The sequence below is a fragment of the Nicotiana tabacum genome, chromosome 5, assembly GCF_000715075.1.
Source record: "Nicotiana tabacum cultivar K326 chromosome 5, ASM71507v2, whole genome shotgun sequence".
NCBI lineage: Eukaryota > Viridiplantae > Streptophyta > Magnoliopsida > Solanales > Solanaceae > Nicotiana > Nicotiana tabacum.
This window is the reverse complement of record NC_134084.1, coordinates 74,724,713-74,796,801: the sequence shown is the minus strand read 5'-3', so window position 1 is coordinate 74,796,801 and position 72,089 is coordinate 74,724,713. Positions and strand designations below refer to the sequence as shown.

Sequence of the window (72,089 nt, the reverse complement as noted above, 5' to 3'; positions counted from 1 at the left end):
ACCTGATTAACCAAGGTGAATGGGAAACTCGGGATATCAAGCTTATTCCTTACCGACAGCACATGGAGGATCTCGGCAAGCATTTTAAAACAATAGAGTTCAGGTATATCCCGCGGTGTCACAATGAACTAGCAGATGCACTTGCTACTTTGGCTTCAATGCTACCTTACCCAGGCAACGCCCACGTCCATCCCTTGGAAATCCAAATCAGGGAAAGACACGGCTACTGCAACACAATCGAGACAGGATCGAGTATAAAGCCATAGTACCATGATATCAAGAGGTTCTTGAAGACACAAGAATACCCCGAGCATGCTACTGGAGATCAAAAGAGAACCATTAGGCGACATGCAAGTGGTTTCTTTTTGAGCGGCGAATTGTTGTATAAGAGGACCCCGGACCTCAATCTACTAAGATGTGTTGACGCCGAGGAGGCAAGAAAGATCATGCACAAAGTATATGCAGGAGTGTGCGGACCCCACATGAACGGGTACGTCTTGGCAAAGAAAATCCTTCGAGCAGGTTATTACTAGATGACCATGGAAAAGGACTGCTTTAGCTTCGTTCGGAAGTGTCACCAGTGTCAGGTGCACGGTGATTTGATTCATGCACCTCCCACGGAACTACATCCCATGTCTGCACCTTGGCCATTTGTTGCATGGGGCATGGACGTCATTGGACCAATCGAGCCAAAGGCTTCAAATGGACACAGATTTATACTGGTTGCCATCGACTACTTCAGAAAATGGGTAGAGGCTGTCACTCTCAAGTCGGTCACTAAAAAAGCGGTAGTGGATTTTGTACATTCAAATATTATCTGTCGTTTCGGTATTCCTGCAACTATCATCATAGATAACGCAGCAAACCTGAATAGTCACTTGATGGGAGATGTATGCGACCAATTCAAAATAACGCATAGGAATTCTACTCCTTATCGGCCGAAGGCCAATGGCGCTGTAGAAGCGGCAAACAAAAACATCAAGAAGATTTTGAGGAAGACGATCCAGAGTTCCCGACAGTGGCATGAACAACTACCCTTTGCATTGTTGGGATATCATACTACGGTACGCACGTCAGTAGGGGCAACCCCTTATCTTTTGGTTTATGGGACCGAGGCTGTGATACCAGCAGAGGTGGAAATTCCTTCGCTCTGAACCATTGTCGAAGCCAAAATCGAAGATAGCGAGTGGGTCAAGACTCGATTAGAGCAGTTGACTTTGATTGACGAGAAACGAATGGTTGCAGTTTGTCACGGTCAGTTGTACCAACGAAGGATGGCCCGCGCTTACAACAAGAAAGTCAGACCCAGGAACTTCGAAATAGGTCAACTGGTACTGAGGCGCATTCTGCCACATCACCAGGAAGCAAAAGGGAAATTTTCTCCAAATTGGAAAGGCCCGTACATCATCAGGAAGATCTTGCCGAGAGGAGCATTGTACCTGGGTGATATTGAAGGAAATGATCCCGAAACAGCGGTGAATGCGGATGCAGTCAAAAGATATTACGTCTGAGTGATACCCCAGCGATCTTGAAGCATTTGAAATGATGGAGGTTTTATTCCCACTACCCCAAACACTATCAACTCTCTCTACAAGCCTTTGAGCCGGTTAAGGTTCTTTGGTTACAAAAAAAAAGAAAAAAAAAGAAAAGAAAGAAAAAAAAAACAAACAAAACAAACAAAACAAAACATTGATCGAGGCCTGAACTACGTCTGACTTGATTCCGAAAGGATACGTAGGCAGCCTCTCCCTGAGGTTCAGTCACACCAACAATAAAATCCCATTTACTCTGAAATTTAAACTGGGGCACGTCAAGCGGCTTAGAAGTCGTAGTATCATCTACTTTTATTTTCCAAGCACAAGCCTTTCAGATCAATTACCAAAGGTAACGAGAAGCCAAAAAAGCGTCATGAATGGAGACCGGTACACTGTAAATTGAGAGAAATAAAATGAGAGATTCTCGTCGGTGAAAACCCCCGGGCACCGCGAGGCGACGGGAGTAGAGAAACCAAAATGAGAGAGCTTGTGTAGTAAAAAGGTGTAAAGAGTGCTATCAAGCGACAGCAAGGAGGCAAATGAGAGAGGTCAGCTAGCGAAAACCCGCAAAGGGCGTTGTTGGCCGAAAGAACGACTCTACCCAAGGAGGTCTCGGCAAAGTTCCACCAGTTTTGAAACACAGACCCATTTTGGTTCGGGAGGAAATGCAAGTTCATTGAAGGTCAGGCATCCAGTCCAAAGAGCATGTCATGTCCATTTAAAGTCAGCATTGTCTTCCTCAGATAAGTCTTTTTCGTCCCTAAAGGGGCACTTCTTTTCTAAAGTTCGCTTTCTCCTTTCTTTGTTTTTCTTCGAATCCCTTTCATTTTTAACCCTAAGTTCCAGATATACCGGAAAGGACAGGTGGCAGGTTTGGTTTCACGGAATTCCATTTTGCAAGGGAAATGCCCTATTTCGTTGGTACGTTTGTCCAAACCTGATGAATTATGATGTTTGACTGCATTTAAAGTAAAACCAAAAAAAAAAAAAAGAGAAATCTCCCCAGCAAGTCCACTTCGTACAAATCCCCACAGAACTTTCCTCTGTACAAATCCCCACAGAGTCCCCCTTTGTAAAATTCCCCAGCAAGCTTGCTCCAACAAATTCTGTCAAGTCCGCTTTGCAACAAATCCCCGACAAGTCCGCCTTGTACAAATCCCCACAGAGTTTCCCCTTGTACAAATCCCTACAGAGTCTCCCCATTAAAATCCCCATTGAAAATCCCCAAGCAAAACGGGACAAAAAAAAAGAGCCTTACGAGGCAAATCATCACAGAATCTGGAAATACAAGCCTGAGCAGTCTAAAAGGGTTTCGCCATTTGAATCCAATTAATGGCAGGACTTCTCAACAGAAATAAGGACGCAACAAAGCAACTGGAACAATCAAGGTCACCGAACCAACCACCATTTTCGAGATAACAATTGTTCTTTGTTTGAGAAGTTGAAACAGGTTTAATCCAAGATAACCGTGCAAGAAGCAGGTGTCACCCAAAGAAGAAAGTACATGAGTACAAGAAACAGTTCGGCAATAAGGAATCCACTCGAAAGGTAAGTTTCCACGAAATTCTCTTTTACCTTTTACTAAAACAAGAAAATTCAAAAAAGGGGTGTCAGTTAGTATCCTCGAACTTTCCCTTTAGTCAGCATTAGGGCTCCAACCCTGAACTGAACTTTTTCCATTTAGTCAGCATTAGGGCTCCGACCCTAAACTGAACATTCCCTTTAAGTCAGCATTAGGGTTTTAAACCCTAAACTGAACTTTTTCTATTTAGTCAGCATTAGGGTTTTAAACCCTAAACTGAACTCTTCCCTTTAGTCAGCATTAGGGTTTTAAACCCTAAACTGAACTTTTTCCCTTTTAGTCAGCATTAGGGTTTTAAACCCTAAACTTAACTTTTTTCCTTTAGTTAGCATTAGGGTTTTAAACCCTAAACTGAACTTTTTCCCTTTTAGTCAGCATTAGCGTTTTAAACCCTAAACTGAACTTTTTTCCTTTAGTCAGCATTAGGGTTTTAAGCCTTAAACTGAACTCTTTCCTTTAGTCAGCATTAGAGTTTTAAACCCTAAACTGAACTTTGTCCAGTTAGTCAGCATTAGGGTTTTAAACCCTAAACTGAACTTTTTCCCTTTTAGTCAGCATTAGGGTTTTAAACCCTAAACTGAACTTTTTCCCTTTTAGTCAGCATTAGGGTTCTAAAACCCTAAACTGAACTTTTCCCTTTAATCAGCATTAGGGTTTTAAACCCTAAACTGAACTTTACCCTTTTAGTCAGCATTAGGGTTTTGAACCCTAAACTGAACTTTTCCCTTTAGCCAGCATTAGGTTTTAAACCCTAAACTGAACTTTTCCTTAGTCAGCATTAGGGATTCAACCCTAAAACTGAACTTTTGTCCATTCAGTCAGCATTAGGGCCCCAACCCTAAACTGAACTTTTCCCCAGTTAGTCAGCATTAGGGTTTCAACTCTAAACTGAACTTCTCCCCAGCTAGTCAGCATTAGGGCTCCAACCCTGAACTAAACTATTTCCATTCCGCCAGCATTAGGGCTCCAACCCTTAACTGAGCATTTGTCTGTCAGCCAGCATTAGGGCTCCAACCCTGAACTGAGCATTTTTACCTTATGGCAATATTAGGGATCTAATTTCGGAGTTGCATTTTGTAGTCCAATCCTTTCATCAACTCTATAAACATCCTGGCAACTAACTCACGAAATTTTTCCTAGTAGAACTGGGGCAGAAAATTTCGTTCATTTGTTTTTCCCTGCAGGTCTGACCTCGAGGCACACGGATCGAAACGACCCATGAGATGAGTCTCAACTCATAATAAAAGAAGAAAAAAAACAAAAAGAAGATGTGCCGAGATATTCGGAAAGGCGAGGGGCGGATCGTTCAAAGGTTTGATCAAGGTCCCGAATTCTACCAACCCCGTCTTACTCAGTGTCGCAGAAATAAACAGGCACCCACAACTTGCAAGCATCAAGATTCGGATCGAAGTCTACAAGCAGAATCAGCTAAGACCCAAGATCAAGTTGCAAAGAATCATAAATAGGAATCTTGTAACTAGCGGTTGACACGCATACGTAGTTAGTTCAGTTTCAATTTTCCTTTGGTTGTAATAAGGGAGTCGGTAAGCAGTAGTAGCAACAGCAACAACAGTGACAGCAAGCATTGCACTCCCATGGTAGTCCCAGATACCAAAGTTTCCCGAACTACATTGACCTGATTCATGTTTAGCCCAGGATATGTAGGAAATCTTTGAAGCGAAGATTCGGTCAGATCTTTCAAAACATGCTTCACACGGAGTAGTCCAATAGGAAAAAATCGCTCATATCCGCTCACTTTATCTTTTCACGAAAACTCTTCGTGTTTCCGAATAAAGAGGGGCAGCTGTGAGCACGTGATTTTTGTTTTACACGACAATCACTCCAAAAGAAATAAAAATAATAGCAATTGGTCCCGCCTTACAATTTTTGGATTTTTACGTGGCATTTTTGTTAGTTATCTGTGGTCTTGTCCATGTTTATTTTTATTCAAACAAAATATAAAAAATATATGTCGTGTGAACCCTAATTCGTTTATTAAAAGAAAAAAAAATGGGCATCTTTCATTATATTTTTGTTATTAAGTGATTTTATTAAATGTCAATGTGAGTGATAATTGCTGTTTTGAGTATTAATTAATATTGGTATGATTTTTATTTTTATTGGGAATTTTTATTTTTAAGTTGTAAGAAGGAAAACATTGGATTTGGGCCAGAATTTCAAATGAAATCAGGCCCAAACTAATACAAATGACCCAGTCCAACCAGGCCTTCTGCGAGATACTCCAAACGACGTCGTATAGGCGTCATCCTTTTGAGTCGTTGATTGATTCAGGAGAACGACCCAGATCAGGCCAATCTTTTACCCAAACGACGTCGTATAAGGCCGTCTAATCTCAGCCGTTCAAACCAGGCTGATCTAACAGCCCTCGTCCCATCTCCTTTACCCGTGATCGGACCCGACCCAATGAAACCCGGTCTGATCCATCCCATCATGAGAACAAATGACACCGTTTCTTTTAGTGGAAGGATCACAGCCGTTGATCAGTGGCAATCAAACGGCCAATATCAGATCACTTACCCCGTATATAAACCTTCCTCCCATACCCCACCCCTATCCAAACACCCCTGCCTTTAGGTCATCCCCTCCACAGACTCAAAAACTTAGGAACCCTAGCCGCCCCCTTTCCCCTCTCCATTAATCCCGGCGGCATGGACGCCGGTGATCCCCACCTTAACACCATAGATACACCTCACCGCCCTGAACCCAAATCCACCAACCGTTTAGTTCGAATCAGCCCCCAGGTTCTCGAATCTTCATTTGAAGATTCGAGCTGAACTCCGATCTACACCGATCTACACCATATTCATACCAGACACTCCCCTGACCTCCCTCATGACCAAATCATGCTTGGTTTGGTTCGAATCTAACCAGGGAAACCCAAATCCCAAATCTGCCCTCTAGGAACCCTAGAAACCCCGGGCCTGGTCTGTGTCCGTTTGAGCCAAGTGATTAGGGTCTAATGGACCTTAATCGAAGTGTTCTTAGTTGAGAACACTTCGATTAAAGTCCGTTCAACCCCAAGAAAGGTCTATTTCTAATCCGAGCTAAGGCTTTCTGATTTTTCAAGGCTTTAGGGTAAGTTTGTTTTTCTTTTTCTTTATTCAGTTCACGTGTTTGTTAAAGGTCTGTTCGTATGGCTAAATGTTTTAATTGATTTGCTTTGAGTTTTGTCGACTGTGTCCTATCCACTTTGCCCGGACCTCTGTATTTGGTCAAGTCTTTCTTCATTCACTGATTAATGTGTGTGTATGTAAACTGCATAATCGACTGAATTGAAATTGGTTGAGTAATCAATTCCCAAGGTCATCTTTGTTTTGACAGTACAGTCTGAACCCTTTGTTGATACTGTTAGATTTCTGATCATTGGCTATTGTTTTATATGCTATAACTAGTATAGTCGATTCGATACGTGTCGTCGATTGGTTTCAGCTGTTTGAACGATAACAATTTGATCTGTTTCTTGCTGAACTTTGTTTGAATCAAATTGAGAATCGAGTATAGCTACTTATAGTTGTTAATTTGAATAAGAAATTTAAGGATTTTGGTTTGTTAGCTGCAGTCTGAATTGGTGGCATGTGCACTTGTGTACAACATGTGCATAAAGGCCCTTTTTGAGATGGAAAATAACTTGACAGCATGTGCTGTCAGGGCATATTCAGGCTGCCCCACACCCTGAGTTGTTTAAAACTAATAAACCATATCTAAGTAAAAGGCTGGAAGGGGAATATCATGGGAAGGTTTATATTAAATAGTTGAGTGGAAACTGGAAAGAGAGGAGGCCACATGGGCAGGGATTTCTAATGTGTTTAACAGGCTGTGAATAGCCTGATGCTAGGCTATAAAAAAGGAGGCAGAACTTCCATTTAAAGGGGGGATTTTCAGACTGATTTTTAGATAGCATAGATACAGAGAGAGATACCACAGAATAGGCATATACAGACACACATTGAGAGAGGATATATACAGATAGAGAGAGAGCAAGAAATAGAAAACATACAAAAAAATCAGAAACTGTTTCTTCCTATTGTTGTTTGGATTACATTTGTTGTCAATCTGTTAAGCAGTACTAATTCTTCCAAGTCTCAACTGAGATTACTGGTGGTGTGTTGCACTAGTTTATTCTTGGAGTTGGTTTGTCTGGAGTTCTGTTCCTACTACACTGCCTACTGCTTTCGTTTAGCTACCTTTTCAATCGGCTATAGTTGCATTTTGCACTGGGATTTGTTCTGCTGTTACCAGTTTGTTACTGTTGCTGTTTCTATTGCCATTGTACTTTACTAACTTCTCTTCTTCTTCAATTGTAAGCATTTCCAGGTACACACTTCTGAAACCATGTGTTGTTGAAAGCTTGAAGTTTGAAGTAGAAATAAAGAAATGAATGTTGTTTACTTTACAATACTTGTATTCAAAACATAGCAATAGGTTGAATGGTAGTTAGCCTGCATTTGTTTAAGTTCATTCCATCTACAATTACTCTGTATGAATTAAAACACATCCTAACCGAGGTGGACTACTAGATAGTATTATTGTTAGGTCAGATGTATCGGGAGATGATGTATTTGTTAGATCAGTTTATAGCTCATTAAAATATACATTTGTGCAATATGTACTTAATAGAAGTTTAGTCTATTTAACATTATGTGGTTATAGTTGTTAAGTTGTCTGTATGACGAGGAGTCGTGTGTGTTTAGTATATTGGCGGTTAAATCTCAGCTTCTATTCTTGTTCCCTAATATGTGAGGCAGGATGCTTATAATTCGACAAAAAGACTCATCATAATTCTGAATTATTTAAACTAACTCTATCAAATTGGGTTGCATTAGGCAGTTTATAGGATCACGTTTGAATCCCATGGGTAGTAGTTTATAGTAGTCAATGTTGTTAATCTATTCAAAAGGTCAGTTTGAATTAAAATGAGACAGACGCCTAGGGAGTTTAGCATGATATTTGTCTTGTATGCAATTTCTTTTATCAAACAGAAAGCATGTCCAATAAAGCACAAAATTTTTCCACCTTGCAATAATCAATTAGATAACTAATAAGAGGCTGGGATTAGCTAAGCATGCAATTCAATTAGCATACATTTTTCTTTCTTCTATTTTTTAGAGACGAACATAATAGAAATGTAGTCACTTTAGGATATTCCTTCTAAAATAATGAGGCGAGCCTCGCCAAATAGAAATGCAAATTGCGGGGCCCTCAATAATTAACCATAATAAATACTTAGAATTCGGGATGGACTGTTTAGTGAATTTCACTGTCTCCCCCAAAGATAATAACGCGTTAGACTCTTTAGGCGTGACTCAATTGAAATTACATCCTTAAATCCGGGTGCACATTGATGTGACCCAAATCCAAATCTCAACGGAGTCGAAATGTGTCAAACAACTACGGGCGCATTGATTGCGACGTGGTTTGAGATACATTTTCGCGACGTTGCAAATTCTATAAAAAATAAACGGTAATAATAAAAGCGGTTTTAAATTTAATAAAAGCACGTAAGTCATAACATGTATTTAAATCAGATATTTAGCCATTATAACAATTTAAGCGACCGTGCTAGAACCACGGGATTCGAGGGTGCCTAATACCTTCCCTCGGGTCAACAGAATTCCTTACTTAGAATTTCTGGTTCGCAGACTTCATTTGGAAAAGTCGAAAATTTCCTCGATTTGGGATTCAAGATAAACCGGTGACTTGGGATACCAAAAGCCAAACCTTTCCCAAGTGGTGACTCTGAATTAAATAAATAATCCCATTTCGAATATTGTCACTTAAATTGGAAAAACTCCCCTCGCGCATTTAAACCCTTCGGGGCGGGCGCGCAAAAAGGAGGTGTGACACCAGGAACTGTGAGCCTCCTTAAGAATCAACTCATGAAGTCAATACTACATTGGGCACATAAATGTGACCCTGCATCCTCAAAACTCCATCCTCTCCAACAGTAGCATGCTTGGCACCATCGTGCCGCACTGTGTCTCTAAGGACAAGCAAATGAGGGTCATCATATTGCCGCTCCCTGATGCGCTCATATAAGGAATACCGAATGACTGTCCAAGCTAGAACATGACTAGGCTCAGAAACATCAAACCTCACGAACTGATTGGCCAAAGCCTGAACATCTGATGCAAGCGGTCTCTCACCGACTGGAATGTAAGCAAGGCTGTCCATACTCACTGCCTTTGTACTCAAAGCATCGGTCACCACATTGGCCTTCCCGGGATGATACAAGATTGTGATATCATAGTCTTTCAATAGCTCCAACTGCCTTCTCTGCCTCAAATAGATACCCTTTTGTTTGAACAAATACTGCAAGTTCCGATGATCTGTGAAAACCTCGCACGACATGCCATAAAGATAATGACTCCAAATCTTTAGCGCATGAACAATGGTTGCCAACTCAAAGTCATGAACATGGTAATTCTTCTCATAGACCTTTAAATGTCATGACGTATATGCAATCACCCTACCATCCTGCATCAATATTGCACCGCGCCCAACGCAAGATGCATCACAATATACAATGTAAGATCCTGAACCTGTGGGCAACACTAACACTGGCACCGTAGTCAAAGTAGTCTTGAACTTCTGAAAGCTCGCCTCACACTCGTCTGACCATCTGAATGGGGCACCCTTCTAGGTCAACCTGGTCAGTGGGGCTGCTATAGATGAAAACCCTTCCATGAACCGATACTAGTAACACGCCAAACCCAAGAAACTCTGGATCTCCGCAGCTGAAGTGGGTCTAGGCCAGTTCGGAACAGCCTCAATCTTCTTAGGATCTACCTAAATGCCCTCTGCCGATACTACATGCCCCAAGAAAGCGACCGAGTCCAACCAAAACTCGCACTTTGAAAATTTAGCATATAACTAGCTATCTCTCAGAGTCTAAAGTACAATCCGAAAATGCTGCTCATGCTCCTCTTGATTGAGGTAGTAGATCAAGATATCATTAATAAACACAATCACAAAGGAATCCAAATAGGGTTTGAACACCCAGTTCATCAAATCCATAAATGCTGCGTGGGCATTCGTCCGCCCAAATGACATAACTTGAAACTCATAATGCCCATATTGAGTCCGAAAAGCTATCTTAGGGATATCGAGTGCCCTAATCCTCAACTGGTGGTAGCCAAACTTCAAATCAATCTTCGAAAACACCTTCACCCTGAAGCTGATCAAATAAGTCATCAATCCTTGGCAATGGATACTTGTTCTTGATGGTGACTTTGTTCAACTACTAGTAATCTATGCACATCCTCATCGACCCATCTTTCTTCTTCACAAATAACACAGGTGCAACCCAGCACGAGACACTAGGTCTAATGAATCCCTTATCAAGTAAATCTTGCAACTTCTTCTTCAATTCTTTCAACTATAGCGGGGCCATACGGTATGGGGGAATAGAAATAGGCTGAGTGCCTGGATCCAAATAGATACAGAAGTTAATGTCTCTATTGGTAGCATCCCCGACAGATCTGCAGGAAACACCTCTAAAAACTCAAGAACAATAGGTACTGAATCCATGGAAGGAACCTTCGCATTACAATCACGGACATAAGCCAAATAAGCTAGACACTCATTCTCAACCATATGCCGAGCCTTCACATAAGAGATAACTTTGCTAGTAGAATGGCTAGGATTCCCCCTCCACTCTAATCGAGGCAACCCTGACAAGGCTAAGGTCACCGTCTTGGTGTGACAATCCAATATAACATGATAAAGTGATAGCTAATCCATACCCAAGATGACATCAAAATCTACCATATCGAGGAGATTTTGAAAAGAAGTTTCAAATATCTCTAGGGAAGTAAATGAGTTAATACATATAATAAGATTTACAGTTCTCACAGTTGTGGACACATACACAGGAGCACTGAAAGAATCACGAGGCACAACTAGATATGAAGCAAAATAGGATGACACATAGGAATAAGTAGAGCCCGGATCAAATAGAACTGAAGCATCCCTATGGCAAACTGAAATAATACATGTTATAACAATGTTATATGACTCACCCTCAGGCCTGGGTAGGAAAGCATAACATCGAGGTTGGGTCCCACCACTCTGAACTACCTCTCTAGGACGACCTCTGGCTAGCTGGCCTCTATATATAGCTATTTGACCTCCACCTCTAGCGGCCTGACCTCCACCTCTAGTTGTCTGACCTCCACCTCTGGCTACCTAACCCTTGCCTCTAGCTGGCTGGGTGGGCGGTGGTGCAACCAGTGCCGTAACTATGGCACGAGAACTCTGATGTGGCATGCCACCCAATAACCTAGGACAGGTCCTCCTGATATGCCCAAAACCACCACACTCAAAACACCTATCTTGGTGATATGGTTGTTGAAATTGAAACTAACCTGAACGGGCCTGATAACCACAATGATAATTGTGAATCGGAGGTGTACGTATAGGAGCTGATGGTGTGTTGTAGGTTGGTTGCCCAAAATAAGGCACATAAGGACCACAACTCCTTGAAGCACTATGGGATGCCTGAAGCTCCGACTGGAATGGTCTGGGAGGATAGCCCCTACCAAAAGTACCCTTACCTCTATATGAGGGAGCACTGAAACCACCGGAATAACGAGGCCTCTTAACAGATCCCTACCCTCTCTCTTGTGAAAGAACCATCTCCATTCGCCCAGCGACATTAGTAGCGGTCAGAAAAGAAATCCCACCCCCGATCTCCTTGGCCATCTGTAGATTGATAGGCTAAGTGAATCCCTCAATAAACCTCCTCACCCTCTCTCTTTCTGTAGGAAGCAGAAGAAGAGCATAACGGGCTAGGTCCACAAAATGGGTCTTATACTGAGTGACTAACATACTGCCCTGCTGGAAATGCTCAAACTGCCTGCGGTAATCCTTCTTCAGTGTGATAGGAAGGAACTTCTCAAGGAATAGCTGAGAGAACTGGTCCCAAGTAAGAGTAGGCGACGCAGCAGGTCTGGTAGATACATAATCCTTCCACCACCTTTTGGCAAAACCCATCATCTGAAACACAACAAAATCGACCCTATTGGTCTCAACTATACCCATGTTCCCTAGCACCTCATGGTAGCGGTCAAGATAATCCTGTGGGTCCTCAGAAGACACACCACTGAAGTGATTTGGGAAGAGCTTGGTAAACTTGTCCAATATCAATAAGCCCTCAAAAGATATGGCTGGCCCATCACCGGCTTGTGCTGTAACAACTGGCTGAACTACCTCAACTAGGGGGTTGCTGGAGCCTGATACTAGAGAGCCATTTGCTCCAGAGTGTGAGTATAGGGAGTCTGAGCTCCTCCCCAGCCTGAGAGACGGCTCGTTCCATAGGAAATGTATCGGCCTGGGACACCCTCTCCATAAGGCCCACAAAACAAACTAGAGCATCCTAAAGCACCGCGGTGGCGATGGTGGCAATGAACCCCTTCGGGACCGGAGATGGTCCAAAGGGTACCGTCTGAGCTGGAGCCTCCTCATCATAATCCACCTGAGGCCCATTGTTGATGTGGTTGCTCGAGCTCTAAGCTTAGCTCTGCCTCTGCCTTGGCCTCTGGCGCGACCTCGGCCTCGACCTGTGCCCCTAGTAGGAGTTGCCACTGGGGGCTTCAACTACTATCCAGCTGAAGATGCAGTGCGTGTTCTCACCATCTGCGAGAGATCAACAATAGAAGAGTCCAATCATTAATAGTAGAATAAAATCGCACGACAGAGAAGAATAGAAGTGAAATTGTTCCTAAACTCCATAGCCTCTAAGGATAAGTACAAACGTCTCCGTATTGATTCTCCAGACTCTACTAAGCTTGCTCGTGACCCGTGAGACTTATGTAACTTAGTGTTCTGATACCAACTTGTCACAATCCAAAATTCCCATCGTCGGGACCGTTATGACACCTAATATTTCACCTGCTAGGCAAGCCAATGTTAGAACAATTTATCCATTTTTCAACAGTTTAAATTAAATAATGATAAAGAACTAAAATAAATGCAATAATCCAAAGTAAAGTGCAGAAGCTACAACAATAAAAATATCTGATACAACCCTGGACCCGATGTCACAAGTGCACGAGCTACTAGAATGGTACAAATAAGGGTCTGAATAAAACATAAAGCTGTCTGAAGGAAAGTACACAACTAAATAAAAAGGAAAAGGGACTCTAGGAGCTGTGGACGCTGAGCAGTTGTACCTCAAGTCTCCGCAAAGCTGGCCAATCCGAGCACGCTAATAGTCGCCATTGGGACTGACTCCAAAATCTGCACAAGAAGTGTAGAGTGTAGCATGAGTACAACCGACCCCATGTACTCTGTAAGTGCCGAGACTAACCTCGACGAAGTAGTGACTAGGCTAAGGCGGGTCACCTATATTATAACTTGTATGCAGTATATAATAAAGACATGAAAGGAAAAATATGGAACGAAATAAGGCAACTAACTGAAGAAAATGGCTAAAACCTCAAAGAAGAACCAATGTCATTCATAATTACCAATCCTTAAGTTCTGTAAGAAAATACCGAAAACCAACACAACTTAAGGAAATAAAAACACATAGATTGTTGCGGCGTGCAACTCGATCCCACCATACCATACAAAATCCCTCCTTATTCTACCGTAATAATATCAACAATCATAAAAATATATATGTTGCGGCGCGCAACCCGGTCCCACCATATAATCACTCTTATTTCACCGTATCAATCCACCCTTATTTTACCAATTGCGGCGTGTAACCCGATCCCATCGTATAAATACAAATTTACCCTTATTCCACCATATCAGTCCACCCTTATTTCACCTGTTGCGGCGTGCAACCCGATCCCACCACTTCAGTACCAAATACTCAATGAGTACAATAAAATCAATAACTTAAATCATAAGAACCTCTACGATTGATATATATAAATCTGAATTAGAAAGGAAGGTCTATACCAAATTGAGAATTCAAAATTGTAACACTACTCAGCAAGACAAGTCCGGTAAATAACGATTAAAAAGGTACAAGTAAGTCAAGTAAGGAAAATAGTAGCGAGTCATAAAGCATGGAGAGATATAACATCTTAAACACGAAGTACAATGATTAACAAGTAGCAAATAAGACATGGAAGCTATTTAAAACACATAACAACTAAGGCATGGAAAGAAATAATTAAGGAAAAGTGAAAAATCAGGGAAACAAATGATTCGGCGGCATATAAGCACTCGTCACTTCGCATATACGCCGCAACACATGAAATTCACATAGCATATAGTCTGAGGGTTCCTAATTAATCAAGGTTAAACTCAACACTTACCTCGCTCTAAAGATCAACTCAAAGCGCAACCACAATTTTACCTTTCGAACAAGCCTCTGAACCAACAAAAACTAGCAAATTATCAACCAAATGATTCAACATAAACCTTAGAAACTACCCACGAATGCAAAAGGTTCAATTTAGGTTATTATTAAAAAATTCAACAAAAGTCAACTCTCGAGCTTGCTTGGTCCAAACCCGAAATTCGGACCAAAACTCGATTACCCATTCACCTCTGAGCTCGATTATGCAATTTGTTTCAAAATCCGACCTCAATTTGAGGTCCAAATTTTTATTTTACAAAAATCCCTAATTCTACCCAAATCCCCAATTTCTACCATAAAAATCCTAGATTTTAGGTTGAAATCTTATGAAATATAATGGGTAATTGAAAGAAAGTAGGTTAAAATCACCTACCAAAGAATTGGGGAAGAAGAGCTCTTGGAAAAATCGCCTCTAAGGTTTCTACATTTGAAAATTTGAGAGAATGAACTAAAATCCCGTTTTTCCATCTTAAGTCCAGGCGCAGATGTCGCAATTGCGACATGGGGTTCGCAATTGCGAACCCCACAAATGCGAAAAATCCTTCGCAAATGCGAAATCTTCAAAATTTTGCTGTCATCACAATTGCGATGGTTTGTTCGCAAATGCGAACTGGACTTCTTGAAATTGCGACCATCTTGATCGCAATTGCGAACCCTGATGACCCAGCCCCATTTCACAAATGCAAAGAATTTCTTCGCATTTGCGAGCATGACAGGAACCATATTTCTTCGCAATTGCGAGGTTAGAGACGTTCACTATAACTGAAGAACACCAGCATTTTTTTAAGCCTAAACTCACTCTGTAGCCTATCCGAAACTCACCGAGCCCTCGAGGCTCCAAACAAAACATGCACACAAGTCTAAAAATATTATACGAATTTGCTCGCGCGATCAAATTACCAAAATAACACCTAGAACTATGAATCAGCTACCAAATCAAATAAAATTTTCATTGAAACTTAAGAACTTCAATTTTAACAACTGGATGTCTGAATCATGTCAAATTAACTTCGTTTTTATCAAATTTGACAGACAAGTCATAAATATAGAAATGGACCTATACCGGGTTCCGAAATCAAAATACAGACCTGATATCAATAAAGTCAAACATTGGTCAATCTTTAATTTAATTAATCCTTCAAACTTCAAATTTTCAACAAAAAGTGATAACTCGAGCTAGGGACCTTCGAATTCGATTCCGGGCATATGCCCAAGTCCCAAATTATGATACGGACCCACCGGGACTATCAAAATATTGATTCGGGTCTATATGCTCAAAACATTGACCGAAGTCAATTCAAATAGATTTTTAAGGTTAAATTTTATATTTTATCAATTTTTACATAAAAGCCTTCCGAAAAAAGACTCGGACTGCGCTTATAAATCGAGAAAGGTTAAAGTAAGGTATCTGAGATTTCGAAACATGAAATTAAGGTCTAAAACTCTAAATGACCTATCGGGTCATCACAAACATTTTGGTTCCGGACTCACACACTTGAAAACACTAGGGGAAAAAAGGAAGATCTCTCTTCTTCTCTTTTTCTCTTGTCATACTTCTATTTTAGTACTAGTTTCTTAACACGTTATCGGCATAAAGTTTTAACCAACTTCATCATCTCTATGTTGTTTTTATTTTCTTTGTCTGAACAAGGTATATTTTTTAAAGCTATTATGGTATTGCTGCTGCTATCAGAAATAGTCTCTCTATCTCATTGGCGTAGGGGTAAAGTTTGCATACACACTATTCTTCTAGTTCTCAGATCCCACTAATAAAATGTTACTAGATCGTTGTTGTGTATTCTGGTATTGCTGCTATGCGTTTTTGTATGTGGTGATTCTTTTGTTTGCTTTACTCTCTTTTGATTATCCCACGTGCAAAATAATAAAAATATTATAATTTTTCAAATATTTATTATTGAGTAAGTTCTCATCTAAAGGATTTTGCTTTTATGCCATTTGTCAACCATAACTAGACAAGTATTTATCAAGCTAATATATTTAATCTATTAGACGTTTAATTATTTGCTCTTTCTCTATCTGCTTAGCCGTTTTCAAATGTTGATTTCTATTAGAAGTATTCACAATTATAAGTTGCAGTAGACTAAATAATCTTAAAAAGGGTACTTTATTAATTATGTTTATTGATTTTACCTGTTATTATAAGTCTGCCATCTAACGTTGTTGAACTGTCATGACTCAACTTCTCCTATAGATCGTGAATTGTGATGGCACCCAACGTAGCCGTCAGATAAGTTCATGGTGAATTAGCCGTGTATCTATTCTTTTTAATAATTTTAAAGTAGTTAATTTTTCTTTTATTAAGTAAATGAGAAGTGAAAATTTTAATAAAGTAAAGCGAAAACTAATGAAAGAGCAAATACAATGAAATAAATGCTCAAACGCCATAAAGTGTCTACTAGCATGTTTCCAACACCTGGTGTCACAAGTGTATGAGCAACTAGTAGAATATACAAAATACTAAGCTATTGTCTGAAATAGGGTAGACGGAAAATAAATACAAAAGAGAGACTGTGGGTGCTGCAGAATGGCCTCAGAGAGCAGCTCACCACTAAGCCTCAGGGCAACAGGGGTGCGCGCCTCATTGACTGCTAGATGCACCTGCCTCAGATCGTGCACGATTAGTGTATACGGCTAAAATCGGGAAGACCAATTTTACGGTCGACGAGGCATTACGTAATTTCACCCCGAGGGGCCCGGAGAATAGCTCGAGGTTCAAAGTCTTTTAGGACTCTTCGTGCCCGGTGTTGGGGCAGATCAAACCGGTGCTTATCACAAGTAAGTGGGAGGTTCCCTAGGAGCAGTATTTTTCTGACAACGCCTGCACAAACAGTGACAGCCTGCACCAGACTGATTGGATAGTTGTAGCAGCTACTTTATGTAATAATTACGCATGTGTCATGTTGGGATTTTTCCCTCATATATAAAGGGGACCCTTATCATTTTTGTAGAGGGATAGACATTAAACATTACACACTATATCCAATACAAGAACATTCTCTGCTTTCTAACTCAAACACACTCTCTGTTTGATCTTATTGCTTACATTTATTGTCTTGCTCATATTTGTTACATTTCATTAATTTTTCTTCATTTATTGCTCATTATTGGTCATAAAGAGCCGCTATCAAATTTATCGTAATTGTTAATCCTCCATCGACTGCCCTTAGTCGGGCATCCGACTCGACCTCGAGGCCCCGTATACGCAAGCTCGAGGCTCCGATTTCCAGCCATTCGGTTTGATTATTACATTATATACAAGCTATTATCTTATTTTCTAATCTATCACTTAGCACCTATTGCCTAACAACTAGCATAAAAATAGATCACATATTTTTAGAACCGCAAAATCAAATTTAATTGTTATTACCATTTTCGAGGTAAACAGTTTGGCGCCCACCGTGGGGCTCAAAATAATAGCGATTATTTTTTTGATAGTTTACTACATAACGCAAGTTAACTTTCACACCTTTTCTTGTCCAAGAATCTTTGATTTTAGGTCAAAATGTCTAACTCGGTAAACACACATGACAACAACGGTCTCGAAGACCATAGAGAGTATGGTGCAGCTGTTCCAGGTAATGATGTACCACCACAAAACCCTGAGGTTGCACCAGAACCGATTTCCATCGATATGGTCTCACACAACACTCAACATATTGGCGTAAGTTCCCATACCAACAGGAGTATACGCCGAGAAAATAAACTAGACACTCGAAAAAACCTCACCCAGGAAGAAAGAGAGGCAAATGGGGGAAGCGAAGTGGGAAAACCTCAGCACATCATTCATATGATTATCGGGGGGATGGCGTTCCCCAGGGGCCCGGGATCAAGCGGATAAAGGTTTTTGCGGCAATGCAAGGGCAAACCCGAGGCCGGGCACCTGAATACATCCTCGCATTCATCAAAGAAGACTTCGAGACTCCGTCTCATCCACATAACGATGCACTGGTAATCTCGTTTCTCTTAAATAATATCCAAATTAAATGTGTACTCGTGGATCCAGGTAGTTCGGCCAATGTAATTAGATCAATAGTGGTAGAACATCTCGGATTACTCGATCAGGTCATACCTACCTCCCGAATCCTCAGCAACTTCAATATGGCCGGTGAAGCAATGGAAGGAGAGATCACCCTCCCGGTTAACATATCCGATGCAGTTCAAGATACCAGGTTCCACGTCATTAAAGGTGACACGAGGTACAATGCTTTGCTCGGTAGGCCATGGATACATAACATGAAGGCGGTACTATCGACCCTGCATCAGATGATGAAGTTTCCAACAAAGGACAGAATAAAGACAGTGTATGGAGAGCAACATGCGGCGAAAGAAATGTTCGCGGTCCTTGAAGAGGTACCGAATTCTGTACACTCCACCTCGGAAGAGTTGGAAAGCCAACAAACCCCCGAGGATGATGAAGAGGATTTCTTCGCTCCTAGAACCTTCATTGCCCCCGAAGAATCGGATGCAACAAAGTCAACTGTTGAAGAACTGGAGCAATCTGTATTGATCGAGCATCTCCCAGATCGGAAGGTATACATGGGGACGGGATTAACCCCCGAACTCAAGAAAAAACTCATTCAATTCTTTATTAACAACCTTGATTTCTTTACCTGGTCCCATTTAGATATGACAGTGATCCCATCGGATATAACTACCTATCGACTAAGTGTCGTTCCTGTTACAACCCATGTTTTTGTACCTGAAAGTACGTCGTGAGTCAATTGATGTAAGCTCAAAAAGGATGAAATCCTTCTACAAGGACAAGGAAGGTTTGCCGAAGTGTTAAGCAAGTCAAGATGAATATGAGACTTGTTAATCATGATTTAAATGGGTTTAAAGCCATGATATGACTATATATGATGTTTGGTTATGAAATATAAAGTTTGAGAAAAATCGAATTTAAGTTGCGGAAAAACCGACTAAGGATTTGCCTTGTAATGGAGCTTTTTGAGAAATACATTTAATGAGCTATATATGGTCTTTTTGGGGAATATTATATATCAAATTGAAGGTCTTGAAATTTAGTTTCTAATGCTTTTAACCGTTCATTCATACGATATTTGGATAAAAAGATATAAGCATATGAAGGAGGACCTATGCGAGGGTGCCAAGTGACACCTTTTTGACTTTTGGAAAAACGGGATATTTACATCCCAATCTCGTCTCCTTCTCCATTATTCCAGATACCTCGACCAAATAGCACCCTCAATCTCCCCACAAGTATTTTCAATAATATTATCATCCCGGGCACGAAATCAAGTAGCGATAACATCAAAATGATCCCTGCGACGTAAATATCGCTATATCACCTCTCTTTTTCTTTATAGTTTGAGTTTTGGAAGGTATTTAATAGTTAAAAAAATTCATAATTTCTGGTTTTAAGCTCTTAAATAACAAGGAAGGTTGATTAATTCATTTCATAATAGTTAGAACTTACGGGACGGTGATTGGAAGCTGTGAGTTCGAGTTATTTGACTTCAATGGACTGTTTTTGGGCTGTTTCGTGTAGCTTTTGGGCTGTATATTTTGCTGTTATTTAATGGAGTTTTTGGAAGATAAATGGTGTGTAGAAACACCACTTAATAGCGAAATGATGGATTAGTCAATCTTTGTAATATTTTCGGGGTGTTGAACACTACTACAGTCGTCGTTTTTGGTATGAATTGATTGGGATGTGTTGCGCTGTTGTAAGATAAATATTACATGGATTTCGACTTGCATCCATTGTAGGAGGTAATTATATTGTGTTCCTACAGGCGCTTAAGGTTATCTTGACATTGGTTAAGTTAAATGGATGAACTAGATATGAACTAGTGAATAAAGTTGCTAATTAAGAATAATTGGAGTTGTGGATCATCTTCTTTGTTATGGATATATGGTATGAGGCTTGAATTATTGATGAATGACTTCATTATCATGTTAATGATACTATTAAGTTAAAGTAAAAAGTCTATAAGGGATAATATGGGGTATACGAATTCCAATTGGAGTTTGTCGCTCGTCGTAAAATAGTTATGACTTGTTGTTGTTTTATGGTGTCTTGTTATTGATAATTATGTATTGCTGGATTTCTCTGGTAATTGTTGTTGGTATATGATATTGGAGGGGGCTCTTGTTATAGGGGAGATGCTGCCCGAATTTATATAAACGAGCTACAAGTTTAAGTTGCAGACTTAGCTTTTATTCAACACTGATTTTGAATCTCTTTATGCAATGGTAGATTGAGTTGAGTTGTTTGAAGAGTAGCTTGGGAGGTATTAAGGACTCACCATGGTTAAGGTATGTTAAGGCACTTCCCTATTTCTTTTGGTATGATCTAAAGTGAAATGAATACGATATTTCGTAACGGATCTACTCCTAGAAACTAAGGTTGCCCATGTTGTTCTTTCCTTATAAAATTATTTTAAGCAAGTATATATGATCCTTGAATCCTATAGAAGCTCATATTGATGGTATGATATCCATAATGTTAATCGAAGGTGCAACAACCTTAAGTCACTCCAAAAGGTTTAGAACGTGATTCCATGAGTCTAGCATGCATTATATATAGCAGCTATTTTACTCTACCGAGCCACGCTATTGTAGGCTAGGTATGATACCTATTGTGCAACCACTGATCAGTTGGGTTTACCGAGCTCCACGTGGCCGGGTACAATTCTATCGAGCCTTATGATGGCCGGGTACGTGCTTACCGAGTCCTCTTTTAGACCGGGTACGATATGATGATGATGATGCCCATAGAGGCGTATGTTTTAAAAGTTTATGTATATATATGTATTATGCATTTCATGTCAGTATCCCCCAGAGGCACTCAAATGTTACATGTTGTATCTCCTCTATCTCTCTTTACATTAATGTTCTTGTTTATGCTTTCCTGCCTTACATACTCGGTACTTTATTTGTACTGACGTTCCTTTTTCTTGGGGACGCTGCGTTTCATGCGCGCATGTCCCGATTGATAGGTTGACAGTCTTCCTAGTAGGCTATCAGCTCAGCGGAGGTGTTGGTGCATTCCACTTGCTCCAGAATTGCCTATTTGGTCAGTATGCTTTGATATGTATTGATTGGTATGGAGGGCCCTATCCTGACCTTTATGATTTTATGTAGTCTTAAAGGCTTGTAGACAGATGTCAGGTTTATGGATACTTGTATGGTCTTGTTGGCCTATGTGTTGATTTTACAAATGGCCATGCCGACCTTATATGCCCGTATGTCACATGTATAAGTTTGTATATCATGTTGGGTCGTCATATGTTGAGTATTCCCTTACATTTTATTCTTGTTATCTCATGATGGGTTTCTAGCTCATTTACTCAAGATAGTATAATAAAAAAGATATGTTATGTTGGTACTCGATTGAGTAAGGCACCGAGTGCCCGTCGCGGCCCTTCAGTTTGGGTCGTGACAGAAGTGGTATCAGAGCAGTTCTGTCCTAGGGAGTCTACAAGCCGTGTCTAGTGGAGTCTTATTTATGGGTGTGTTGTGCACCACAGTTATAAGCAGGAGGCTACATGGCATTTAGGACTATCGCTCTTTCTTCTTGTTCTAGATCGTGTGATAGAGCTCAGTTGTAAGAATTCAAACTCCTAAATTTTGATTTATTCATAATACAGTGATACCTACATCCAGAAAGACAGTTGGTAAGAGATTGAATTTTGATGCGAAAGAGTTGAGTCAGAGGAACTCAATTTTGCATCATGCTTATGACGAGCAAATGTGGGGTCTTCAACAAATCATGTGTGTACTAAGATGTGTAAGCTTCTTGATAAGGAGTCATAAGACAAGAATATATATCCACTCATATGGTAAAAAGGAATAAGAGAATCGGAAAGTAGACACAAGTTTCAACAAGTAAAACAAGCAAGATGACGAAGTGTACGAGGTACCTAGTTAATGAAGATTATCAGTATTTACAATTCAGGCAGAGAAATGTAAGTATTGGTGTTACCTTAAATATTAACGGTGATATATACAATTGACCACTCCCATCTCAGTTGTGCCCTATGGGAGCTAACAAAAATAGTTTAAAAGAAGAAGGTGATATCAAGATTCAATTCGGGTTAGAGTAACCAAAAAAAATTATGGATGGATTGTTATCATTAACTAATGTTTCCAAAAGACGGTGCAAATGTGGTAATAGATCTCCTTGTGAGACATTCAAATGGTGAACTCTAGAGTAGTACAATCAGATATGAATACTGGAATATTCAGAAATTTCAGAAGATAGGAAGTGGGATCCTAGAAGGGACAAATATTTACCTTAGTATGACTCTAGCCCCGAGTAAAAAAAGGAGAATGCTAGGCATTCCAAAGAGCAAGTGAGATGACGCTAGGGGAGCAAAAAGGGAAAGAATTTTTTGTTGAAATTTTCAGAATAAAGTGATAAACAAAAAGTATTATCCGGAGAATAAGAAGAGAGTAAAGGAAGCATCATGAGTAAGATGTGATATATGGGTGATAATAATAAATTAAAATATGACACGATGATAGAGTCTATAGTCAAGTGAAGGAAAATACAAGAGGTGACAGGCCTTGAGGCAATAAAAGAGTATAAGACATAAATTCATATCCTTATTTCAAGAAATGAGTTAGTGACTTCAACGTGATTACCAGGAGGAAAGGTTAGACCCCAGAGTAATAAAAATCAGTATGGGTTGGTGAACAAGATAAACTGAACATGAATTAGGGACTGAAGGATTTTATAATGGCGGATATCATGAGAAATTTCAAAGATAACATTCCGACAATAATAGAATGGACAACAAAATAATAACCTTTAAGGTTCATTCAGGAAGATTCTTCCCTAAAGCAAGCACGTAGAGCAAAGTTAAGCTTAAGAGACTAAGTGTGTCAGTTACATTAAGTGTCACCCTTGTGCGTAATAAATTCAATTATCCCTGGTATAGAGAGGTTACCGCAAGGCGAGTAAGATGTTAGTGAAAATGTGAAAAAAAATGGTAAGATGAAGAAGTAACTATGGAATAGTAAAGGAGAAATGCGGTAAAAGGGTGAAAGGAATGAGATAGCATCTATTCAGATCCTATAGATATGATATGACTCCAGAACATTATGCAAGTATGACGCTGGAGAGAAGCGGTAAGGGTTGCGCACCCGATGATATTGATAAATAAGTGCAAATGAACACTTTATACATAAGGAGCCAGTACGAGAGGTAACTTAAGACAAAGTAATTAACTAAAGAGAGATTACACGGAATATAGATATGAGAATGGACCAATGAGTAGTTTGTAGTTGATTCAGGAAGAGCCAAGTTATGGCTATACAAGAGGTTATAAGCAAATCAGCAGATCATGCAAGATAAACATAGTGAATCCTAATCTAGTAAATTCAGTCTCGCAGATATGATGTCGTAACCTTGAGAAATATTCAGATATGAGTTGGGTTACTAAAGGTATCGTATAAGTGTTACGGAAATAATACAGAGTGCCACTAAGGAGACAATCAAAATCTAATTTTAGAAGTAACCCTACGAGCACAAGGGCATGAAGGTATGCAACTAAGGATGTTTGTAGGCGAGTATGAACATCGAAAATTCCTTCGGGTATACAGTATAACAAGATCGTAACTTTACAAGATCCAGAAGGTCTCCTTAAGTACTACAAAGAAAGACTAGCGGAGGAAATAAGGAAGAAGGCTTCAACATAAGCATAACGATATAAAGAAGAAATGATCTTGTAACAACAGTCTCACTACAATATGGTATACACTCCATAAAAAAGTGGCACCTATCGTGACTAATGAACGGGAAGTCAAAAGTGATATTTGATATCATATGAGTTATAGGAAATTCAAGTATTGGTGGGCAATAAGATAAGCCAAGTATTCATGCAACAAGTGGCATAACGACCATGAAAAGTGATTGATTACATTTAAAGAATGTTGAGAAGGGACGAAAGGAATTATTCAATCAGTGATCCAGAGTTAATTACGTTATGAATGCACTTAAGACTTCAGAGTTATATCCATGCAGCATATATGTTGACATTTACACAGCTATAGGAGACTCTGGTATAAGTTAAAAGAAAGAATTAAGTCCACATCACCTATAAAGGCTTGAATTGTTAGAAGATTATATCATGGATGCTACATAGAGTCCATGAAAGGCTAATGTAATAGCTAATACCCTAAGCTGAAGATTGGAAGATAGCCTAAGCTTAATTAAAGGCTGAGAAGGAAGAGGAAGCTCGAAAGTTACATCATGAGTCCGATTGTTAGACCCAGATGATTATAGAAACCGTAACTCAAACCATAGCAGGAACACTTTTAATAGCAGAGGTATAGAAGAAATAGTACAACAATCATATTCTATAAAATCTCTACGATAGAGCAATTAGAAGAGTACCAGCCTCATAAGACATTAATACGAAGCTCCCACCAGATTGTGTATGTACCAGGGTTGCAAGTATTATAGCAGAGATTTAAGGTATGGATGTGAATTCCACCAATGTAGAAGGGAGGTTATGAAATTGATAGAAGATACGGTGCAAACTTAAAGGTAAGTATGGTAAATGTGAGTGAGAAGGTGATAATAATAGGCAAGGTTTCAGGATTAAACCTGTCAAAACTAGAGGGCTGATGCTTTCCATGAGCTATAGAAAGATCGGTACACTTTAAATGAACTCAGAGGAGTCTAAGAACAGGAGCAATTAGAAGAGATGGAATACTGCCCTGGTAGTAGAATAAGGGTGTAATTGTGATAGTTAAGAGAATGACATTTGGGCCTTCGATTGAGTAATGATTTAACGAAAAGGGATTTCATGGATGGCACGATATTAGAATGCCCCCGTAAGATGAATACGTTGGGATGTTATGAAAATACAGTTATTGAAGTGTAGTATCGTCCCTAGGTGCATCAAGAAAATCACTTCAGATGTTCCCCGATGAGACGCGAGCCTTAGTGACAATGTATTACATCCGAGACGATGGTTGGAGTTAGTGAAAGACTATGATTTTTATATTTTATATCATCCAAGGAAGGCGAATGTAGTAGCCAATGCCCTCAATCATAGATCTATGTGTAGCCTATCATATTTACAGGCATAAGAGAGTGAGATAGCTTGTGAGATTCATCTGCTAGCTGATCTTGGAATTCGATTACTAGATGCAGGTGGTACCAGAGTTACTACTTAGGACATGGAAACCTCTTCTTTAGTAACTGAAGTGAAGGAATGTCAGTATGAAGATCATGTGCTAGATTATTAAAGAGATACAATGCCTCAAAAGGAGAAGACACTATTTGAGATTACAGGAGATGGAGTCCTCAGATATCAAGGTCGATTATATATTCCTAATGTGGCAGGGTGAGATGGAGTACTCAGATGTCGAGGTCGATTATATGTTCCTAATGTAGTAGGGTTGCGCCGACAGGTTATGGGACAAGCAAGGAGAAAATAACCTAGAATTGTGTAGCACACCTCGATAATAATACCAAGGCTATAAAATGAAATATAGCAATAGTCATACATTCAGCAAAGTACCAAGCGAAGAGCTTAAGTATACCTATATATGCAGAGAGGAACATCATGTCATAGTTCTATATATGTATTCACAAAGTGAATCCAAAAGATTGGCAAAAAGCTGGAGGAAAAAAGGAGAGAAGATTCGTACATAAAAGGACATAGTCATATAGGATACATCATAGAAGGTAGTCGAAGTTACGAGATTGGAAGAACTCCGGCCATAATTTGCGAGGTGAGAATAGGCCTAAAGAGGGGAATGCCCTGGTTTTTAAATTTATTCACAGAACAATTACCTAGATGGCAAAAGGACAATATTAAAGTATTCATAAGAGCCATATGGTATGAGAAAGAGAAGCGCATCAGTCAACATTCGAGGACGAATGTTCCAAAGGGGGGAATAATATTACAACCCATGTTTTTGTACCTGAAAGTACGTCGTGAGTCAATTGATGTACGCTCAAAAAGGATGAAATCCTTCTACAAGGACAAGAAAGGTTTGTCGAAGTGTTAAGCAAGTCAAGATGAATATGAGACTTGTTAATCATGATTTAAATGCGTTTAAAGCCATGATATGACTATATATGATGTTTGGTTATGAAATATAAAGTTTGAGAAAATCGAATTTAAGTTGCGGAAAAACCGATTAAGGATTTGCCTTGTAATAGAGCTTTTTGAGAAATACATTTCATGAGCTATATATGGTATTTTTGGGGGCATATTATATATCAAATTGAAGGTCTTGAAATGTAGTTTCTAACGCTTTTAATCGTTCATTCATACGATATCTGGATAAAAAGATATAAGCATCTGAAGGAGGACCTATGCGAGGGTACCAAGTGGCACCTTTTTGCCTTTTGAAAAAACGGGATATTTACATTCCAATCTCGTCTCCTTCTCCATTATTCCAGAGACCTCGACCAAATAGCACCCTCAAACGCACCCTCAAGCTCCCCACAAGTATTTCCAATAATATTATCATCCCGGGCACGAAATCAAGTAGCGATAACATCAAAATGATCCCTGCGACGTAAGTATCGCTATATCACCTCTCTTTTTCTTTATAGTTTGAGTTTTGGAAGGTATTTAATAGTTAAAAAAATTCATAATTTCTGGTTTTAAGCTCTTAAATATCAAGGAAGGTTGATTAATTCATTTCATAATAGTTAGAACTCACGGGACGGTGATCGGAAGCCGTGAGTTCGAGTTATTTGACTTGTAATGGATTGTTTTGAGGTTGTTTCGTGTAGCTTTTGGGCTGTATATTTTGCGGTTATTTAATGGAGTTTTTGGAAGATAAATGGTGTGGAGAAACACCACTTAATGGAGAAATGATGGATTAGTCAATATTTGTAATATTTTCAGGGTGTTGGACACTACTATAGTCGTCGTTTTTGGTATGAATTGATTGGGATGTGTTGGGCTGTTGTAAGCTAAATATAACATGGATTTTGACTTGCATCCATTGTAGGAGGTAATTATATTGTGTTCCTACAGGCGCTTAAGGTTATCTTGGCATTGGTTAAGTTAAATGGATGAACTAGACATGAGCTAGTGAATAATGTTGCTAATTAAGAATAATTGGAGTTGTGGATCGTTTTTTTTTGTTATGGATATATGGTATAAGGTAGGAATTATTGATGAATGACTTCATTATCATGTTAATGATACTATTAAGTTAAAGTAAAAAGTCTATAAGGGATAATATGGGGTATACGAATTCCAATTATAGCTTGTCGCTCGTCGTGAAATAGTTATGACTTGTTGTTGTTTTATGGTGTCTTGTTATTGATAATTATGTATTGCTGAATTTCTCTGGTAATTGTTGTTGGTATATGATATTGGAGGAGGCTCTTGTTACAGGGGAGATGCTGCCTGAATTTATATAAACGAGCTACAAGTTTAAGTTGCAGACTTAGCTTTTATTCAACACTGATTTTGAATCTCCTTATGCAATGGTAGATTGAGTTGAGTTATTTGAAGAGTAGCTTGGGAGGTATTAAGGACTCACCATGGTTAAGGTATGTTAAGGCACTTCCCTCTTTCTTTTGGCATGATCTAAAGTGAAATGAATACGATATTTCATAACAGATCTACTCCTAGAAACTAAGGTTACCCATGTTGTTCTTTCCTTATAAAGTTATTTTAAGCAAGTATATATGATCCTTGAATACTATAGAAGCTCATATTGATGGTATGATGTCCATAATGTTAATCGAAGGTGCAACAACCTTAAGTCACTCCAAAAGGTTTAGAACGTGATTCCATGAGTCTAACATGCAATATATATAGCATCTATTTTACTCTACCGAGTCACGCTATAGTAGGTCGGGTACGACACCTATTGTGCAACCACTGATCAGTTGGGTTTATCGAACTCCACGTGGCCGGGTACAATTCTATCGAGCCTTGTGATGGCCTGGTACATTTTTACCGAGTCCTCTTTTAGACCGGGTACGATATGATGATGATGATGCCCACATAGGCGTATGTTTTAATAGTTTATGTATATATATATGTATTATGCATTTCATGTCAGTATCCCCCAGAGGCACTCAGATGTTACATGTTGTATCTCTTCTATCTCTCTTTACATTAATGTTATTGTTTATGCTTTCCTGCCTTACATACTCGGTACTTTATTTGTACTGACATCCCTTTTGCCTGGGGATGCTGTGTTTCATGCCCGCATGTCCCGATTGATAGGTTGACAGTCTTCCTAGTAGGCTATCAGCTCAGCGGAGGTGTTGGTGCACTCCACTTGTTTCGGAATTGCCTATTTGGTCAGTATGCTTTGGATATGTATTGATTGGTATGGCAGGCCCTGTCCTAACCTTTATGATTTTATGTACTCTTAGAGGCTTGTAGACAGATGTCAGGTTTATGGATACTTGTATGGCCTTGTTGGCCTATGTGTTGAGTTTACAGATGGTCATGTCAGCCTTATAGGCTCGTATGTCACATGTATAAGTTTGTATATCATGTCGGGTCATCATATGTTGATTATTCCCTTACATTTTATTCTTGTTATCTCATGACAGGTTTCTAGCTCATTTACTCAAGATAGTATAATAAGAAAGATATGTTATGTTGGTACTCGGTTGAGTAAGGCACCGAGTGCCCATCGCGGCCCTTCAGTTTGGGTCGTGACAGACCCCATGTACAAACCGGTGAAGGAAAAAAGGAGACCCCAATCTGAGATAAAGAATGCATTCATCAAAGATGAGGTAACGAAGCTCCTCAAGATAGGGTCTATTAGGGATGTAAAATATCCCGAATGGCTGGCCAATATGGTGGTAGTTCCCAAAAAGGGGAATAAACTAAGAATGTGCGTAGAATAAAGATCTAAATAGGGCATGCCCCAAGGACTCATTCCCACTGCCCAACATCCTTTTCTCGATGCCTATTCGGGGTACAATCAAATTTAGATGAACCCCGAGGACAGAGAAAAGACTTTGTTCATCACAAAGTATGGTACGTACTATTACAATGTGATGCCCTTCGGGCTAAAAACACTGGGACACATACCAACGCCTAGTTAATAAAAAAAACCTAGTTCTCTGGCGACCGGCGATTTGCGAAGAAAAATCACGAGCAACTCTTTGAGGTCGTGCATGGCCTCTCCGGCAGGTGACCAGCCCCTCCGATGGCTGGTTTGCCTCCCCAAGCTCCCCCCGTCGTTCCTAACAATACTACACAGTCCAAAACACCACTAGATTACTCCAACATTCTTAAACCTAATACGATCAATGTGAGCATGGAAGGTAATGCAACTACGAGGGCTACTGTTGATCCAATCCCAATGCGAAGAGCAACTTTTGTCAATGGGCAGCCTTTAGTTACGTTCACTGAGGCAGAAGTTGATTCCATGAACGTGATTGAAGGGCTTCAATATGAAGTAGTTGGTAAGTTTGCGTATGGCTGGCCAGAACTCTCAAAAATTCGAAGGATTGTTCCTTCTCAATGTGGCATCAAGGGTGAGTGCAGAATTGGTTACCTTAGGGACAGACATGTGCTCATTCGTCTGACTTTATGGCAAGACTTCATAGAATTTGCGTCAAAAGGTGCACATTATGTTAAGGACAAGTCTGGCATGGAATATCAGTTGAGACCTCTTGTTTATGATTCAAGATTTAAGGCTGGAGAGGAAACACCTATGGCTATGGCATGGATTTTGTTTCAAGGTTTGTTGCCTACTTATTTTGTCAAAGAATGCTTGTTCTCTCTTGCTTCTGCAGTGGGGAAACCATTACATTTAGATTTGGCTACAATTAACAAAACTAGACCTAGTTGTGCTAGGGTTAAAATCCTTGTTGATTTGTTAGCGGATCACCCCAAGAAAATAAGGATGAATATTGTCAATGAAGCATCAGGAGAGATTAGAACAGAGTGGGTTAATATCAAGTATGACATGATGCCTAAATATTGTAAGGACTGTAGACTTCAAGGCCATGATGACTTTGAATGTTGGAGACAACATCCTGAACTAATGGAGCATGATAATGGTAAGCAGGCTACAGATGACAAGGGTAAGGGACAGAGCAAAGAACCTTTAATGATTCCATAAAGTGGGAAGGTTGTTGGCAATATTGGAGAGCAATGGAAAGAGGTAAGGGACAATCGTGTGAAAAATAATTTGCAGATCAAAGTGGAAAAGCAATAGTTCAGTAGATGGTATCAATATGCAGCACAGTCAAGTCTCTAATCAGAATATTGAAGCAACAGGAAAGGAGATTGTACCAACTGCTGGACATATTCAACAAGTAACAGGTAACACAAGAAAGGAGATTGACCCAACAAATTTTCAGAATCAACAGAATGGTGGTAATCCTAGGAGAGAAATTGTTCCAGTTGATGTAGTGCCTAATCAACAAATTCAAGTTGCTAATAAATTTGCAGCTCTAGAGGATCAGAATGATGATGAAAGGGAAAACAATCAGTTGGTGGTGGTTGAAGAAAATACTGAAGCAAGAAGTCCTATTACAACTGGAACTTTAAATCCTAGGGCTATTGAATTTAATCCTAAGTCAGTTGGTATTGGAAGTTCATCAAAGAAAATAAATAGCCCAAAACATCCTGGGAAAGGGAGGATAGTAGAAGAGGGAGTACAAAAAGAATCTACAGCATCATGGGTAAATAGAGCTTTTGCAGGAAATTTGGTTGCAACAAATCAATCATGTCAGGAGATCCCATATCAGGAAACTGATGTGGGTGCAGCAGTCAAGGTGTCCAAATTGAATGAAAGATTACAGCTTGATGGAAGGAAGATATGGTGTGCTCAGACTGAAAAGGATTCAGAGGAAGGAGAACTACCTGAGGGTGCAAGTGGAGAAGAAGAATCATCTGATGAAGAAAAGGAGGAAGAGGAGCAAAGAGCTAATGGAAAGGCCAGCAAAGATCAGACAAATGCAAATGACAAAACTGGGAAAACTAATGAAGCTATAGCTGATCAAGGTGAAAAGGAAACTGCAGAACCAGCAGCTCTGGCTGTACCACAGATCACCAGTCCAAATCCTAGTAGAGTTTTGCCTCCTGCTAAACCAAATATAGACACTGGGCCTGGTGCTGAAACTACAATTGAAAGGAATGAAGAAGAAACTGAGAAGGACAATGCTGGGGAGAATGATAAGCAGGCTGTGGATTCAGGAGGGAATCAGAATTTAATTCTTACTATAGGAAAAGATCAGAATGTGCAACAAAAAGATCACAGAAGTATGATTCCTATTCTCATGAATACACAAATTGATGATCCTATAGAGAACAGGGGTGATGATGATAACATGAAGGGTAGAGGAAGAGATTTGGATGCTGAATCTACCTGTCAAAATTTTAAGCAGATTGCAAAACAAGGTGACCTTTCACCTAGACATATGGATAGGGGCAAATCAACTGGAAGAGGAAAGAAGAAGCAACCAAAAGACAGCAATCAAAGTGTAATTCCTGGGGTTCAAACAAGAAGGACCCTCTCTAAACCTCACAATTAATGATGAATGCCATTATATGGAATGTGAGATCAGTGAAGTCTATGCAGGCCTTTGAGAAGCTTATCACTATGCAAAGACAGCATCATTTTAAATTTATAGGAATCATGGAACCAAAGCAAAAGAGGAAGAAACTGGAAAGATATAGGAGGAGAATTGGTATGCTACAGGCTTTCTCAAATGTATCTAACAAAATCTGGGTGTTTGTGGATGATGATCATGGTGTGGATATTGTGTATGACTTGGAGCAGCAATTGACTTTAAAATTTACAAACCTGGATATTCAAATTTCTTTTGTGGTCACATTTGTATATGCAAAATGTGACTCCATTGAGCGTATTGAATTGTGGGACAGTCTCTATAATTTGGCCTCCGATATGTCCTAGCCTTGGCTTGTGGGGGGGATTTTAATGTTACATGGGATGAGGAGGAGAAGTTTGGAGGACTTCCTATTTCTCTAAATGAAATCAATGATTTTAGGCACTGCATTACCACCTGTAATCTTAGCGATTTGGGATTCAAAGGTAGTATATACACATGGTGGAATGGGAGAGGGGAAGCTGATTGTATATTTAAAAGGTTGGATAGGTGTCTGGGCAATTTGGAGCTGCAGCAGCTATGGCCTGGCATCGAGGTAACTCATCTCTCAAAAATTGGTTCCGATCATAGCCCAATGCTATTGAATTTCAATCCTAATGCTGCACCTATCAAGAAGGCCTTCAAGTTTCTGAATTTCTGGTGCAAGCACTCAACTTTCAAAGAGGTGGTATTGCAAAACTGGAAAGCAGACTTCACAGGTGATCCATTTTTTGTGTTTAATCACAAGCTTAAAAAATTGAAGAAAGCTTTATCATTATGGAGCAGGGCAACATATGGTGACATTTTTCAAAAGATTGCTAGTCTTGAGGAGGTGGTCTTAGTTCATGAAATTCAATTTGAGAGGTTTCCTACTGTTCAGAATAGAGAAAGGCTGCAGAAGGTTCAAGCAGAACTCCTTAGATTTCTAGCATTCGAGGAAGAATTTTGGAAACAAAAGTCTGGAATGTCATGGTTTCAATATGGTGATAGAAATACAAAGTTCTTCCATGCTCAAGTAAATGGCAGGAGAAGAAGGTTACAGTTGAAAAGAGTGCAAGATTCGAATGGCATTTGGCTTGAGAATAGTAAAGATATGGCTGATGAAGCAGTGAGATTTTTCCAAGCTCAGTTTCATGAAGACACAGTTTCTACAGCATTTGATATCTTTGATCATGTACCTGCATTGGTAGATCATGCCCAGAACAAGGAATTAATTCAGCAACCTACGAAAGAGGAAGTTAGGCATGCAGTTTTTGGATTGAATGGTGAAAGTGCAGGGGGTCCGGATGGATTTACTAGAAGTTTTTTTCAAACTTGTTGGGACATAATTGGTGATGATATAGTAGACATGGTGAAGGCCTTATTTAATGGACATGATTTTCCCAGATATGTAACACACACAAATTTAGTGTTACTACCAAAGAAAAAGGAAGTGGTCACCTTCTCAGATGTGCGACCTATTAGCCTTAGTAATTTTGTTAATAAAATCTTTTCTAGGGTGGTGCATGGAAGACTAGCTGTGTTACTTCCAAACCTCATTTCTGAAGAACAGACTGGATTTGTAAAAGGCAGGAATATAGTAGAGAATGTTCTCTTAACTCAAGAGATCATTGTTGCGGAAGCCAAATGTATATAATGTGAATACGTCACAACTACTATACTAAAAATTATGACAGCCTCCAAATAATAAATAAGACAATAAAGCAACAATAAAGGGAACACCAGAATTTACGAGGTTCGGCTAATTTTGCCTACTCCTCGGACACAACCAATATTTTATTTCACTCCAAAAATACAAGTGAAATAATACTAAAGAGAAAAGATACAAATGCCTTAAACAGATGAGAAGGCAAATGAGAGGTGTATTTAAATCCTAAACATTAAGCCTTCTTTTATAGGGGGAAAACCCCCCCAACTATTCATTTCCCACCGATGTGGGACAAACATTTCTGCCAACTACTTTAACAAATCTCCACCTTGGCAAAATTCCACATCTTCAATTTTCTCTCAATAACAAATTTTGATTGTGTCTTCATCTTCAATCTTCAGTTTTCAACAATGTTGATCAAATCTATACAATGTTGAAACTTGACCGCAGTCACCACCTTTGTCATCATATCAACAGGATTCTCCATAGTATGAATTTTCTTTACCGTGACTCCACCTTCTTCTATGCTTTCTCGTACGAAATGATACCGAACATCAATGTGCTTCGTCCTTGCATGATAAACTTGGTTCTTCGCTAATTGAATAGCACTTTGACTATCACAAAAAATTGTGATACCTTTTTGTTCAACACCAAGCTCCTTTAGCAATTCTTGAAGCCAAATTGCCTCTTTCACAGCCTCTGCAATAGCCATGTACTCTGCCTCTGTTGTAGACAAAGCAACTGTTGACTGCAAAGTAGACTTCCAACTAACTGGTACCTTTGCAAAAGTAAACACATAACCAGTAGTTGATCTTCGTTTGTCCATATCACCCGCAAAATCTGAGTCACAATATCCAACTACAAACTGATTGTCTTCCTGCTCAAAAACTAACCCGACATCTACAGTATTATGAATATACCGTAGAATCCACTTCACAGCTTGCCAATGCTCCTTCCCTGGATTATGCATATATCTGCTAATAACTCCAACAGCTTGTGAAATGTCAGGCCTTGTGCAAACCATTGCATACATCAAGCTACCAACAACATTTGCGTATGATACCTTTGACATATAGTCTCGTTCAGCTTCATCCATTGGCGACATAGTAGTACTTAGCTTAAAATGGGGAGCAAGTGGAGTACTAACTGGCTTAGTCTTGTCATCTATGCCAAAACGTTGTAGTACTCTCTTCAAATATTCTTTCTGAGATAAACAGAGTTTCTTTGAACGTCTATCTCTAATTATCTCCATGCCAAGAATTTTCTTTGCCTCACCCAGATCCTTCATCTCGAACTCCTTCTTCAGTTGAATCTTCAACTTATCAATTTCTTCCGAATTCTTGGAAGCTATAAACATATCATCAACATATAGGAGAAGATATACAAAGGAACCATCTTTAAGCTTTTGCAAATACACACAATGATCGTATTTGCTTCTCTTGTACCCTTGCCGCAACATAAACTCGTCAAATCGCTTGTACCATTGTCTAGAAGATTGTTTCAATCCGTACAACGATTTTTCAAGTTTGCACACCATATTTTCTTTTCCAGCAACTTTGAATCCTTCTGGCTAAGTCATGTAGATTTCCTCTTCCAAGTTTCCATGTAAAAATGCAGTTTTTACATCCATCTGAACTAGTTCCAAATCTAATTGTGCTACCAAAGCCAACATAATTCTAATGGAGGAATGTTTTACAACTGGAGAAAATACTTCATTGTAATCAATTCCCTCCTTTTGAGCATATCCTTTGGCCACCAATCTTGCTTTGTAGCGAACATCTACTTGGTTAGGAAATCCTTCCTTCTTTGCAAATACCCATTTGCACCCAATTGCTTTCTTTCCCTTCGGGAGATTGGCCAATCTCCATGTATGATTCTGATGAAGGGACTGTATTTCATCATTCATGGCAATCCTCCACTTATCTTCTTCTGAACTTTGGACAACATCTTTATAAGTGGTAGGAACATCATCAGCTACAATTGAGGTTGCACAAGCAACCGTCTCTATGAGACGAACAGGTTTCGTTATTGTTCTTTTTGGCCTGCTGGTTGCTATTGATTCAAGTTGTTGTTGAGGTTCCTGAGTTGGAATCTCCTCTACTGGATCTTCTTCCAGAGGGTAATCTTCATTTGTTTCCTCCTCAACTTCTTGTGTAGGAAAAATAAATTTTCCCTCAAACTCCACCTACTTAGAAGCACCTTTATTTTGTTTGGTGTCTTCTGTTACCTTATTTACCATAGCAGATTCATCAAAGGTAACATCCCTGCTGAATATTACTTTCTTTGTTATAGGACACCATAAGCGATATCCTTTGACTCCAGAAGTAATTCCCATAAAAATAGCCTTCTTTGCCCTTGGATCCAATTTTGACTCCGTCACATGATAATATGCAGTTGAGCCAAACACGTGCAAAGAGTCATAATCTAAAGCAGACTTTCCATACCATTTTTCAAATGGTGTCTTGCCATCAATAGCAGCAGATGGTAAGCGATTAATGAGGTGGCATGCATATGTAACTGCCTCAGCCCAAAATTCTTTGCCCAAGCCAGCATTGGACAACATACACCGTACCTTCTCCAGCAAGGTCCGGTTCATACGTTCAGCCACTCCATTATGTTGTGGTGTATGTCTGACAGTGAAGTGTCGGACGATGCCATCATTTTGACAGACCTTATTGAAATGATCATTTTTGTATTCACCTCCATTGTCTGTGCGAATACACTTGATCCTCTTGCCTGTTTGATTCTCCATCATCGTCTTCCATTTGAGAAAAATTCCCAGCACTTCATCTTTGTTTTTCATTGTATACACCCACACTCTTCGAGAAAAATCATCAACAAAGGTTACAAAATAGTGCTTCCCACCCAATGAAGGTGTTTTGGAAGGACCCCAAACATCAGAGTATACATAATCCAAAATGCCTTTAGTATTATGGATCGCTGTACCAAATTTAACCCTTGTCTGTTTCCCTTTAACACAATGCTCACAAAACTCCAAGTTGCAAGTCTTTACTCCTTTTAACAATCCTTGATCTGATAGAGTTTTCAAGGATTTTCCTCCAGCATGTCCCAAGCGCATGTGCCATAGCTTGGTTGCTTCTGCCTCTTTGTCGTCACTGGATGTCACTGTCGCTGTCCCAATAACTGTACTGCCACGATAGCAGTACATATTATTATTCTTCCGATTAGCCTTCATTACCACTAGTGCACCGGAGCATACTCTCATCACTCCATTTTCTGCAATGATTTTGAACCCTTTTGATTCTAGGGCTCCCACAGAGATGAGATTCTTCTTCAAATCCGGTACATATCGAACATCTGTTAATGTTCTGATCATTCCATCATGGTTCCTTAATCGTATTGAACCAATGCCATATGAGGTAAGAGGGATGTTATCCGCTGTGTGGACGACTCCATATTCTCCTTCTTGAAATTCCACGAACCAGTCCTTGTTGGGACACATATGATAGCTACAAGCCGAGTCCATCAACCATATGTCTGATGATGTTGATGACTCTGTTGTAACTAATGAGAAGTCTGAATCATTACAATCAGCTACATTTGAATCCATAATGGCCTTTCCATTGTTATGTTTGGCCTTATTCTTCAACTTCGGACAGTCTTTCTTCCAGTGCCCTTTTTCTCCACAAAAGGCACATTCATCTTTGTTGGGTCTGGATCTTGACTTGAATCTTCCCTTCTTTGTCCTCGTTTGATTTTGAGGACGACCCCTCACAAATAGTGCTTCTCCTTCTCCACCCTTCTATTTTTCTCGCTTTCTTTGTTCATAGCTGTACAAAGCCGAACAAACTTCTCTGAGAGAAACTTCGTCATTTCCATGGAGTAGAGTAGTTTCAAGGTGCTCGTACTCATCAGGAAGTGACGCCAACAACATTAAGGCCAAGTCACCATCATCATAAGTTGTATCCATATTTTGCAAATCTGTGACCAACTTATTGAAACTAGTGATATGTTCATTCATCGTGGTACCAGGAACATAGGTGAAGTGAAACAATCTCTTCTTCATGTACAATTTATTTTGACTGTTTTTCTTCAAAAATTTATCCTCCAGTGCTTTCCATAATTTACTTGCAGAAGTTTCCTTTGTGTATGGATATTTCTGCTCTCTAGCAAGGTAGGATCGAATGGTACCGCAAGCAACACGGTTGATAATTCTCCAATCTTCTTCTCCAATAACATCTGGTTTCTTTTCTTCAATGGCCAGATCTAGCCCTTGTTGAAAAAGGACATCTAGAACCTCGCCTTGCCACATCCCAAAATGTCCGGACCCGTCAAATATTTATACTGCAAATTTCGCATTTGACACAATTCTTGTCATAAGCGAAAATGCCAATGATGACGTATTGTTGACACTTGATGTAGATTCTTCTTGTTTATTGTCACCCATCTTTGAAACAAATATTATTTAATAGCTGACGACACAAATCAAGATTATTTCCTTTCTGATGTAGAAGATCAGACTAAGCTGCAACCACAGAGCATACTCAGACAGAACCTTGACTCAGTTACCAAGATAAATCTTTTCTGATGTGGAAAATCAGACTATGCTGCAACCACAGAGCATACTTAGACAGTACTTTAGCTCTGATACCAATTATTGTGGAAGCCAAATGTATATAGTGTGAATAAGTCACAACTACTATACCAAAAATTATGACAGCCACCAAATAATAAATAAGACAATAAAGCAACAATAAAGGGAACACCAGAATTTACGAGGTTCGGCTAATTTTGCCAACTCCTCGGACACAACCAATATTTTATTTCACTCCAAAAATACAAGTGAAATAATACTAAAGAGAGAAGATACAAATGCCTTAAACAGATGAGAAGGCAAATGAGAGGTGTATTTAAATCCTAAACATTAAGCCTTCTTTTATAGGGGGAAACCCCCCCCCCCCAACTATTCATTTCCCACCAATGTGGGACAAACATTTCTGCCAACTACTTTAACAATCATCACAGACATTAGATTGAGAACCAAAGTTGGGCCAAATGTTGTGATAAAACTCGATATGGCTAAGGCATATGATCGACTGTCATGGCTGTTCTTAACTAAGGTGTTGAGGAAGATGGGATTTAAGGAAAGATTTATTGGATTGGTGTATGGAATTGTTGCAAACAGCTGGTATTCTGTGTTGTTAAATGGGTAGCCTTATGGATTCTTTAAATCGACAAGAGGGGTGAAACAAGGTGATCCAATATCACCTACTTTCATTCTGGCTGCAGAAGCATTGTCAAGAGGGCTGAATTCATTGCATAGAAATCGTCACTTCTATGGTTTTGGATTGCCCAAGTGGAGTCCAAATATTAACCATCTCTTATACGCGGATGATACCATCATTTTTTCTTCATATGATGCAACATCGCTGGGTTTGATCATGGAGGTTTTAGCAGGATATGAGGTTGCTTCTGGGCAGCTCATTAACAAGAACAAGTCAGCCATATATCTTCATCATTCAGCAGGAGAAGAGGTGGTAGACAAGGTGCAGAGAATAACAAGCATTGCTAAACAGGAGTTTCCATTTACTTACCTTGGATGTCCTATCTTCTATGCTAGGAGAAGGACGGATTACTATCAAGGGCTAATGACCAAGGTAATGGATAAGCTGCAGGACTGGAAAGGTAAGATGCTATCTATAGGAGGAAGGGCAGTTCTAATTTCTCATGTTCTATTAAGCATGCCAATTCATCTTCTATCATCAGTTAAATCCCCCACCTTATGTGATTAACAAACTGCATAAAATATTTGCCCAGTTCTTTTGGAGTAATGCAGTAGGGGTAGCAAATAAGCATTGGGCTTCATGGAGTACATTAAGCATGCCTTGTGAAGAAGGGGGTGTTGGCTTTAGGTCCTTACATGATGTTTCTACTGCTTTGATCTGCAAGCTATGGTGGAACTTTAGAACACAGCCTAGCTTATGGAATGCTTTTATGAGTCAGAAATATTGTAAGAAGTTGAATCCTATGATTGTCCCTTGGATACGTGGATCACATGTGTGGAGAAAGATGTTGGAGTGTAAGGACCTCATTGAGCATCAAATTTTATGGAAGCCTAGGATGGGATCTTCATTATTTTGGTTTGAAAATTGGACAGGATTGGGTGCACTCTATTTTGTTACCCCTCCTGACTTTGTGTGTGATGAATCCATACAGAACATATATGATGTGATGGATAATGGCCAACAAGATGAGGTGAAGATTATAGAAATACTTCCAGAAGAATTAGCAAATCACATTCTGTTACATATGAAACCTCCAGTTGTGCATGATGAGCTAGATAAACCTTTTTGGATGCTAGAACAAAGGGGAGAATTCAGTGTAAAATCTGCTTGGGAATATTTGAAGAGAAGAAATGATACTAGCAATGCATACATGAATATTTGGGTGAAAGGACTTCCTTTCAAAATCTCTTTTTTATGTGGAAACTGTGGAGGACCAAACTGTCGTTGGATGATTTTTTCAGAAGAATAGGGTATCTGATGGCTTCTAAATGCTGGTGTTGTGCTGAGCCAAAGGAGGAAAAAATGCAACACCTTTTCTTCACATCATATGTAGCTACTAAAGTGTGGAAATATTTCCTAGGTCATGCAGGGATTTCAGTGGAAGGGATCACACTCCATCAGGCAGTAACCAAATGTTGGACTGCAAATGTGGTTCCCAGATTGCAGCCTATATTGCAAGCGTTACCAGCTGTTATTTTTTGGGAGCTTTGGAAGAGAAGGAACAACTATAAACATGGGGGGTCTGTGACTGTTAACAGAGTGATCTATCAAGTCTCTACCACTATGCAGTCCTTAATCCAATACAGAAAACCAACGCTTAAAAGGGTACCACACAAATGGCCAGACATGCTAAATATGATGGAGTCTTACTTTCCTAAATTAATGTATTCTAAAGTGTTGTGGGAATGTCCAAGTCCAGGTTGGATCAAGGTAAATACAGATGGGACTTCGAGGGGAAATCCTGGGAGGAGCTCAATTGGTTATGTATTAAGAAATGAGGAAGGTGATGTAATATATGGATGTGGTAAAGAGGTGCAGGAAGGAACAAATTCTGAAGCTGAAGCACAGGCAGTTTTGGAAGCAATGAGGTTCTGTGTTGGAAATGAGTTTGTGCTTATTGAACTACAAACTGACTCCATGATGCTGAAGAATGTATTAGCTGGGGAATGGAAAGTTCTATGGACCATATATACACAGGTGGAGGAGATTAAGGATCTGATGGCAAAAAGCAATGTTACTGTGGGTCACACGCTTAGAGAGGGGAATAGTTTGGCTGACCATCTAGCTAACTATGCTTTGGATGTTGGACCTATTGTGGCACATAACTTCTGGGAGTTAGACATTCAAGGGAGGAAGATAGTGAATAATGACAAATTACAATGTCCTTATATACGAGTAAAAGTTGCGAGAAATTAGGAGAAGAGGAAGAAACAAAGGAGAAATGCAGGCTGCAGGCATTTATTGTAGTTGGGATGAAGCAGGAGGAGAATAAGATGGGCTGCTCAATTTTTAAAGGACTGAGGTGGTTGAAGCTGGGAAGTAATCTGGAGACAGGAGACAACATGGGATATTGTGATCAAATCCTTAGGGAGGAGATCAAAAATCACAATTTTTTCACTAACAGTTTGTTCTTTTTTGCAGGAAAAACTAGTGTGTCTATGCCTCATCAACTGATCAACCTTCCTTAGGTGGTATTAGCACTATGTGCTCATTCCCAGGAAGGTGTATCAGTGATGAGCATAAGCATGGAAGCGAGGAGGAGTTTCAATAATCAAGGACTATGTAAGCACTGCTGGAATTATCACCAGAAGAGGCAGCCCAGAACTGGCTATAATACAACATCAGTTGAGCCATTGAGAAGGAGGGACAGTCTGGGGATTTCAAAGCCAAATGATGGGTGGAGGCATCAAACACATCCAGTTATTTGGGCATCACATACAGGGAGTCAGGCAATGAGCTTTGCAGGAATGCGTAATTCTGCAGATCATCAGGACCAAATCGATTGGGAAGAGGCCATGATGGTCAGTTCTAATATTGTGCTTTTGTTTGCAGGAAAATATGTTGTACCCATGCTCTCATATCTGCTGCTAATTCAAAGGGTGGTATCAGCACATGTTGCTCAGTCCCTTGAAGGAGTAACAGTAGGAGGCAAAAGCAGGGGTGTATGCATATTTCTGCCCAGAAATTTAGGTAACGTACGTGACATGGGATTATTGTCAATTATGGGAACTGAGGGTTTAGTTAGTACTAAAGCACCAATACATATGGATAATACAATATCTCAAGAAGGTGGTCAAGAAATGGGCTACACGAAGGACAACTGGAGACCACAACACCAACTGCTTCATCAGGGCACATTCAAGCAAATTCTGCCCAGAATTTTAGACATTATCATACTGGACTGGGAGTTCAATGTTTATAAGTGTCGCAACTTTTTATTAGATGCAGCATGGAAAAGGGAAACTCATAACACAGAATATACACATGTGATACGTGAGTGGGACTATGATCAAAGACATGGCAGAACAAGATATGCAAATTCTTTCATGGAAGAAGATATTTCATGGCTAGTTTTTATTTATCAGTTGCTTTACCTTATTAGTTTACACAATGTGATATCAATGTTGAGCTCATCGCTCAATTTTGATAATAGAAGTTATGTAATCGTCAAAGTTTATTTCTTTTATCGTGTAAGACCTCCTGACAGTGTTATTTATTTTGATTTTATATAAATAAAAACTAGCCCAAGGCACACTGCCTAGTGGATTTATTAAAAAAACGCCTAGTTAATAAGATGTTCTAACATCAAATAGGTAAGTCCATGGAAGTTTATATTGACGATATGCTAGTTAAGTCCCTGTGTGCGGAGGACCATTTGATTCATTTGCAGGAAACATTGGACATCCTCAAAAGTTACAACATGAAACTCAATCCCGAAAAGTGCGCCTTCGGGGTAGGATCGGGCAAATTCTTAGGCTTCATGGTATCGAATGGAGGAATCGAGATCAACCCCGACAAAATCAAAGCTATCAAAGAAATTACGGTGGTAAAATAACGTAAAGGCTGTGCAGCGACTGACTGGGCGGATAGTAGCCCTGGGCCAGTTCATATCAAGGTCGTCAGACAGGAATCACCATTTCTTTTCCTTGCTCAACAAGAAAAACAACTTTGAATGGACTCTGGAATGCCAACGCGCCTTAGAGGAGTTGAAGCGATACCTGACAAGCCCGCCTTGCTCCACACCCCAAAAGAGGATGAGACACTGTATTTATACCTGGCCGTATCCGAGATAGAGGTAAGTGGTGTACTAGTTAGAGAAGAACAAGGTATGCAATTCCCTATTTATTATGTAAGTCGGACCCTGGGTGATGCTGAAACCAGGTATCCGCACCTGGAAAAACTAGCTCTTGCATTAATAAGTGCGTCTCAAAAATTGAAACCTTACTTCCAATGCCATCATATTTGCGTATTGACAACGTATCCCCTTCGAAGAATATTGCATAAACCCGAGTTATCGGGCTGACTGGCCAAATGGGCCATCAAACTTGGGGGATATGATATCAAGTATCAGCCCCGGACAGCTATAAAGTCCCAAATTTTGGCAGACTTCGTAGCTGACTTCGCTCCCTCTCTCGTACCCGAGGTCGAGAAAGAACTTTTGCTAAAAACGGGCACATCTTCCAGGATATAGACCCTATTCACTGACGGCGCCTCGAACGTAAGAGGGTCCGGGCTCGGCATAGTTCTAAGGCCACCTACGGGTGGAGTGATTAGGCAATCTATAAAAACCACAAGGTTAACTAACAATGAAGCCGAGTATGAGGCTATGATTACAGGTCTGGAATTGGCCAAAGGCCTAGGAGCTGAAGTCATTGAAGCAAAATGTGATTCCCTCCTGGTGGTAAATCAGGTAAATGGGAGCTTCGAGGTTCAGGAAGACATGATGCAAAGATACTTAAACAAAATTCAAATCACATTGCACCACTTCAAAGAATGGACCCTGGTCCACATACCTCGAGAGGAGAATAGCAAAGCCGATGCACTCACAAACCTGGGATCGTCTGTCGAGGAAGATGACATACTCCCTGGATCTGTTGTTTAACTATCCAAATCAGTGATCGAGGAAGGACACGCCGAGATCAACTCCACTAGCCTAACATGGGATTGGATAAATAAATATATGGATTACTTAGAGAGCGGGATGCTACCCGCAGACCCAAAAGAGTCGAGGGCCCTGTGAACCAAAGCAGCTCGATTCTTGCTCGACGAAAGCAAAACTCTTTACAGAAGAACTTTTGATGGCCCTCTAGCAGTATGTCTGGGGCCGGGAGATACAGACTATGTGCTCCGAGACATCCACGAGGGCACCTGCGGAAATCACTTCGGTGCTGATTCCTGAATTCGAAAAATAATTAGGGCAGACTACTATTGGGACAGTATGGAGAAGGACACCAAAGAATTTTTTTGCAAATGTGACAAATGCCAAAGCTTCGCCCCAATGATTCACCAACCCAGTGAACAACTACATTAAGTTTTGTCATCATGGCCGTTCATGAAATGGGGAATGGACATCGTCGGACCTCTACCAACGGCTCCAGGTAAAGCTAGATTTATTTTATTTATGACTGAATACTTCTCAAAATGGGTTGAAGCACATGCCTTCGTAAAAATAAGAGAAAAAGAAGTCATTAATTTCATCTGGGACCATATCATGTGCCGATTCGGAATTCCTTCCGAAATAACGTATGATAACGGGAAGCAATTCATTGGAAGCAAAGTGACTCAGTTCCTCGAGGACCACAAGATCAAAAGGATCTTGTCAACGCCCCACCACCCATGTGCAAACGGCCAAGCCGAGTCTACAAACAAGATCATCATTCAAAACTTAAAGAAGAAGTTGGAAAGCGCAAAGGGAATATGGAGAGAAATATTACCCGAAGTGCTCTGGGCATATCGAACGACTCCAAAAATCAAGCATGGGGGAAACATCTTTCTCCCTTGTATATGGCACCGAGGCTTTGATACCGGTCGAGGTCGGAGAACCTACCACTAGATTCCGACATACCACTGAGAGCTTGAACAATGAGGTCATGACTATTGCTCTCGAACTATTAGATGCGAGAAGCCTCGCTGATCCGAATAGTCGCACAAAATTAAAGGATCAAAAGATACTACAATAGGAGAACAAATCTCCGACATTTTGGAATCGGGGACTTAGTCCTAAGGAAAGTCACCTTGAATACTCGAAATCTTAATGAAGGAAAGCTAGGTCAGAATTGGGAAGGACCGTACCGCGTCCTTGGGGTAGTTGGCAAAGGGTCCTACAAACTCGGAACCATGGAAGGCGAACAACTTCCAAGCAATTGGAATGTATCAATGCTCAAACACTATTACCGCTAAAAACTCAAAGGCCCTAGGTTTCGAAGGCATGCGTTGCACTCTTTTCCTTCGATCAGGTTTTTCATCCCAAAAAAGGTTTTTTTTGCCGAGAAGGCTTTTAACGAGGCAACATCTATATGATGCCTAAGGAAGACTCGACAAGTATTCAAGGCTTCTCTTCAATCAACCTCGAATACTAGGGGGCATCCCCCCGGATGGTCACCTCCTCAGAGAAGCCAAGACGTGCTAAATGGGGTCCCGATAGGAAAACGATGTATTGGGCCATACGATTGAACGAACCATGCCCGTATAGAATAATCGAGCCCCTGACAGCGAGAACATGTATACTTGTATCAAGTAATCAAAGAATACTTTCTTCTCCATCAAAGCATTTCATGTTTTAAAGAAATTTACTATTTTTTACAAAAATAGCTCCAGAGCCAAAAATGTCCCAAACACTCGGGGACTGGCGTCAAAAGTCAAAGTCGTATGACCTCCGGGTCGAAAGCTTAGAGTTTGTAAGCCCTCAACGAGGCAATATCAAATTTACAAAAATGGCTCCAGGGCCCAAAATGTCCCGAACACTCGGGGACTGGCGTCAAAAACTCGAAGCCATATGACCTCCAGGTTGGAAGCTCAAAACTCGTAAACCCTCAATCAGGCAACATCAAGTTTGCAAAAAACGGCTCTAGAATCAAAAAAAATATCCCGAACACTTGGGGACTGGCATCAAGAAACCTTCAATATCTCGGGGACTATCGCAATTCACCACCTCATCGACTTATCAAAAACCCGAAGCAATAAGATCCCATGTGGGCAACCTCAGTCTCGTAAGACCTATATAAGGTAGCAACAATATCTGTAAGACCTCAAGCAAGGCATGAACTATACTTGTACCAAGTAACAATATCTGTGAGACCTCAAGCAAGGCATGAACTATACTTGTACCAAGTAACAAAAATGTAAGACCTTACAAAAGGCATTACCCCGACCTTAAAGTTAAAGCTATATACTCGAACTTGTAAGACCCTTAAAAAGGCATACCCTCGGTATAGACACTAAAACTACTCCATTCGAGAATTAAAAATGACCACGGTCATAAGGCTCCGTCCAAACTAACGCAACTTGGGGATGCCCGACCATCGCTACAAAATCACAGGCCTTTAATTACTTCGAAAATACTTTGAAAAGAACCGGTTAAACAGGCTACCCTCGACAAAGGCAAAAGAGCTTCGACCATGTCAACTCCAAACTATAGGTTTCGAGACAGTCATATATCGGGCAAAACCTCTCAAGGTGCTCGTTCATTGCCACACAACAACCCAGAATTGAGGTTTTTATTGAACCTTCGAAGAGTCAGGCAAACACAATTTCAAAAAGTCCTTAACGAGGGAAAAATAAAGCCTATATTAGAGGTCGTACCGACCCAATGCATAAGAGTCACTGTCGCCAGCCCATATAAAGGGTCGTACTGACCCAATTATTAAGAGCCACTGTCGCCAGCCCATATAAAGGGTCATACCGATCCAATGCATAAGAGCAACTTCCGCCAGCTTATATGAGGGGTCGTACTAACTTAACGCGTAAGAGCCTAAGGGCCAGTTTTAAATTCAAAAATATAAGGGTCAATGAGCTCGAGTTGAAACCCGATTCGGAGACTAAACCCAAAGTAGTTAATTGAATATGCATAAGAGCAAAAGCATAAGAGCCTAAGATGCCAGATTACATTAAAAGGTCGTACCGACCTGACGCGTGAGAATCTAAATAATCCGCGCAAATGGTCTCGGAGCCAACACGACAGACTTACAGGTCGACTCTCGACCATTGTGAAATGCTTGACATTAGCAGGAACCCAAGGGTCTAAATTTGAGACCCATAACTTTGAATCAATGGCCAATCGAATGCCACAAGTCGTTCAAAGGGAAAATAGAAAAAGGTAAAAAATTGACACACATATAAAAAGATTCATAAAAGTACAATTGCAAAGCCTACATCTGGAGCCCTTACGAAGGCAGAAAGCAAGTGAAAACCTTAATCTATCACCGGAGCTACGCCTTCAACGGCCTCCTCAGAAAATATGCTTTCAGTAGCATCGGCCATAACCTCCGGGTTTCCAATGGCCTCATCCCCTTCAGGGACTTCGCTTCCATCTTCATCACCTCCCGAGTCACTGCTCGACTCACTTTTGGAAGGAAGCAGGGCTGCAACTTCCTCTTCTAGGTTCTTCACCCTCTCAATCTCGATAATTAAATCAACGCCCCCTACATATATATCCTCGAGCACCTGTCTCTGAGATTCTAACTGGGCATGCTCCACTACTCGGGTCAGGCGCAGCTCAGCCTCTTTGGACACCTTTCGGGCATGAGCATTTGCAGTAGCGGTGTCCTACTTATGTGAGGTCATGAGCGCCTCGGCTTCAGCCCTGACCTCGGATAGTGTAGTAACCAACTCAGTATGGAGATCCTTATGCTTACTGCTCTCAGCCCTCTCATCTTCAAGGCAATGCCCGATCGAAACCACCTCCACCCATAGGGTATCTCTATTAGAGATTACCTCACTCAAATGCCGCTTAAGTTCGAGAATTTTGGAGTCCCTAGCTCGGAGCTCCTTCCCATAAGGACATCCTTCTCCTTAAACTGCAAAAATCGACCCAAAGATATTAAAACATGGAAGTTAGTTATACGTACAGACAAAAACCAAACGGAAGCTATGTAACCTATTCAGTAAGATGAGCCTTTTCCTGAGACGCCGCCTCCAAGAAATCCCAAAAGCCATGGAGTTCTTCCTCCCTCTGGGTAGAAAAAGCCCTAAGCTCATCGACTTTCGAGGTAAGCTTCTTATGTTCACCCTCGTGGCGAGTCAGCTCAGTTTCAAAACTGACAAACGCTTGATTATAAATCATCTTGGCCTAGAACCATGAAAGAAATAAGGTTAGCAGGGCAAAGGTCGGGGCACCAAGCAGAATTTACGAATAGATTACCTGCTCATATAGCCTGTCGATCTCATTAAAAATAAGTGAAACGTCAGGCTCAGGCTCTTCGTCAGGTGTAGTAGAAGGCTTTTCAAACATATTTTTATCACCAATGGGTGTCCCCACACCGAGAGACTCTGTATTGGGGGTATCTTGCATCTCCCTCAGAGGAAAAGCCGATTCCGAAGGGGAATCACTCACTTCAACGACCTCGACTGGGTCAATTGGGGTTGTCCCTTGCTTCTGAAGAGCTTCGGAAGCTCCCCTAGTTCGCCTACCAAATACACCTCGGCTTGAGGGAAAGTTTGGCCATCGATCATCTCGGCGATAGCGCCTGATACACCCTCGCAGTCCTCTTTAGTCCGAGATGGGGCAACTACAGAACCAAGCCGCAATTCGGAAGCCGCCAACTCAACAGTATGTGAAACAGTCAAATCCTCTCCCCCTTGGGGTGCTTTCAAAGGATCATATTCCTCTTCGCCTCCAGCTCGGGGGCTCCCCGACGCTTCTGGAATTAAGGTTGTTGAATCATCCTTACGAACTTCGATTCTGGTTTTCTTGGATTTCGGAGGATAAGTCGATAATCCCCCTCATTTTTTCCTCTCTTCATCGGGTGTTGGAGCACTCGCTTCACCAGTCAGAGTTTCTCTCATCAAGAAGACCTTCCCAAATATAAAAACAAGCACGGGGAATGAGAATGCAATTAGCAGCAACTTTTCCAAAACTAAAACTATAGCAGAGAATAAAGTCCCACTGTGATCCTTGGCTTCCCACTGAACCTTGGATAAATCGCGCCACACGCGCTCGACATATGGGCTAATCGAGTCCAATTTAGATACCCATCCTGAAAGATTCCTTACCGCATCAAGGTACGTCACGGCAGCTGTATCAGCAGAGGAAGTCAGTTCATGAGGAAATGTATCTGAAAGTAAGAAATGAGCAGTTAATTAAGTATGTCTACTTACACTTCATGTTCCATCTTTTGGGGAACTGCATCTTCTCTGTGGGGATCAAGTTTGAAGTCCTAACTCAGACGAAATAGCCCCCCCCCCCCCCGAGTTTTAATAACCTCGTCGGTAAAAGCAAAGAGGGCTTCGAGGCCCTGCAACGGAGCTTAATCAGGCCCCTACGAAAGAGTCGGGGACTATACATTCTGATCAAATGGTCAAGGGTAAAGGGCATCCCATTAATCATATTCGCGTAATACCTGGTCATGTAAATGATACACTAGAATGATGGATGAATTTGGCCGAGAGTCACTTGATATCATTCGTAGAAGTCGAGGATCATGGGGTCAATCGAAGGCATGGATGGAACCGTCAAGCCGAGGGTAAATGGATAAGTATACACACTGAGGAAGTCGGCCTTATACATCGTTACATCCTCCCCCCAAGAAGGACTTCCACTAATACAGAAACTCCCCAGCGACAGTGGGTTCACATCGCTCGGCTTCGAAGAAGGTCTCTCGACCTTAAAATCAGAGGTCGTATCAAAGGCCTCTGGAACGCATTCTCCAGCACTAGGAGATGTTGTTGCTTTACCCTCAGAGGAGAGTATAGAAGAGGAAGGCACATCTTCCTGAGGGATAGAGGTGGAAATGTTCGCCATTTTTACCAAAGGGTTACAAAGAAGAAACAAAAAATCACGTTTCAGGAAAGGACACGAGCGAGAGGTAAGAGGAAAGAAAAACTCTGTTGGGAGCCTGAAGAAGCAATAGAGAGGAAGGGGCAAAGAAATGAGTATTTATCGAAGCCTAACATGTGCAATATGAGCAGACCAAAAGACAGCCAACCACTATAATTAATTCGAAGATTTTGAGGATTGTGTGGACGCTACCTTTAGAAGCCCTGTCTATTACATCAGTCACTTGGCAGGACACAACTATTTGCTTCGATGGAAGCGACGGAGAGGCAAGATCTCAAGGACATTTCTCGTCATTTTACTCTAAGAAATATGGGGACTATTTGTATACGGCTAAATTGGGAAGACCAATTTTACGGTTGACGAGGCATTACGTAATTTCACCCCGAGGTGCCCGGAGAATAGCTCAGGGTTCAAAGTCTTCGAGGACTCTTCGTGCTCGGTGTTGAGGCAGAGTGAACCGGTGCTTATCACAAGTAAGCAGGAAGTTCCCTAGGAGCAGTATTTTTCTAACAACGCCTGCACAAACAATAACAGCCTGCACCAGGATGATTGGGGTGGTTGTACCAGCTACTTTATGTAATAATTACACATGTGTCTTATTGGGATTTTCCCCTCATATATAAAGGGTGTCGCACCCCCTTTTTACCTCATGGGAAGTCTGGGTTTCGACATTCATGGGGGAAATAACTCGTTTCCTTTTGGGAATTGGATATTTGAAGAGTCGTCACCTAACGGATTATGGTGCGTTAGGGCACCTAGAGCGATTAACTCATGTAACTAGTTTGCATTACTAGAGATTAGGGTAAGGGCTCGAAATAACCTTGAGGGGAAGGTGTTAGGCACCCCTCGCGATTTACAATGGTGGGTCCCGACCGAACTTAAACTATGTGAATTAGTCATTTTAACAAATAAACAATTTCAACATGTATTCTCAAATAGAGGCATGTTTTCACATGTATGATTCAAGTGAGGAAAACAAGGGAAAAGAATTGAACAAGTTGCACATATATAAAGAAAAGTAAATTCATTTAAACAACGGGAGTTGGGAAAGAGGGGTCCTAGGTTGGTTAGCCTATAGGATCATACCCACACAGTGCCCGGTAATCACTCCTCAATGAAGGGCTACACGTGACATTAGCGCGTAGTCATCATATCCTTATTACCCAATTCCCTCCCCTTGGTCATAGCCTAAAGAGTTCTAGTAACCTTGAAAGATATCCTATGTATGCACTACCCGTCCCTTCCTTGTGGCCTTGGAGGTATTTAGGACCTCTAATTTAGGTAGTTTTAGACCATTCGAAGGTACTTAAAAGAAAAGCATCCAGACGTCAATCAAAACAATTAAGACCGGACTGAAAGAGAGCAATTAAAGGCTCAAGTTTTACCTCCACAAATAGAGCAAATAAGTGCACGTCTCAAATAACAGTTTTCAGATATTTAAAAGGAACTCTAGAACAGATATTTAGGTGAGCTGAGAACATGCAGTATTGAGTTAAGACCAAAGTGTAAAAACTTAATTAGTTTGCCTACTGATTTTAGACCGATTGAATAGGGCCAGTCACAAATAATAGAGCATAGTTTTACAGTTTGCAGGATTTTAGTCGCCCTACAGGCTTTCCTAGGCGTGTAATATTGATATCCTATAAGCATGGTATCTAATCATTAATCGGGAGTGCAGTATATCAGTAAACAAGTTTAGGCAGGTAGTTTGTATCCTATAGGCATGCTGTCTAAGTGTAATGACCGATTTAGATTTGCAGAAATCGGTTTTCAAACACCCTATAGGCATAGTATCTAAATGCAGTAGTTAGCTCAAGACTTTATTGACACGCAGCAACTTTTTTAAACTCCGGCAGCATATAAAGACTATTTTCAAAAACTTACAGGCGTAGTGTCTAAACACACAAGATTGCTTTTTTAAAACCCTATAGGCATGGCGTCTAAACATTACAATAACCCATAAGCTTAGTTTCCAAATCAACAAATATTGCAATACCTATAGGCATGGTGTCTAATGTAGGTAAATAACCCTAAGAAACATGGTCTCTAATGCACACAAACAGTCATAATAACCTAAGACATGATTTCTACCCAAATTCCCACAAAATTGTATAAGAATCCCTCCCCTTTTACTAATTCATCAATATCTATTTACAAGGATATTATTACAAACCAACACTGATAATGAATTACAAAAATGAGAGTGCTACAACTATAGGGGGCTTAAATATAGGCCCAAAAGTTACTCCTGGCAGACCAGGCCTTCAACCAATCTCCAAATGCCATAATATCATACTGCACCCAATAAGATCCTGGTGTGTCAAAGTTCCCAAGGGCCTCAGGGACCCCGGGCAATGCTCACACCGGGATAAGCCTTTACAGTAACCCTTTGTGAGCAAGCTTGGAAAGCCTACTCCAATGTGTCAAGTTCAGAGGAGTCTCAGGGACTCCTAAGCAATGCTTACACCAGAGGGGCAAGGCCCTAGGTGCTCTAAGAGTAGGAGTAGTGTTTAAAATAGAAGTAGTTTTCAGAAAAGAAAAAATTATTTAGAAGAAAACAGAGTCATTGCAACCAGTGTTTCAGCAATCAAATGGAAAGCAAAAAAACATGATAAAAAAGTGCTAAAGCAAAGATTCTAACTGCCCAGATTCAGCCCAGTTTATTAGTTAGCACTAGGTGGCATGTAGCATGTTGAGAACAAATAACCACAAAGAGAGGGGAGCAGAAGTTGGGGGTCATATTGGACATGAGAAGTGAGCATGAGTCTAATTCATATGGATACACAGAAGCTTACTAAAGTAGGAACCAAACAAGTTGAGAGCAAGGCACACATAGATTCCACTAAACAGAGGTAGGCAGGTTATTGTAGTCAACATAGAAGCAAATAGGTGATAGCAGTAGGCATGCAAGTTTGATCAGGACAGAAGGAAAAGGCCTACTAACTATAAGGAATCATACAAGTCAAGTTAAATAACAGGAAGCATGCAACATAATCAAAGGTATTACATAGGCTGAACAAGAGGCATGAAACACATAGGTTCAGTTATAGACAGCTAGTCTAGAAAATTCTACTAATTAAATAACATAAGAAGAGACATGTTGGGGACAGGCAGTATATAAACTAAATGTATGCAGAGGTTTGCATGATAGTAAAATGGGAGCATACCAGTTGGAAATTTGCAATAAAAGAAGAAGGTAAAAGGATCCAATACCTAGTCTTGGCTTCCAGCCGTGTAGATGGTGCAGTGAACAAGTGCCAGAAGTTTGCAACAAAGAGAGAGCAAGAATTTTTAGTGCTTTTCTTAAGTCTGTGTGTGTATATTGTGAACTGATGCCCCCTTTTTTAGCCAGAACAATGGGGGTTTTATAGTATGCAATAGAGTAGGACACATAAGGTATGAAAATCAATTAACCATCAGGCATGACTCAATTAAGGGGCCAAAACCCCATAGATGGTACTTAATTTAAGGAAGCCTCATACGGAATCTCTTAGCAAATTAAAACTAGGTTAATAAGGTAAGAAATAATCAGACAATCTATCAAGTGGATGCAGTCAAGAACAAATTAGCCACAAAATCAGACTAGTATTACTTAATTTTAAGGAAAGTTACATATGGAATCAACTAGTAATTAAGAGGCTAGGCTAAATAAGGCAAGAATCAATTCCGAAATTAGTCATAAGTTTGTTTTGGACAATCGAAGCATGAAATCAGGCTAGTAGTATCAATTAATAGTTACACATAAGGCAAGAAGGTAAAATCTAATAAGGAAAGCCCAATTTCAAGCCCTAATTTAAGTAAGTAAGATTGATTAATCAATTAGTCGACAAAATTCGAGGCAAACGGGCAGAAGTAGCAAATAACCAGTTAAGCAATCAAAACTATAAGAGATTTTTAGGCAGAAATATAAAAGCATACAGTAGACAAGAATAAATAAGTAAACCCTAACGGGTACTTCGGAGACAAAAACATTTTAAAAACTAAATATTTGCAGAAAAACCCGTTGAAATCAAGACCTCAATCTTAGGGTAAACCAAAATTATTTAGGAATAAAATAGGGAAAGATTAGAAGACATCGAGGTGGAAGTACTGAAGAATTAAAGAAAGACAATACCAAAACAAACATGAAACCTTTTCAAATCGGAGAAGATCTGAACAAATTCAACCAAAAGATAGCCAGATTCATAAAACAAATGGAAGTTGAACCAAATATGGTTTAAACCGAAGATTTGAGACCCTAAAATACGAAGGTATTCGTACTCACAAGTATTGGAATGAATATAGATGGGAATAGTCAAATCATGAAAGATCTCGAACCACATATGGCTCGATCCTTGCCAGATTTGCTTTGCCATGTTTAGGAAACAACTAGATAGGGTCGTAGACAAGTAACCAATGGTGAAGAGAGACTGATAATGCGAAGGACACCATAGTTGATTTCATTTTAGGTCGGAATCGGAGAAGATAATAGATGACGGTGCTAGGGTTAGATAGGGTGAGAGATGAGAGCATATGAGGGCAGTGGGCTTGGAAGAAATGGGTAGGGTTAGGGGGTTTGTTATATTAAAAGTGGGTGGTTCGTTTAGAGCCGTTGATCTTCTGAGATCAATGGCCAGGATTGAACGTTAGGTGGGGCAGGTCGAAATTAACCCAGTATTTGGGTATGGGTTTGGGTCGGACGGGTACGGGTAATTGGGCTAGGTTAATTTTGAAATTGGGTTTTTTCTAGGGCTATATTTTAAATACTCGATTAATTTAGTAAAATAATTTATAAATGATAAAAATATTATTTGTGTATGAAAATGTTTTAAAATACTTACTTAATATTATAAAAATATGAAAAACCATTTTCTGTATGGATAATATAATTTTGCATATATATAGGCTATTGTTGCAAAAAATACATAATTCTAGCCTAAAAATACAAATGTGATTGTAAAATTACAATTAAAATATTTAAGGGTTTACATGGGCATAAAATGATGAATTTAAATAATCAATCTTTATAAAGAATAATATAAGGAATAGTTATTGAATATTTGTATAAATAAAATACAGAAATAAATTGGTTTTTAAGCCCTTTATGAAGAAAAAATTGGGTATCAACAAAAGGGACCCTTGTCATTTTTGTAGAGGGATAGACATTAAACATTACACATTACGTCCAATACAAGAAAATTCTCTGCTTTCTAACTCAAACACACTCTCTGTTTGATCTTATTGCTTAAATTTATCGTCTTGCTCATATTTGTTACATTTCATTAATTGTTATTCATTTATTGCTCATTATTGGTCATAAAGAGCCGCCATCAAATTTATCGTAATTGTTAATCCTCCATCGACTGCCCTTAGCTGGGCATCCGACTCGACCTCGAGACTCCGATTTCCAGCCATTCGGTTTGATTATTACATTGTCTACAAGCTATTATCTTATTTTTTAATCTTTCACTTAGAACCTATGTCCTAACAACTAGCATAAAATAGATCACATATTTTTAGAACCGTAAAATAAAATCTAATTGTTATTACCATTTTCGAGGTAATCTAAGTGTAGTATGAGTGCATAAACAACATGTACCCAGTAAGTATCTAGTCTAACCTTGAATAATTAATGACGAGGGATCGACATCGACACTTACTATGGGCTAATAATAAAATACAGAAATTCTAAATAGGCAGGGAGTAAGTGAACAATAATAATAACATTATAGCAAGCTGTGAGTAAATGATTCTTTAGCTGATAATCCATTTAAAAGTCTCCAATTGTCGGCTACTAACTTCCACAGTTTTGGTCATTAAATAAATTGTAACATCTCAAGCCATAAAATAATATAAAGTGTAATCGGGCTCTGAGTATTATCACGCACAATGTATGTCGAGGTCGTACGGCCCGATCCAAAATACTATGTGCACTGCCGAGGGTCGAACGACACGAACCATAGATGCATCTATTCAACTACCGAGGCAAACGGCCCACTCCCATAAGAGTAGAAAAATTTACCTCGCTTGCAGAAGTACTTGCAATGCGAGAAGACATGGATTTCTCAGAGTTATTATGTATTCCTCAAGTCTTCCAAAAATAGGAAATCTAAATCAAAGATTTGTAACTTTAAAATCCCTAGTCTCAGCTCTATTCAAGATAATTAATATGCATAATAAACACAGTCGTACAATTAAATGCATGATAAGGATCTAAGACTACCCGGACATATCATTGAATATAGCTACGTACGGACTCTCATCACCTCGTACGTACGTAGCTCCCCACACAAGAAATACACAACAAAAGTACACCTAAGGGGATGAGTTCCCTTATCCACTCTAAAGCCTCAACTTGGTGCCAATTAATCCGAAACTAGCCAAATATTATATAAATTAATCAATATACACTCACAAGTTGACAATTTAGCAATAAGAGTAATTACCCAAACTAATTTGAAAGATCCCTAAAATTCATACCCAGAACCACGTGCCCGGATTCTAGAAATTTTCGAAAATAAATGTTACCCACAACCTCACAAACTCAAATATACAATTTCTACCCAATTCCATAATCATTTTCGTGGTTAAATCCCATTTTTATCAAAACCTAAGTTTTTTCAACTAAACTCATAGTTTTTACAATTTTACATGTTAAATCTACCTGCAATCTATGTATTAAACTTGCATTGGGTAGGAATTACTTACTTTCAATAGCTAGGTGAAAACCTCTCTTCAAAGAGCTCAAAAATTGTCCAAGAAGTGAAAGAAATGAACCAAAATAGCCTAAGTCTCGACATTAAAATCCCCCACTGCCTCCAGTGATTTCGCACATGCGGTATCTTGGCCGCTACTGCGAGAAATCATTCGCTTTTGTGGAACACGCGTGACCAACATTGGTCGCACCTGCGGAAGAACTTCGTATCTGTGAGCCCGCTTCTGCGGCTCGCCTCGCACACCTATGACCAATACATGTTGCCTCCCTCTGCACCTGTGATCCCTCCATCACAGAAGTTAGTCCGCTTTTGCGAACACTGGAAAACCTGATCTAGACCGCTTATGCAGTTGATGGGCCACTTCTGCATGGTCGCAACTGCAGCCAAAACCTCACATGTGCGAACGCACAACAACTGGAGAACCACTAGCTCCCCCATGTCCAATTCCTATTCCAATTCCATTTCGTTTTGTATTCGGGGCCCCCAGGACCCCGTCCAATTACACTCACACATCTAGAAGCATAATGCGGACCCGCTCGCATGATTGAAATACCAAAATAACATCTAGAAATATGAATCGGATGCCAAAACGCATGAATCGAATTATGAAAATCAAAAACTTCTAGAAACACTTCCGCGCGTCCGATTCCTATCAAATCAACTCGGAATGACACCAAATTTTGCGTGCAAGTCAAAAATTACCATACGTAACTATTCCCAGGCTAGGAATCCCAATCAAACCTCGATAATATCAAATCCTACTTCAACCCAAATTTAAAGAACTTGAAAACCTTCAATGCGCCAACTTTTAATATTAAGCGCCAAAACACTCCTGGGTCATCCAAAACCTGATTCGAACACACACCCAAGTCCAAAATCATCATACGAACCTATTGTGATCGTCAAATCTCGATTTCGACGTCGTTTACTCAAAACTTTAACTTAAGTCAAACTGAACCATTTTCAAGCCACTATTAACTAGGTATTCTAATTTCAACCTGAACCCTTCCAAACCTGAAATAACCTTCCCCACAAGTCATAAAATAGTAAAAGTATATATGAGGAGTCTTAATTAGGGGAACAGAGATCTAAAAATTAAAACGACCGGTCGGGTCGTTACATGAACTATTAAAACAAAAATTATTCAAGTCTTATATTTATTATTCATAATTTGCTTATTTTCTTTGATAGTTTTCCATCATGACGAATTTATGGTATTTAATATTTTTGGAAAAAATTATCTATCATGGGCTCTCGATACTGAGATTCACTAGATGCTAATAGCTTGTTTGGATTGTTGTTATATGCCGTTTCATAATGTATCGTATTGTATTGTACTATATTGTATTGTATTGTTTGATGAATATAATGTTTGGATAGATTGTGCCATTTGCCGTCGTTTCATGATGTCACACATCAATAATATGAAGAATAAACTTGCAACATTACTAAGAAAAAATAGGATACAGAGTATAATTATCATATTAAAAAGTAGGATAATGATAAAATATGATTATTTAACAATAAATAAGGGCAAGATGAGAGAAAAAAGCAAAAAAAAAAAAAAAAAAACACAACCACCACACCAAATTCGTCATTCCATAAAATGACACTTTTCATTGTTATGTAACGATAGATTTAACAATACGATATAATAAAATTTAAGTAACAATAAAAACAAACATTGTATTTAAAGTAACAATAAAATACAATATGATAGGTAACAACCATCCAAACAAGCTGCAAAGGTCTTGGTGACACCATTATTCAGTGTAATGAAGCATCGAGTAAAGACAAAGTGAAGACTATAATTTTCCTCCGTCATCATCTGGATGAAGGTTTGAAGGTTGTATTTGATATTAACAGATCCACTTGAATTGTGACTAGCCTAAAGGAAATGTATGACCACCTTAAGGCTACGTATACCAATGGCTCGATATGGGCGAATATGCATACGATTGCAAGATTTTAAGATCGTAGGTGTAAGCACGTGATTTTTGCCCTATATGAGAATTACTCCCAAAAAATTCAAAATAAAATGATTTTCCTTGGTGTGCAATTTTGAGTATTTTGTGACATTTTTGGATAATTATTTGTATTTGTCTGTGTTTGCTTATTTGTTAAATTAATAGAAAAATACAAAAATATGTCGTATTTTGCATGTAGGATTTAATTCTACAAATGTTAGTAATTAAGTTTGTTTTACAAAAATTAAAAATTACAAAAATAGGCATCTTTTGCATTTTTAGCATTTAATGTCCAAATGAACAATTTTATGCTTAATTATTACTTAATTGTGCGTTAATTGTTATTTGGAGTTAATTTGCGCTTTTATAACTTAATTTAGTTCTTAATAATAATTTAAGTACTTTTATAATTTAGTTTTAGAAAAATAAAAGAAGAAAAGAGAACAAAAATACAAAGAAAAATCGGATTGGGCCACTTCTTCAAATTTCAACCCCAGGCCCAAATAATTGCCCAACCTTCCCCATGACCCGGTCCACTTCAAACTGGGTCGACCCGGTCCGCCCCATAATTAAACCATCCGCCCAACCCCCTCCCATTTTTCATTTTTCTTGTTGAAACCCAAAAACAAAACCCTAAAACTAAGAAAACACCCGCCTCCCCCACCTTTGCTTCTTCTCCAAACCTTCAAAACTCCAAACTCCCAACCATGGCTGCCCTTAGCTTCACCATCCAAACATTTCGTCTTCTTCGTCCTCCTCCCCGCGTAGCTGCTCCATTCTTATCTTCCTCCGAGCTGCTGCTGCGCTATTGCTTCGCCATGAGCTCGACCTACTGCTCCATCTCCGTTCTCGTTGCTCCTGCTTGCACCGTCCATGGCTGCTCGAGTTGGAGCTTGACGAACAGCTGTTTCTGTTTCGCGAGCTGCTGCCTCTCCTTCATCTTCTTCGTCGTCCGCTTCAAGCTCGACACCCTCTTGTTGTCACTACCCTCGTCAACCTTACGTCGTTTCCAAAAAAGCTGGTCATCAAACCTCAGTTGAGTCATGGGGTACTGGACGTGCTATTTCACGTATCCCTCGTATCGCCGGTGGCGGAACCCACCGTGCTGGGCAAGCTGCTTTTGGTAACATGTGTCGTGGTGGTCGCATGTTCGCTCCGACCAAAATCTGGCGCCGTTGGCACCGTAAGATCCCCGTTAACCAAAAGTGTTACGCTGTTGCTTCAGCTTCGTTTCAATCCGCTTTGGTCGAGCTTTGGTCGAGGTTTATCGAAACAGTCCGTACGTATTTCGTTTCAATCCGGTGAGTAGATTTTGAGTTTTATTTTGTCCGTATTTCGTTTTGATATCTCTCGAATCTAAAATCGTTAGATGTTTGATTTTTGTTTTGTTCATGTTCACATGTTCTGTTAAATTAATTTTCAGATTTCAAATGGAAGATTAATTAGTTGTTTTTCATGTTTATTTCATGTTTGTATTATTGTTTAAGTGAATATTTGTTAGTTTAATGTTTGTTAGATTCAAATTGAAATTTAATTAATTATTTCTTCAATTTGTTTCATGTTGTTATGTATTTTCCAGAAATTATTAGTGTTGTTTGAGTCATGTGAATCCGTCATGTTTTGTTGTTTAAAAATGGATTTTGTTCATGTTCATCGTTGTTTTGAAGTTCATGTTTAATCCAGTGATTTAATGTGAGTTTATGTTTGTTTTTGATTTGTTAATTTAGTTTGAATCATGTATTTTGTTGTTTGTATTGTTGTGTCCTTGCTCATCCATTGATGGTCTAAATTAACCAGGATTGGTTCCCGATATGGTTAATTCATTCCATTAATTTTGAGTTGTGTTGTTCATCGTGTTCATGTAATTTGTTGTTGAAGATTGTTGAGAAATTGGTCATCTTGGCTATATTCTGGTTAAGTTATGATTAATTGTTTGTTTAGAGCTGATAAGGGTAGTTTGGTAAATTGCAATACATTCAGGGGTAGAATGGTAAATTATAATAAGGTTGGAGGGGTAGTTTGATAATTGATCATTATTTTTATTCTTTATGTTAAGCATGAGGGACAAAATATAATGGGGTGGTATTTGATATAATTGTTTAACATAATGGGGGACAAGACAAATTATAATGGGAGGGAATATTGTACTTATTTAATGTAGGCATGGGAGACAAATTATAATGGGATGAGAATGTGGTATTTATTTAATGTAGACATGGGGGACAAAGTTTAAAATAAAGAAGACATTTAATAGTGGGGACAAAGCATGCCTTGGGGGAATAATTTGGGGGTTGGGAATTGAAGACTTGTCTTGCTATATATATAGAGTCATTCTTGACTTGAAGAGGAGTTTTTTTGAGAGAAAAAGGGGGACGGGAATTAGGAAAAAGTTTTGAGAGAGGAGAAAAGGACTTGAACATTGATAGAAAAAAAAGAGGAGAAGATTAGGAGTTGAACATTATTGAGGGGACTTAGGGATTATTATTGAGAGACTTTTACACTTGAGAGCTTACAGATTTTTTTTACATTTGAGAGCTTTAAGACTTAAGAGTTAGACTGAAAAAGAGAAAGACAACTTGAACTTCTACTTGAATAAATTCTGTTTGTCTTTTCTCGAGTGTTATTCAAAATCAGTAAACTACTGCATCTTGTATCCGTCTCTCTTCTGCTTTGACTGTGATTGCACTTTGGTATTGCTGATTTTTCAATCCGTTGCTGGGTTATTCTACTGGTTGTTACTGGTTTTGCGGTGTTGTCTGAATCTGCTGTTGCTGTGGTATTATTGCTGCTGACTTCTCCTTCTTTTGTTCTTGTACTGCTGTTTCCAGGTACACATTTGTACAATCTCGGCTTGAAGCAAAAAAATGAAATATTAATCAGGCTTTGTTCCTGTTGAATTCCTCCTGTTTAGATTTGTGGTTGAATATAATTTTTCTTTCTTTGTATAAAGATGTAGTTGAATGATTAATGAGTAATGAGGTTGCATATGTATAATTTCTTCATCTAATAATGTTAGTTTAAATTAATCGGAGAATAATTAATCTGTTTTTGATATTATTGTGTATCTATCTCATGTTCTAGCATTAGTAAATAACAGAATATAAAAATGAAAGCAGTTTTTCTTTGTACAAACTCGATCGCAATTTTCCATTCGCATTAGCCGTAAACTAATAACTAATAAGTTACGTTTTTCAGCATGTAAATAATTAAGAGATTTTCTTTTATTTTAGAGACGAATTTAATAGAAAATATAGTCACTGTAGGTTTATCCTTAAAATAAAATGAGACGAGCCTCGCCAAATAAATCACACATCGCTGGGGCCCTCAATAAATACATAACCATTGACTAGACATTGGATTTGGCCGTTTAATGAACGTTCACGGCCTCTTCCTAAAATAACAATACGTTAGTCTCTTTAGGACGCGCCTTAATAAATCTTACCTTCTTAAACTCGGGTGCACATTTATGTGACCCAAATCCAAATCTCAACGGAGTCGAAATGTGTTTCTAATCACGGGTACATTGATTGTGACGTGGTTCGAGATGCGTGTCCATGACGTTGCAAATTCCTTTTAAAAATAAGAATGAGATGAGCCTCGCCGAATAAAAATACAAAATTGCGGGGCCCTCAGTAAATATTTGCTTTAAAATTGCTTAGACTTCGGGATGGACCGTTTAGCAAAAATCCACGGCCCTACCCAAAGTAGATGATATGCTAGTCGCTTTAGGCGCGCCTTTAATAATTTAATTTCCTTAAACTCGGGTGCACATTGATGTGGCCCAAATTCAAAGTCTCAACGGCGTCAAAGTGTGTCAACGACCACGGGTACATTGATTGTAACGCGGTTCGAGATACATTTTCACAACGTTGTAATTCCTTGTAAAAAATAATAATAGTAATTATGAAAGCGGTAAAAAGTTAAAATTTGCACATAAGTTCATATTTGTATAAAATCAGATAATCAAGCCGAATATAACAGTTGAGCGACCGTGCTAGAACCACGGAATTCGAGAATGCCTAACACCTTCTCCCGGGTTAACAGAATTCCTTATCCGGATTTCTGGTACGCAGACTGTAATATTGAGTCATTCTTTTCCTCGATTCGGGATTAAAATTGGTGACTTGGGACACCCTAAATCTCCCAAGTGGCGACTCTGAAATAAATAAACAAATCTCGTTTCGATTGTCCTTTAATTGGAAAAAACTCCCTTGTACCTTCGCGGGGGCGGAAAAAGGAGGTGTGACAGTAGGTGAGTATAGCTCTGTTATATTTTGAATAACTCCCAAACTAAAAATTATGTGGAAATATTGTAAATGATGAGGACTTGCTGGAAAAGGCTCTTATAATTTTGCATGCCTCACATATGATGTTACAGTAGCGATACCGTGAAAGAAATTTAAAAAGCATTATGAGTTGATCTCATGCCTTATAGTAGTTAAGCAATATAATGATGAAAAATTATGAAGTTTGTCCTACTGGGTCAGCTCTATTCCCTAATGTGAATATGGTAGCAGTACATGATAAATCTGAAAAAGGCAAAATAATTATTGTGGTCATGTGAATGTACGTGGACGTGACAATGCCAAGAGTAATTGTTATCATATTGGTCATGGCAAATAACAAAATAATATGGGATTTTAAAATAATTCTTTAAGAGACAAAGGCAATAACTATCACCGATGTGGCACGAAAGGTCATTGAAAAGGTGAATGTAGTGTGCCTGAATATTTTGTCAGGCTTTATCAAAACTTCAGGAAAAGAAAATAAATAATGTTGGTGCTTCTTCTACTAGTACCCCAGTGGAGTCACACTTGACCTTTAAAAATAATTTTGAGGCAGGGACTTCAAAGAAATATGATGATAATAGTGAGATAAATCTTTCTTTTACAGATGAATATTTTGAAAGACTCGTTAATATTACTCACTAGTTAATTAATCCGCGCTTCGCGCGGTCAGACATTTTCTTTACTTTTTGCAAATTTAATTGAAAGTTGAGAAATGAAAACTTTTATAGTACTATAAATAAGAAACAAATATATTATATAAGATATACCTTACAAAATACATGAACACACGCATGCATACACGTATATTCCCCTAAATTAATACTTTATAATATTTTTTAAATATTTATTATAGAGATAACAAATTAATCAAAATTAGTTTTAAAAACTCGTATGTGCAAGCGAAGAGAAATTTACAAAGAATTGGCGTGAATATAAGTAAGAGAGAATTTTAGAAATACTTCGCATGAGTTGTACCATCATATCAGTGTTGATTCGCTTTTTAATTTACCTTTATTTTCTTCCATAAATAAAATATTTTGTCCTTATTTAGAAATAAAGATAATTCACAATAAAAAAAAGTATCATAAACATGAAGTTCCTATTTGATGGATGCATTCATACATTTCCTCTAGTAGATCCTTGTCAAATAGGCTTAATCAAAGAAAGTAAAGAGAATATTAAATGAAATGCCATAAAAAGATAATCTAAAAGAATACACAAATGGATATTAATATATCAAGTAAATAAACAATTGCAGGGGAAGATTAAAAGTTTGAAACAATAGAAGAGCATATAAATGATCGTTAAAATGTATAATAAATAAACAATTATAGAGAAGGAGAAAACTTGAATATAGGTAGATTTTACACTTCTAAAAGTTACATAAATGAGAGGATAGTAAAAAAAATAAATACATAAGTTGTCATGTCACGTTGACACATACTATGTTATTTTTGTTTAGTGGTATCAAGAAAGTAATATATATTTACGGGGAAAAATGGTCAATGGTCAGAAGCATTTGAAATACTAGTTTTGATCGAATAAAGGTGTCTGGATGAAACTTTGTGGAGTACAAGGACCGAGATGTCAAACCGGAATAAGTACAAGTGTTTCCTAGGCTATTCTGCCAAAATCAAACTCCCCCTTAGCTTTGAACAATAGTCACTCTCCCTCTCTTATCCTATGCAATATCAATTTTATTTTCTTGTAAGCATTCTACATCCACATCCGGTTTAAAAGAACAATCACCTAAACATGAATTTCCTTCCTCGTTTTTATACTTCCATTTATCTGGGGGAAAAAGAGCAATACTTTTCATAACTAAAATTGGACTCGCACATGCACGGAACCAAGACGCAACAACTTTACATATCCACAAGAACATGTTTGTCAAGTAGTTATACTCAGAGAAAAAATAAAACAAAAATTACATATGATATTCTAAAAATTATTATGTGATTTTTCTCCTATTATTAAAGAACGTAAGATTCAAACTCAAAATGACAAATAGTCGCACCAAAGAGAAGAAAGACAATGACTATTCCCCTATAAGTCACGAAAAGTGTAATTTCTTCCGCTACCCCCTACCCCCTTCCCGCTCTATATCAATAACCATCAGGGAAAGATAATCCAATAAATATTACTAAATATTATTTACTTCACCAATATCTCTCTTTCCGTATATATGCATAACCATTAGCAGAAGATTACCCAAAGAAGCAAGTGCAAACTTAACGCAAGAAAAAAAGGATATAAACAAAAAAAAAATTAAAAAAAAAAATTGAATGATAAGAAGAAAAAGAAGAACATTTCAAATCCTACACCCAAAATATATAATTAGAGCTTTAATGTATGAGAAAACTTCACGTCATACACAAATTTTGGCCGAATATATAGGCAATATTTGTTGTCGGTTCACCTTCAAATATTGGAGCTTCTGTGTATGACAATTTATCAAACACAATGATCCGACGGTGCCGAGTGGAAGGGTCGTCGCTCAATGGATAAAAGTTACTCTAGGGATAACAGCCTTCTCTCCGACACGGTTGTTGAGACACACTAAGTAGTCATGGGAAAGATAAATGTCATCTGTGTGAAGGATATTGAGATAGCTTCAGTGCTTATTTTTTTATAATTGAACAAAAGCGAGTCTGAATGGGTATACTTAGTCGTGGAGCATTCCCAGTATTTGCTTTAAGGATCGTTCATGCCTGTTTAATGAAAAATTGGCTGGCTCTGACTACCTTGTGGAGCAAACAAAAGATCCCAAAATAACACTGCGGTCAAAGGAATTTATCCGTTTAGTTCTGTTCTTCTCCTAGTTCTATAGCACACCCATGTTGAGGGATCTTTTCGACGCTAAGCGCGCTGCAAGAACAAAATTAATCTAAACCCATCAGTAATATAATAGCAATATTTTGAATAAATATAATTATACATAGTAATTTGAAAATAAAAATTAAATAGCAAAAATCTCTACGAAAGATTCTACCTACCAGACAAACTGAAGGGGCTGAAATAAATGGGCCATATCACATATGAAAATGATTAGAATTGGGAGATGTGAATATATTTCCAGATCCTCTTCAGAATAATTTTTCTTTTCAAACTGTTTTTTTTTTTTTTTGTGATGAGACTTTTGGGCTCTATAGTTGATAATTGATAGAAAAAGTTACGTAAGGCTTCTGACGTTCTATCACAAAGAAACGTTTCTTTATTTATGAAACGTTTCAATTTCGAAAAGGTGAAACGGTTGTTTACTTAATAATGAATTAGGCATTTATACATTAAATTGGATAGAAAAAGTAAGAGAAAAAACGCAAAAAATCCAGATAAAAGATAAATATGAATGATGTGCAATGAGATGTGCCACATCATTCCTTTTTTGCCCAACTTTATATATATATACATATAAAGATTTGGAATGAAGTTTAATCTTTAACTAGAGAATTAAAGCATGTTATTATTTTTTATTTTCTTATTTTTAAAAATTGTCTTGTTCTTTCTTAAGTTATTTTTATTTTCAAATAGTATTTAAGTTGTCCTATGAATCTTATAATGTACTTTTCTTTTTATAAAATCCCCAATCTTTAATTAGATTCAAGATGGGTAATGAGGATATATGTCTTTTGGATAGTTACAACTCACGCAATACTAAGAAAAAAAATATTTTTCCTATTTAGATATAAAAGGCATATGTTGATACAATATCTGGTAGTACAAAATTAATTGAGGGTTTTGAAATAATAGCCTTATTACTACCTGAAGAAACAATATTGGCCGTTAACTTGATATTGATATTATAATAAGTCTCAAAAAAAACTTGTTGAGTTGCAATACTATTCACCAAAATGACTACCATATTGAGACCAACAATGAAGGAAAGGTTGAATACCTTTATATTACTACAATAAAAAAATAATAATAAGTGACCCGCATTTTCTTCTGGGTTATACCACTCAAGAATTGGTATGGTTGAGTCACATGCCGTAGTAAATAAAAGATTTACCAAGTTTAATAATTTTATCATTTGGCATGACCGGTTGGGCCATCTCGATTCTAAAATGATGCGCAAAAAATAGAGAATTCAAATGGGCAAACATTGACGAATAAGAAGATTCTTCAATTTAAGAAATTCTCATGTGCTGCTTGTTCTCAAGGAAAATTAGTTATTAATCATTAATTAAAGTTGGGTTGAATCTCCTATATTTCTGAAACGTATACAAGATGATATATGTAGGTCCATACACCTTCCATGTGGATCATTCAAATATCATGTAGACCATTGCAATTGACTTGGGTCGCAGGACAAATAATTTTCATCTAAGAAATTTTGAATCTCCATTATATGTTCTAATTGCTCCACCATAACGTACAAATATGAGTCTCCAAAGAAAGTAGGTAATATAAGTTGGTTATGAATCTCCTATTATAAAATATTTGAAGCATATGATGGTAGATTTATTTATGGTAAGATTTGTTAATTATCATTTTGATGAATCGATTTTTCTAACATTAGAGGGAGAAAATAAAAACCTAAAAAAGAAATAGACTGGAATACATTATCTCTATTTCATTTAGAACCTCGTACAAATCAATGTGAATAAGAGGTTCAAAAGATTATTTATTTATAAAATATTACAAATCAACTGCGAGATGAATTTATAACCTTTCAATGGTTACTAAATCGCATAATCCAGTTGTAAATGCTCCAACTCGAGTTGATATCCCAGTTGGACAGTAATGATGATAATACAAATGAGTCTAAGTCACAATTTAAATATGGTAGACCAATCCAAGGATAAGAATCATAAAAAAAAAGAGCAAATGATCGAGTTAATCACAATATTTAGGCAATTTCTCAAGAATAACATTATGACAAAACAATTGATAAGCCCTCACGGGAGGTCCAGGTACCCAAATATACAACAACAACCTAGTATAATCCCACAAGTGAGATTTGGGGAGGGTAGTGTGTATGCAGACCTTACCTGTCACGATCCCAATTTTCTCTGTAAGATGTCGTAATGGCACCTAGTCTTTAAGACTAGGTAAGCCTAACATACATGCAAAAGTTAACTAAGAATTTATAAAAACCTTCAAATATCTCGACAACTCGTTCAACAGATGCAATGACCCAAGAGGTCATCTTCTGTTTTAGAAGTAGAATACGTGTTTCGAGGCCTTAAAACCCTCATTTTATCTCTTCTTGATTTGTATGTGCAGTACGGGAGTGATTCCGGAAAGCCTTTATGTGGAAATTCGAGAAAAAATATAATTTTTGCCTTTAAAAGTTAATTTTTGTTGACTTCGATCAATATTTTGAGTAAACGGACCCGGACCCATGTTTTGATGGTCCGGGAGGGTCCGTAGTAAAATGTGGGACCTGAGCGTATGCTCGGAATCGAATTCCTAGGTCCCTAGCCCGAGAAATAAATTTTTGATAAAAATTGTTTAACTGAAATTCCAAAGGTTTTGAGAAATTAGTTAATGTTTGATCTCATTAGTATCGGGCCTGTATTTTAGTTTCGGAGCCCGGTACAGGTTTAATATGATAATTACATCATGTCTGTGAAATTAGGTGAAAACGGAGTTTATTTGACGTGATACGGATCTTTGGTTGAGAAAATAGAAGTTTTGAAACTATCTTAAAATTTTCATGTGTTTTGGTATTGAATTAGTAGTTCTAGGTGTTATTTTGACGATTTGATCGTGCGAGCAAGTTCATATAATATTTTAAAACTTGTGTGCATGTTTGTTTGGAGCTCTAAGGGCTTGGGTGAGTTTCAGATAGGCTACAGAGTGATTTGGACTTAAGGAATTTTTGCTGGTATGCTTCAGCTTGTTGCAGGCCCCTGATCTCGCAATTGCGTGATCAAGCATCGCATTTGTGAGCCCTGCAGGGTCCGCATTTGTGAGCCTTTAATCGCAATTGCGATAAGAAGGCTGGGCCGGCAGAGTTCGCAAATGCTAACAAACCTTCCCATATGTGAAGGGAGACTAGGAGGGGTATGATCGCAAATGCGATCCTTTTCTCGCATTTGCGAGGTACAGTGTTTGCAAATGCGACACTTTCCTCGCATTTGCGATGGCAGCAGGATTTTCCTTTGCAATTGCGAGCTTCGCATTTGCGAAGGTAGGTCGCAAATGCGATATTTGCAGCTGTTCAAAACATAAGTTAGACGGGATTTTCTCTCATTCTCCACATTTTTCAAATCCTAGAACCCTAGAGGCGATTCTCCCAAGACCAATTCTTCTCCAAAACTTTGGTAAGTGATCCTAACCCACTTTTTTTCAATTTTCCATAGCATTTCATGAATTTCTAACAAAAAATCTAAGATTTCTATGGTAGAAATTGGGGTTTGGGTAGATTAGGGATTTTCATAAATTGGGGATTTAGACCTCAAATTGAGGTTGGATTCCAAAACTAAATGTATATCTGGGCTTGGGGATGAATGGGTAATCGGTTTTTGGTCCGAATTTCGAGTTTTGACCAAGTGGGCCTAGGGTCGATTTTTGACTTTTTGGGAAAAATATTGGTAAACCTATCATTATGCATTGGACTTGATTTCTTTAGCATTAATTGATGTTATTAAGTTAATTATAACTAGATACGAGTGGATTGGTGGTGGAATCGAGAGGTAAAGCGGTAATCGAGCTTTGAATTACCCGTTGGCTTGAGGTAAGTATTTGGTCTAACCTTGACTCGAGGGATTAGGGATCCCCGACTTAATTGCTACATGAAATTCCCTATGTGTGGCGTATAGGTGTGGTGACGAGTACCTATGCGCTGCCAAATTATCTTTTTAGCCTGTTCCCTTCCCCACTTCCTAATTTATTATTTTCCTGTCTTAGCTGCTACTTGCTTATTGATGCTCCATGTCTAATTGCTTCTTATTAACTGTTCTTTTCTCTATTGAAGGTATTAATTATTCCGTAGTTTCATTACATTAGATTATTGGTTTAAGTTGGTTTATTGGTGCTTCATGGTACACTTTGGTTGATCTCGCTGTGTAGTATTAACTGATGAAGTTTCATAATTGTATAGATCTTCCGTTGTTTTGGTTTGAGGTATAAATGTTGTGAAGGGTTTGAGTTAAATTGTGGAATATTTGTTCTTATTTTGTGATTGGTACTGATATGGTAGGATCGGGTTGCACGCTGCAACAGGAGGAATAAGGGTGAAATATGGTTGTCTGGTGAGATCGGGTTGCACGCCGCAACAAGGAGTAATAAGGGTGGACTGGTGGGATCAGGTTGCACGCCGCATCAAGGAGTAATAAAGGTGAATGTTCATGTTGTTATTGATTATATGGTGGGATCGGGATGGCGCCGCATCATTTGTTGTTTAAGTGCTCTTCTTCTGCTGTAATTCATTATTATGGTGTTGTGTAACGACCCGACCGGTCGTTTTGGGCCGTAAGGGGTCCCTCCAGGAGTCTGCACACCCCTAGTGAGCGCGGGTACCCATTGTGATGTGAGATATAGCTCGAGGGGCTGGTATTGTTCTGATATATTGCCCGAGGGGCGGATTGGTTGACATTGTACCCGAGGGGCGAACCTTATGTGCTTATCTTTCTTATTTGCCTGTCATGTACCTGTTTAATTATGTATGTGTGCCCGAGGGACGAATTTCTATGCTTATCTGCACTAATTGTTTTGCATTCATTTGCGCAACTATTGAAAAAGTCATTTTCAAAGAAGTTTAAACTGAGCTAAGATATTTTAGGAGATTTTACAGCTTCATTGCTTTCTTACTAGTTTTTGAACTGCTTCTATACAACATATTGATGCACTTTTCGTGATTTCTTACCATTCAGACTTTTGTTATGATTATTACTCACTAAGTTAGAGTACTCACTTTACTCCCTGCACCTTGTGTGCAGATTCAGGTATTTCTGAATCTGGTAGCGGGTATTGGCTGATCGGAGGTAGAGTCATCGGAGTTTAGCAAGGTAGCTGCCGGCGTTCGCAGCACTGCTTTTCTCCCTCTTTATTTAATTAGTCCATATTTTGTACGTTTCAGACTTTTCAGTTGTATTTAGACCCAGTAGATGCTTGTGACTTGTGATACCCTGGTTAGGGCTGTGTTGGGTTGTACTTCCGCATTTTTATCAATATTATCTGCTACTTCGTATTATTAATCATGTCTTAGACTATTTTACTGCTGTTCTTTTAACTGTTTAACATCTAATTGGGAATAGTTGTCTGGCGTTGTCTTTACGAGAGGCGCCATCACAACCGGGTCCGGGTTAGGGTCATGACAAGTTGGTATTAGAGCCTAGGTTACATAGGTCTCATGAGTCATGAGCAGGTTTAGTAGAGTCTGGCAGATAGATATGGAGACGTCTGTATTTATCCTCGAGAGGCTGCAGAACCTTTAGGAAAAACTTCACATTCTTGAATTCTTATCGTGCGTCCTTGATTCAGCTTGAAATGTAACTCTTTTAATTCCTTCCACGCATTCGTATGCACGCATGAGCGCTCAGTATCAGATGTGCATTGATGGCTTGCGATTCCCTGATCGAGGGGCGAGATGTGATCTCTGTGAGTTAATGTTGGGCTAGTTCGGAGGACTTGAGGTCAGATTAGCTTGAGCATCGAGGTGCTGATTGAGTGAGCAAGTGTTTTTGAACTTATATGTTCGGTAGTGTCCCTATTAGTGGAAGTGACGGTGGGATGGCTAGTAATGAGTATGTTAGTACTGCGAGATGTACCCTTATGATTTGGAAGCGACGAGAAGGGTCTGTTGGAGGATAGAAGAACTTTTAGGTGCTTGATTTTCATCTCGAATGGAGGTATAACCCTGAGTTATGGGCGTGTGAAGAATCTTTTCATGTTTCCCAGTTGTGAGTAAAGTAAATTTCATATTGCGGTATGAGTTCAGACTTAGGAAGACTAAGTGATTGCGTACAGTTTATGACGGTGGGGAGGTATATAGAAATGTTAGTTGGAGGCAAAGCAGGTGGGTTATCTCCTGCAAAGTATTTCGAGGTTGAGCAATCCTTATGTGTCTGTAAGATCTTATTGCGAGCAAAAGATATGTGTTGTAATTTAAATTGGGTCGCTTAGAGAGTGGGTGTAACTGTTGCAATAGTGAATGCGAGATTTGCAGAAGAGTCAAAATTCTAGATGATCTGTGTTTTCACAAGCTTGCAAAGGATTTTGAGTTTAATCTCACTATAGTATTATGGCATCAATAGCGTATAAGCGTTATGAGTTATTGAGTGTGTGTTGATATATGGCTTCGTGCCTAGTGGGGGAGTCTGCTATTAATTAGTTAATTGCACAGTTATGTGCTATGTCGGTTCCAGTTTGAGGCGTCCAGGTGAATTAGTTATGGCCTACGGAGATTGAGACCGAGGATGGCTCGAGTAAAGGAAAATTCTTAATAAAGATTATAGGATGCTTCACAGGTGTGTGAGAATCACGGGATGTCTTGAGTCGTTGTTGGTAAAGGA

At 39.1% G+C, this 72,089-nt stretch overlaps 2 protein-coding genes across 2 annotated transcripts; both read left to right on the top strand.

Annotated features, from left to right (window-relative positions):
• Nucleotides 1–31,936: 31,936 nt before the first annotated feature.
• Nucleotides 31,937–33,645, top strand: LOC142180816 (uncharacterized). The gene is made up of 2 exons (XM_075252905.1): nt 31,937–32,267; nt 32,318–33,645. The coding sequence occupies exons 1-2, from the start codon at nt 31,937–31,939 to the stop codon at nt 33,643–33,645; spliced, it is 1,659 nt and encodes a 552-aa protein (XP_075109006.1).
• A 6,515-nt stretch (nt 33,646–40,160) lies between these two features.
• On the top strand, nt 40,161–41,099 carry LOC142180815 (uncharacterized). Its single transcript, XM_075252904.1, has one exon. The coding sequence runs from the start codon at nt 40,161–40,163 to the stop codon at nt 41,097–41,099; it is 939 nt and encodes a 312-aa protein (XP_075109005.1).
• The last annotated feature ends 30,990 nt before the right edge of the window (nt 41,100–72,089 follow it).

Bases quoted from the DNA above. Each gene is read 5' to 3' on its own strand.
- LOC142180816 (XM_075252905.1), top strand. From the start codon at position 31,937: ATGAATGCCATTATATGGAATGTGAGATCAGTGAAGTCTATGCAGGCC. The intron at 32,268-32,317 runs GTATTGAATTGT...GATATGTCCTAG, and splicing joins AAAATGTGACTCCATTGAGC to CCTTGGCTTGTGGGGGGGAT.
- LOC142180815 (XM_075252904.1), top strand. From the start codon at position 40,161: ATGGCTTCTAAATGCTGGTGTTGTGCTGAGCCAAAGGAGGAAAAAATG.